This window comes from Eutrema salsugineum, unplaced genomic scaffold (genome assembly GCF_000478725.1).
Source record: "Eutrema salsugineum unplaced genomic scaffold, Eutsalg1_0 scaffold_6, whole genome shotgun sequence".
In the NCBI taxonomy this organism is placed as follows: domain Eukaryota; kingdom Viridiplantae; phylum Streptophyta; class Magnoliopsida; order Brassicales; family Brassicaceae; genus Eutrema; species Eutrema salsugineum.
Genome location: NW_006256547.1, coordinates 14,441,834 through 14,513,922, shown reverse-complemented (window position 1 = coordinate 14,513,922; position 72,089 = coordinate 14,441,834). Strand labels below are relative to the sequence as shown.

The 72,089-nt window shown below is 40.6% G+C and overlaps 1 protein-coding gene, 2 non-coding genes and 1 pseudogene across 5 annotated transcripts; 3 read left to right on the top strand and 1 right to left on the bottom strand.

Moving 5' to 3' along the window:
- Positions 1-12,823: 12,823 nt before the first annotated feature.
- Positions 12,824-12,930, top strand: LOC112083694. Its single transcript, XR_002897830.1, has one exon. It is a non-coding gene; the product is annotated as a small nucleolar RNA R71 (small nucleolar RNA).
- A 12,476-nt stretch (positions 12,931-25,406) lies between these two features.
- LOC18011508 (acetyl-CoA carboxylase 1) lies at positions 25,407-36,488 on the top strand. 3 transcript variants are annotated; one of them, XM_006395966.2, is made up of 32 exons: positions 25,408-25,679; positions 26,398-26,768; positions 26,917-27,123; positions 27,208-27,369; positions 27,471-27,563; positions 27,679-27,774; positions 27,942-28,115; positions 28,213-28,306; positions 28,397-28,584; positions 28,670-28,720; positions 28,811-28,850; positions 28,936-29,060; positions 29,145-29,261; positions 29,337-29,411; positions 29,488-29,544; positions 29,674-29,778; positions 29,882-29,968; positions 30,182-30,373; positions 30,460-30,648; positions 30,727-30,837; positions 30,946-31,035; positions 31,135-31,311; positions 31,402-31,479; positions 31,567-31,689; positions 31,764-32,033; positions 32,131-32,462; positions 32,550-32,787; positions 32,873-33,225; positions 33,307-33,520; positions 33,616-33,792; positions 33,882-36,029; positions 36,147-36,488. In XM_006395966.2, the coding sequence occupies exons 2-32, from the start codon at positions 26,427-26,429 to the stop codon at positions 36,201-36,203; spliced, it is 6,762 nt and encodes a 2,253-aa protein (XP_006396028.2). In that variant the 5' UTR covers positions 25,408-25,679; positions 26,398-26,426; the 3' UTR covers positions 36,204-36,488. The 3 variants fall into 3 exon arrangements, with proteins under 3 accessions (XP_024006702.1, XP_024006703.1, XP_006396028.2); XM_024150934.1 differs by having other exon boundaries at positions 25,407-25,679; positions 28,936-29,261; XM_024150935.1 differs by having other exon boundaries at positions 25,407-25,704; positions 28,936-29,261.
- Positions 36,489-36,987: 499 nt separating this feature from the next.
- LOC112083518 lies at positions 36,988-57,037 on the top strand (annotated as a pseudogene).
- LOC112083711 lies at positions 43,931-44,037 on the bottom strand. Its single transcript, XR_002897847.1, has one exon. It is a non-coding gene; the product is annotated as a small nucleolar RNA R71 (small nucleolar RNA).
- Positions 57,038-72,089: the final 15,052 nt, after the last annotated feature.

The following is a 72,089-nucleotide window of genomic DNA, read 5'->3' as shown; positions in this document are numbered from 1 at the left end:
GCTCATGGAGGTGGATTAGCTGGACATTTTGGTGTTACAAAGACACTTCTTGGACTACAAGAGCACTTCTACTGGCCGAACATGAAGAAGGACGTTGAGAAAATCTGCTCTAGATGTGTCGTATGTAAGATGGCTAAGAGTAAAGTTCAACCTCACGGTTTGTATACTCCTTTGCCTATTCCTTCTCAACCTTGGACTAATATCTCTATGGATTTTGTAGTTGGTTTACCTCGCACCAGAAATGGTAGAGATTCTATTTTTGTAGTTGTTGACAGGTTTAGCAAGATGGCTCACTTCATCGCTAGCCACAAGACAGATGATGCTGTGAATGTAGCTAACTTGTTTTTCAGGGAAGTAGTACGACTGCATGGAATGCCACAGGTTATCGTTTCAGATCGAGACACGAAGTTCTTAGGACACTTTTGGCGAACGCTTTGGGCTAAGCTGGGAACAAAGCTCTCATTCTCAACTACGTGTCATCCTCAGACCGATGGACAGACCGAGGTGGTGAATAGAACGTTGTCCACACTTCTAAGGACTTTGGTGAAAAGTAACCTCAATGTGAAATTATTGAGAGATTAGCGATAATAGTTTGCAGAATGAAAAGAAATGATGAACAAGAAAGAGAGAATAAAGAGTCTCCATTATCATCTTGTCTTAGGTTCTCGTTACAATGCACTTATAGACAGACAAAAGGAGGCTGGAAGCCCTAGCTAGGTGACCGTTACAGAGAGAGACAAAGGGAACTAGATCCCGAGACTGAAAGTGACAGCCATGCGCTGGAGTCACATGTCTAAATAGGTTCTAACCACTTCCCTGTTGACTTTTATCTTCCCTCCATCGGTTCCTTTGACTTGAGAACTCATTCTTGGACACTTTGATGGGCCTGAAGCTCCTTGATACCATTGGCCTTTATTATTCTGGACTTAGTCATTTATTAGTCTCGGTATTGATATTAAAGGATCAAACCGATACTTATAATGTCTAAGCCTTTTATTGGTCTTCTCAACACTCCCCCTCAAGCTTAGTCATATTATGAAGAATATTACTAAGCTTGGAGGACTCCAAAGTTTTTAACGAGGCAGAAATCATTGCTACGTCGAGTTACTTAGAAGTTGTTACTAATGGGTAATAATGTGCAAAGTCACAATGACTTGTGCACTTAGTATTTTGGCGCACCACTTAGGAATTTAGGGACGCCTCGCTGTTTTATTTTTAAATCAAACTTCGTGTTGTTTTTTTTTTTTCAGACTTCGTGTAGTTTGTTATTAGGGCTGCGATTTTCTCTCTTACTCTATAAAGTAGAGAAAATCGCCTATGTCATAGTCAGTGAAGAATTTTGATCAAACTTTTAACGTGTTCTTCTCTCTTTTGATTTCTGAGAACTAAAAACTCTGAAATTCGAATCTCTTAAAAACTAATCTGTTTACAAGAGATTCTTCTATCTTATCATCTCACCATCATCACCATCGATCCGCCGAGCCACCATCATCACCATCGATCCGCCGAGCCACCATCATCTCCATCGATCCGCCACACCACCATCGCACATCCACGATTCGATCTGCCGAGTCTCCACCATCATCTCTCATCGTCGCGAGCCATCCTCGTATCACTACCACCATCCTTTTCGCTTCATCGTTTCAGTCTATCCACCATATCGCCGCATCCATTGTTCTTTGCTTCAGAGTAGATCACCTTGGATCGTATCAATATAGCAAATTACTTAGCAGCTGATGTAAAGCCTCCGCAATTTTTCGGGTATAGGAAGAAAAAGTTTCTGAAAGACGTAAGACATTATTTTTGGGATGAACCCTATCTCTATAAGAGATGTGCTGATGGGTTTTTCCGAAGATGTGTGGTTGAAGAAACCGAAGACGAAAGAGAAGTGATGTTTTTGATTGATCCATCATCGGCCAATGATGAGATCAAGGAGTGTCACGACCCCGGTTAAGTCTAATCGAGCAACAAATGAGAACACTTGTCCTCAAGCGAAAAGAACAAATTAGAGAAAGAGGTTGTGATACGAATTTCCAAAGAACGACACACACTTGGTCGGTGTCGGATGGATAGATCCTTGACTCCAGCTGGATCTCAGAGCAGATGCTAAGGCGTGAGAGTAAATCCCGAAAATCCTTAGGCCCAAACTCGCGGAGAGTAACTTGGAACAAGGGGGTGACTAAGCTGGCTGATTGGATCCGCGGAAAAAGGATGTTAAGGCGTGAGAACTAAGTTCCCGAAAATCCCTAAGCCCCTTTAACTACTTGAACGTCCCAACGAGACAACTGGGTGAAGGCTGCGTCAAGTTCTATGGACTGAACTTGATAAACCGAAAAGGATTCAAGAGGCTAACCACCTAAGGAATCGAAAAAGTTCTAAAAGAACAAAGGAGAATTCTCAGATTTTATTTGATAAGTGAATGTCCAAAATGAGAAGGGGTACAAGCCTTTATATAGCAGGCGGAGTAGTCCAAGAGGCAAACTCGAAAATGACAGAAAAATTAATAAAGTCTTTGACTGAAATAAATAAACTAAGGACTGACTCTTCGGCTGGCCTTTGACTGACTCTTGAATTGCCAAGCCGAAAATGACTCTTGCTCTGCCGACCCATGAACCAGACCGCAAACAAACCTGGTCGAGAGATGGGCGATGGACTTAACCTCATTAAAACCCCACCCGGTAAACCCATTGGGACAAACCCGGGTGTAAGGAAAAAGAGTATTAAGCCATCACCCGGACCAGATTAGTTACAGCCGGTGTTCATGAGCACGGTCACAATCTTGGGTGATGCTGGGTCGCTTGGTCCGATCTTGATTCCATTAAGTACAGCCTGAACCATCCCTGCCAGCTTCTTAGCTCTGGATCGCGTCATAGGTCCATCCGGTACGGCCAAATGTGCTTCCGGAACCTCGATTCCATTATCTGGGTCGTCCTCTGGGTCCATGATCGTATCAGGTTGTAGTGCAGATGGAGCTCATATTTCCCTTTTAGAGAGAAGTGATCACAAAGAGAACTCGGATTCATGCTCAAATATGCAATGCAAAGCTATACTCAGATATTTTCCAACTAAAGCACGGAATCTCCACAAGTCATTATCACATTCAACTCTTTCACATTCATTAAGTTCGTAACCGGTGAATCAAATGATGCAATGTTCAAATAGGCTGGCTTGGCTAGGGTAAGGTCATGAGATAAAAATGATCTCATCAATATTCAAGTGGGTGTAATGCAACAAAGGGATCTCTCTTTGAACGACCAAACTTTGGCAGAATGCTAAAGGTAAAAAGCAACCGATGCATACAATGGCAAGACTCATCACACCCCACACTCCACTCAAAGTTTTCTCACTTGCTCACCCTCTCAAGATCTCACTCTTCACAATCGTTTTCTTTTCACTAAGGGACTCACTTTTTTGCTTTCATTTTTGAGTCTTGGAGTTCACTTATTCACACAGCTCTTTCCTTATATAACGCATAGCCTCTTTTCTTTTCATTTTAGAACACTTGAGCCTTTTTGGCTTCTTTTCATTTCAGAGACTAAATTTTTCCTTTAAAAACAACAGAGCTCATCTTTTCAAATCCAAGACTCAATTCTTTTTCTTTCATTCCCCTAGCTATTTCCACTTTCTCTTTTCCACTCAGCTCACCTTTTTCCACTCACCAACAAGTCTTTTTCCCCCACACTTATTTCTCGCCAATACTCTCAGTTCCTTGATGTTGGAACATAGCACTCAATGAGACATGCCCTTGTCGCTCTAAACCTAACACTTTCTGCTAAGTTCAGTCCAAGGTGGCCTTACAATTCACACACAAACATTGGCTCGAAAGAAAGATGGGTTCAAGGTGAGGGAACTGATCCATGATGCGGATTCAGCTACTTGAGCTAAGGAAGGAGGGTGGTAAAAACAACGATTCTAGCTCAAGTATGTATATCGGTATCCACAAGCCTATTCAAGCAATGCATCAAAAGATATTTACAATTCAAGTTCAGGGTTATCACTTAGCTAGAGTTGAGTGTAATTCAAACTTGCTTCTCAGATTCAAATTGTTTCAAGCTTTACAAGCACAGAATGAGTTTCACAAGCGTATTTAGTTCAAGTTCTCAAGTGATTTACTCTCTAGGAAAAAATCTATCATTGCTCCTTGCACTGATGCAATCCTACATGATGCAGCTAGACTCAATCTTAGAATGAGATGCAACTAGAATGATGTAATTTTATCATATGTACAAAGCTAAATGAGACTCAAGAATGCAAAATTCAAATAAGAGCAAAGAAAACAAGATCAGAAAACACAAAGCTCCTCCCCCACACTTAGATAACACAGTCCCGTGTGTTATAAAAGCGTGTGAGAGAAGTAAAAAGATAGACTAAATGCAATATGGTATATACAAGATGCATATTTACAAGAGTTTGAAGTCGATACCTCAGTCGGAGAGGTCTGATTCCAAGTAGTACGAGGGATTTGACGTTGAGCAGGAGGGCGTGGACTGTCGTGGTGGGCTGCTTTCCGAGGGCTCCGGTAAGAATGTCAAGGCAGGATCGATCCAGTCCTCTTTGCCTGGTGGAAACTCCGGGTTCCTCGCGTTAGAGCTTTCTCCAACCTCTTCTTGTGTAACCGGTGCGGTTGAGGTCGCCGAGTTCTTGTCCGGAGAAGATGGTCTGGTGAGTTGCTTGACTTTCTTTTTCAGGTGCCTTACACAGTCTACCAACGCGTGAATGGTCTTGTCTTGCCACTTACACCACTTTTGGAGAGTGTTCACTCGCGAATACAGCTTCTTGGTGTGGTATTCAGGCTCGCCCCATACATACGGATCAAAATGATATCGGCTTGCTCCAATCCTTCTCTTGGCGTGCCTCTGTTCATCATTCTCACATCCGGCCGGGCCGTTCTCATTCTGAGGCTTGCTAGGTGCTGCTTTGGTGCACTTGCGCATTGGTGGGTCGAGAGATGGGTTGTACAACTGATCCTTGAGGACATAGAAGGAGACGTTACACTGTTTATCAAGCATGGTGAGGCCTCGGTTAGGCAGTAGAACCTGTGTACCGTCTCTGTGCATCAGTGTGAAGTTGTAAACCCATTTATCCCCTGACTTGCCTCCAAAGAATCCGCTTTTACTCAAGTATTGCTCATCAATGAGACTCGGCCTTGATGGTGAATCAGGGAATATGAACCCTTGAGCTCTCAAAATCTTGGTGACAATCCAACCGTTCTGAAGCCTCCTTGCTCCTTTCTTCTTTCGGTCGCACCACACATTGTGCCTGTAAGTAAGCATTTGAATCGCAAAGAACGCGCCTAAAGAGGGTACATGCATTAGCCCTTGGAACTCCTTCTTGTTCTTCATTTGAGTGATGAGCGGCTTCAGTCCAAGTCCCAACAGCTCGAGCTCGGCCGTATGAATAACGCCAGGGTTATAGGTCGAGAAGAATGTAGAGGCGAGAACTCGGTTGGTGTATCTGATCACAGGGTTCCTGATGCAACTCGTCTTGCTCTTGCCTCCCAAGTAAGTCCGAAAGCTATTGTTTCCCACAGGGCAGCCAACTCTTCTTTTGGATACACAAACTTGTCAAGCGAGCTTCCGTTCCTTTCAAACCCAAACATCTCATCAAGCTCCTTGAAACTGACCTTGTAGTGCACGCCTTCCATGTCAAACTCAATGTGGCCGAACCCTTTGCCATGTAAACGCTTGGGATCTCTCTTGGGATAGATGATGACCTCCAAAGTGGCAAGAAACTGTTGCGTGATCCCCTCATAAGCAACATCGCTCATCATAAAGAACTCGGCCAAGCCCATGTTTTGAAAGATGAGGGTAACATCATCGAGTATCTCAAGCTTCCTCAACAATTCCATATCAGGAAACCAACCTTGAGCCACTCTTATAGAGTTAAAGTGGTCCAAGTACTCCTCAGTAGTTGGGAAATGTTCTTCCTCGGGCTCGGGCTTCGGTTCTTTCTTGGCCTTCTTGCCACAATCGGTTTCATGAGGGACTATGGCTCTGAGCTCATTCTCGTCGGATCCTACGGCTGCCTGCTTCCCATTATTTCTTGATTCAGGAGCTGGTGCCGGAGTGAGCTCAGCGTTCCTTGCTCGTTTAGCAGCTGGCTCGCCATCGGTTTTCTTGTGTGTTCCTCCATTGCGTGCCACGGCCACGGCTTTTCCTTTCGTACCCTTCCTTTGGACCTCGTTTTTGTTCGTCTCATGAGTGGGAACAGCTCGGTCGCCGGTCATCTGCAAGGCAGATTCGCAAAGAAACCGTTAGAATCAAGTATATCGATAAGCACATGTATCTCAAGATGGCAAGAACAGAGCTTTTTCTCTAACAAGACCAGGTTTATAGCTTCTTCAAACATCAAAGAGAGTATCAACAAGCTAGAACAACCGGAGAGAGACAAGATATCTAGTCAGTTCAGCTCAACAACTCGGTTCACCATTTAAGCCGATTCCAAGCGCATTTTCTCAAGAATTTTAAAAATTCAAGAACAAGTGATTTTCAGAGCAAAGACCAGTTTTTCATGTGTTGTCTATCCTGATAGAATTTTTAAAATTGTTCCCAAAGGCCAATATGTTCTAAGAGAATCGATTCCACATTTTACAAACATTTAAGCTCGCAAAGAATGAAGGAAAAAGATGAGTTCTTTAAGATGCAAATACCTTTGGGAACCCAAGATTCAAGCTCAATGAGATGCTTATGCAGAATAGACAACACCCTAGCGAGTCTAGAACGCTTGGAATCATGCGAAATGAATGAGAACTGAGAGAGTTGTGTTCGTGAAATGCAGAGAAAAGAGAGAAGAAGGCAAACTCTGCATTTTAGCTCGGTATGGAGGCTGGTATGGGCTAGAGCGCGCTTTCCAGCTGGCGCTTGGACTGTAGTGGGACTGGTCCCCCCTTCTCCTCCAGTTCCAGCCGTTGACCGCGCCAAAAACCATCTTGACCGGGCGTTTAAATTTGAATTACCGCGCAAAGCCTTCAAACGGGCGCGACATGGGAATGACGTAGGCCGTACGGACTAAACCAAATTTTCTCGTGTTAACTTGAGCGGCCTCGACTTGTTCCACCCCGAGGGCACCAAGCCGAGTGATTTAAGCTCATGTTAACGAGTACTTCGCCGTGGCCTTCAAGTCTTTTCCTTAGACCGCGCAAAGCCTCTTCTTTGATCTAAGTGTTCCAAATGTTCTTGCTTTGATCGTTCTTGAAACTGGGCACCTCGGCACGCTCCACCACGAGGGTATCATGCCGAGGTCACTTGTTTTAACAAAGAACATTTGGGACTTGGGGGTTTAAACGGGCCGGCCTTGGCGTAAACTGGTCGCGGCCTCGGATCGAGGTTTTTAAGCGTTTTAAGTGAACATCGCCCCTCGGTATAATTATACCGAGGTGTTTACACCGTGAGCCTCCCCCACACTTAGTCATTTCACCATAGCACTTCTCAGACACGGCCATGATAAAATTAAGTCAAGGAGTTTAGCTGAGGTTCTCAAGCTTTTCACTCGGTAAAAGGTGACCGCGGTATGAATATACCGAGGGTCGATACCGAGGCTATGAATACTCTCTGACTTAAATCATCAGGCCGTGTCTTTTTCAAGCCTTTTCTTACTTTCAGCCTCAAGGCTCACTGTCTAACTCTTGAAACACTTAACAAACCCTTCAAAAAGCTACAAAAAAGAAAAAGAAGATGAAATACGAAATATGTACAAGGATAAGCTTGGGGTGTCTCCCAAGAGCACTTTGTTTAACGTCTCTAAGTTTGACTTTCCATACCTTTTCAGGCTGATTCCGGTTCAAGAAGAGGAACTGAGGTAGCTCCCTCTCTTGTTTCTGATGCCAAGTAGTGCTTTACCCTCTGACCGTTTACCACAAAACCTTGTCCATCTTTTCTTTTTAACACAACGGCTCCATAAGGCCTTACTTCAAGAATTGTGAACGGACCGGACCACCTAGACCTCAGCTTCCCAGGGAATAGCTTAAGTCTTGAGTTGAACAACAGAACTTGGTTTCCTTCTTTGAACTCTCTCTTGTGTATCTTCTTGTCATGGAGCGCCTTGGTCCTTTCCTTGTAGAACTTAGAGCTCTCAAAAGCATCTAAACGGATCTCCTCGAGCTCATGAAGCTGTAAAACCCTCTTCTCTTGTGCGGTCTTGATGTCTAAGTTCAGAAGTTTCACTGCCCACAAGGCTTTGTATTCCAACTCAACCGGTAAATGACAGCTTTTCCCATAAAGCAAGTTAAACGGTGAGGTTCCAATGGGGGTCTTGTACGCGGTTCTGTAAGCCCACAAAGCATCATCAAGTTTCTTGCTCCAATCCTTCCTGGATGAGCTCACTGTTCTCTCCAAAATAGCCTTTATCTGTCGGTTAGAGACCTCCACTTGGCCACTAGTTTGCGGATGATAAGGTTTGGCCACCTTGTGCTTTACTCCGTGCTTCTTCAAAAGACTCTCAAGAGTCTTATTGATAAAGTGGCTTCCCCCATCACTGATAACAACTCTTGGGACTCCAAATCGTGGGAAAATGATGCTCTTAAAGAGTTTTACCACCACTTTTGAATCGTTGGTTGGAGATGCGACCGCTTCAACCCATTTACTCACAAAGTCCACCGCGACAAGGATATATTGGTTCCTGTATGAGCTTACAAAGGGACCCATGAAGTCAATGCCCCAACAGTCGAAGACCTCTACTTCAATGATTGGGTTTTGGGGCATCTCGTTCCTCTTGGATATGTTACCGTGCCTTTGAAAAGCCTCACACCTTGATACCACATCTTGAGCGTCCTTGAACATAGTCGGCCACCAGAAACCGCTTTGTAAAACCTTGGCAACCGTCTTGAATGCTCCTAAGTGACCACCATACGATGAACCGTGGCATTCTTGTAGCACCGGATGGATCTCTTCTTCGGCCAAGCATCGCCTATAGAGATGGTCCTTGTTAAGCACGTAAAGATACGGCTCATCCCAATGATATCTCATCACATCTCTAAAGAACTTCTTCCTCTGATAAGTATCAAGATCCGGTGGCTCTAAACCGCAAGACAAGTAGTTCACAAGATCCGCGAACCATGGAAAGGCTTCTTTCCTTGATCGTATTGGCTTCCTCCACCTCTAAGTAAGACCAGACCAACATGAGATGTTCCTCGGGTAAAGCATCATCTATAGGGACCTGTTCTTCAATTCTAAGCCTTGAGAGGTGATCTGCGGCCCCGTTTTCAATTCCTTTCTTGTCGAGTATCTCCATGTCAAACTCTTGGAGCAATAAGACCCATCTCAACAGCCTCGGCTTAGCGTCCTTCTTAGACATCAGATACCTCAAGGCCGCATGATCCGTGTAAACCGTGACCTTTGATCCCACTAGATAACTCCTGAATTTGTCGAATGCAAACACAATGGCAAGCATTTCCTTCTCGGTGGTGGCATACTTTTCTTGAGCCGAGTCCAAGGTGCGGCTTGCATAGTAGATCACATGGAGCTTTTTATCTTTCTTCTGCCCCAGGACAGCTCCCACGGCATAGTCAGATGCATCAGTCATCACTTCGAATGGTAGAGACCAATCAGGAGCTTGTACAATCGGTGCACTGATCAAAGCCTCCTTGATTCTCTTAAACGCTTCCTCACAGTCTTCATCAAAGATAAACTCCACCTCTTTACATAATAGCCTCGTCAAGGGTCTAGCTATCTTGGAGAAATCTTTAATGAACCGCCTATAGAACCCTGCGTGCCCAAGGAAGCTTCTTATTCCTTTTACAGAATTCGGAGCTTGTAGGTTCACCATCACCTCGATCTTAGCCTTGTCCACCTCAATACCCTTCTCTGATACCTTGTGTCCCAAGACAATTCCTTCTTGGACCATGAAATGGCACTTCTCCCAGTTCAAGACAAGTCTATGCTCCTCACATCGCTTTAGAACCTGAGATAGATTAGCAAGACATTCGGAGAAAGAGGAGCCGTATACGGAGAAATCATCCATAAACACCTCAACTTTCTCTTCAATTAGATCAGAGAAAATGTGCATCATACATCTTTGAAAAGTGGCCAGTGCATTACACAAACCGAAAGGCATTCTCCTATAGGCATAAGTGCCATAAGAGCATGTAAATGTCGTTTTCTCTTGATCTCGGGGGTCTATGGCTATCTGAAAGAACCCCGAGTATCCATCAAGAAAACAGAAATAAGGATGATTAGCTAGCCGTTCAAGCATTTGATCAACGAATGGTAAAGGAAAATGATCTTTTCTTGATGCAGAATTCAATTTCCTATAGTCAATGCACATGCGATGGCCGGTTATAGTTCTTTGGGCTATGAGTTCATCCTTATCGTTTTTCACCACCGTGATCCCACCTTTCTTGGGCACAACGTGTACAGGAGATACCCACCGAGAGTCAGAGATTGGATATATTATCCCTGCCTCAAGGAGCTTTAGTATCTCCTTCTTAACTACCTCTTTAAGGTTCGGGTTAAGGCGACGTTGGTGCTCAATAGAGGACATAGCTTGGTCCTCTAGGTGGATCCTGTGGGTGCATATATCAGGAGAGATCCCTCTAATATCAGCCAAGGAATACCCTATGGCTCTCCTGAATTTTCTTATTTCATTAAGCAATGCACGTTCTTCATGTTCAAGCAAGCTATCGTTTATGATCACAGGAAAAGTGGAGTTCAGACCCAAGAACGCATACCTGAGCCCTGTTGGTAGAGGTTTGAGCTCAACAGGGGGTGCGTCTGCCTCATTCCAATCGGCATCAAAGCTGCATTGGCCCGGAACAGCTTCCTCGGCCTTTTCCCTGTTCTCGCGAGGTTTACCATCGACCTCGGCACAAGCTGTCACGGCCATGATATCCCGAGGTGTCTCCTCTATTCCCTTGGATCCCTCGTTGTCTAATATGTCGAGGCCACTCTTCCTGAGCTCCAAAAACCTCGCCTCAGCTCCAAGTTCCCTCGGTTGGTCCAAAAGACGCTTGTACACCTCGCTTTCCTCGTTCAAATACCCGTGCTCGCTTTGTTCCCGTGTCAAGACCACTTGTAATGGGTCTTCTGCGTTTAACTCTTCTAGAAGCTCATCAGCTAGCTCCTCCATTACCTCCACATAGAAAACCTGATCTCCAATGGTCGGTTTCTTCATCATTTCCTTCACGTTGAACTTCATAGTCTCGGAACCGATGTGTAGTTCAATCATGCCCCCTCTCACATCAATTATGGCTCCTGCGGTCGCCAAGAACGGTCGGCCCAAGATGATGGGGTCCAATGGTTCCTCGTCCATCTCAAGAACTATGAAGTCTGTGGGGATTTCTATCTCATCGATCCTCAAAGGTAAATCCTCAAGCAACCCCACCGGTAGTCTAACCGATCTATCAGCTAATACAAGAGAGATCTTGGCCGGCTTGTAGCTTTTGTATCCCAATCTCTTGGCCACCGTGTAAGGCATTAAGCTCACAGAAGCTCCTAGATCACATAAGCAGTTTGAGAACTTCAAGTGACCTAAAGCACACGGTAAAGTAAAGCTGCCCGGATCGGATAGCTTTCTTGGTATTGATCTTCTTTGTATTATGGCGCTGCACTCATGGCTCAGTATTACCATACCCTGGAGCTCCTTTGTCTTGTTGAGAATTGCGTCTTTTAGAAACTTTCCAAGCTGAGGTATAGCTAAGAAAGCATCTATAATGGGTAAGGTAAGTTGCGTGTTCTCCAAGTGTTTCTCAAAGACCGCTTTGGCTTTGTCTAAGATTTTCTTTTTGAAACGCCCTGGGAATGGTATCTTGGGTTGGTAAGGTGGTGGTGGAACGTATGGCTTTTCAAGCTCAGTTGTCTTTTCCACCTCTTTTCCTTTGTCCTTGATCGGTTCCTTCTCAAAAACCGCTTCTTTACACGCATCATCTGAGGCTGCCTCCCCCTCTAATTGCTCATTGGCCTCAATGAGCTTTGTCTTAGGCGTTGGAGCTTGTAATTCTGTACCACTCCTTAATGTGATGGCGTTCACATACTCCTTGGGGTTCGGCTCCGGTTTACCTGGTAAAGCCGGGCCTCTTGATGATGTAGAAGCTTGATTCTGCTTAAGCTCTCTGATATCTTGCTGCATTGTCGCGTGCTGGCTCTCAACTCTCTGCTGACCCTGGAACAGTTGCTGTAAAATCCCACAGACATCGGTTCCCATCTGATTCTGACCCGTTCCCTGAATCTGTTGCTGATTACCCGTCGGTTGCGGATTGAACCCTGGCGGAAACTTGTGTTGCTGCGGTTGGCTGGTGAAGTTGTTACCCTGAGCCGCCTGATTCTGCTGATTGTAGCCTTGCTGTTGCCCGCTGAACTGTTGCTTGGGCTGAAAGGTATTCTGAAAAGGAGATTTTTGAGCATAGCTTTGTTGTTGTTGTTGAGCAGGGTACACTTGGTCTTGAGGGTTAGCTACATTTGGGTTTCTGTATGAGAGGTTTGGGTTTGTGCTGTAGTTGTTAAACCGCTGATACCTCTGCTGATTCCCTATGTAGTTCAGCTCCTCTTGAGTTAGACCATCTTCATTAACATTGTCAAAACTTGGCCCTTGCTCATCAAACTCGCCTACAAAGTGTATTGGCTTTTGAGTCGCCATCAAAACCTTGTCAAGCTTGCTCTGAAGCTCTCTTATATCCTTTTTCATACGCTGTTCATCACTAGATCCCTCTGTACGGTTTGCTCTATCAAAGTCTTCTCCGTACGTGTCATTGGACATGGCTAGGTTCTCGACTAGTTCCATTGCCGCATTGATCTCTTTCCCAAGAAAATTTCCATTTGAGGCTGTATCGAGTTGGTTTCTGATCTTGGGGAGTGCACCTCGGTATAAAGTACTCAAGAGGGATGCCTCTGAGAAGCCGTGGTGTGGGCATTGATTAGTATAGCTCCTAAACCGTTCCCAAGCTTCACTAAAGCTCTCATTGTTGTGTTGCGTGAAACTTGAGATCTGATTCCTGAGCTTAGCCGTGCGTGATGTGGAAAAGAACTTTGATAAGAATGCCAGTTTACACTGCTCCCTTGTTTGTATCGAACCCCTCGGGAGGTTCTTTTCCCACTGGTGAGCTTTATCACCGAGGCTGAATGGGAACAAGCGTAGCTTGAAGCTATCTTCCGAGACGCCATTGATCTTGGTTAAGTCGCAAACTCGATCAAACTGATCTAGATGCTCAAGAGGGTCTTCTCCGGCTAGACCGTGAAACTTTGAGTTCTGCACCATATTGAGCAGGGAAGCTTTAACTTCAAAGTTGTTATTCTGAACCGGTGGAGCTTGAATCCCGGCTCGGTATTGGTGCGCATTAGCTCGGTCGTTCTCTCCAACAAAGACCGGAGGAGGTTGTCTCTGAGCTTGTGGCGGTGGCGGATGAACATGGTGGGCTTGTTGCTCGTTCCTATTAGCTTGTTGTTGGTTTTGCTGAGCAAGCCTCTCGTTTCTTTGAGCCTGTTGTTGGTTAACATAGGCTTGTTGTTCATTTCTTCTTGCCTGCGCCTGATTAGCCTGAGCCTGGTGCTCGGCTTCTTGAGCCTGTTGCTCGATCCTTTGCTGTTCTGCCATTCCTAGTCTTTCAAAGTGCCGTTCTCTTTCGCGAGCTCGCCTCTCAATCCTGTTGATGTTATTGTCGTATGGTAAAGGCGGTTCTGTGCTACGAGACCTGGTTTTCATGCACCTGAAATCAAAACAAGAACTTGCAAAAGAGTCAGTAAAACAAAAGAAAGTAAAGTCTTGATCTTAAGAACAAATAAGAGAATAATGCTCCCACAATCCCCGGCAACGGCGCCAATTGATAACTAAGAGTTTTACTCTTTGAAGAGGTTATCAATACCCCTGTCCTTGTAGTACAAGGGGTTATCAAACCAAGCTTGTAATGGAGACACTATCTATGTCATTTGTCACCTTAAGTCAAGAGAAAATGGTGAAGGGTTTTAGCTAAGCTATTTAACGAGTAAATAAACATGTAAATTAGACAAAAGATGAGATTTAAACTAAGTGAAAATGCAAATGACAAACAGATGGTTCGGATGATGATAATATATGATAAAGGCAGAAGCTTTAGACAGGATATTTGACTCGGTTGCTTCCAAGCTAAACTAATGGGTTAATGAATCATTTTATCAAGCGATTTCATTTAACTTTGAACTCAAGGCATGTTAATCTTCTCATGAAAGTATTAAACATCTAAACTGATCCTCTTTCATACCAAAATCCCTTTTGAGAAGCATGAATTAGTCAGCAATAAGATTCAGTTCAAAAATGTCATTTAAGAGAACAAACTATCACTCTCGCGATGAAAGACTCTTAAACCCTTAACCGAGTGGTTCAGGCATTTCTACAAACACTTTTGATGCGAGATATGTCTCAGATCTGAACCTCAAGTGATGTGCTTGGATCCAGCCTAGAGATCTCGTCGGTTAAAGAATGAAACATGCAAGACTAGACACCTAAACCCATTAATCTATCTTGAAAGCACCCTAATCTACCTATCTCTTAAATCCGCTTAAACGACTACTCACTGATCATAACGAGCTCACTAAGTCCTTTGCAAGACGTGTAGCTTGTCATGATAAGGAGTTTGATGCTGGATGATAAAAGAAATAAAAAGAGAACAAGATTCTGATGCAAAGACGAGATATCGGATTAGATTAATCAAGTTTCACAAAAGAGGCAAGTTCTTAAAGCTAAAAACAGATAAGAGATAAGATGATTAGGTTTTTGGTCCTAAAATGTATTTATAGCAAAGGCAAAGTGTCGCGGGTCAGCCCGGAACAAACCGGGTACTGAGCCGCCTTCTTGGGTTGATGGGTGAGAGCCAAGGTGTGTCGGAGAGTGAAGCCGAGCTCTTCATGTCAAGGAGTGCACGTGAGTCAGGATCCAAATGAAGATCTCGTGAAGAACACGTCAAGAACATGCATGAACCCTAGTCTTTGATCCATCTTCACGTGTGTGTTCTTGAGCCGTCTTGTTCTTGATTCTGGGTTTGTGACAAGGGACCTCGGTATAAAATTCCGAGGGGGTTGGTAGTCGAGGGGTTTGGGAGAACAGAGTCCGGCATGCACGCCGAGGTCATTACACCGAGGTGCACGTTCAACACTTAGTCGTTTCCAGCTTCATTTCTTACGTGTGCATGCCTTGATCCCAACGTGCCGAGGCGTCCGCACGTGGTCTAGTACAAAATACTCTCAAGATATGAGCCTTGGCTTGAGCAATGTCGAGGTGATGATGCCGAGGCCTGAGAAAACACTTAGCGCGTATCGAGACTTATTTAGGCTTGTATCGACCAAATTGCCTTCCGGAAACAGTAACTTTCAACACACGACTCCAAATGCTCTGAGACCAGTTCCATAGTCAGGATGACTCAATAAGCTCGAACTTTGGTGAAGAAACCGTCGGAGCTTGGGAAGTGGAAGGCTTCCTGGATTTCACATCTTTGCACCGCATAGGAATCACCGGAAAACAAGCTTTTGGACCGATGTGAACTCCGGAGACTTTATCTTTCAAACCACTGTTCCGAATAGAGCGATTTCACCTTTCCTGACAAGGTCTCTCAGAGATCTCAAACTTTGATGAAGACCGGGCAGGCTAGTTTGGATCGGAAAGGCTCCGTCCGCTGTGATCTTTGGAATCCGCCGTTCGGTTCTCGGATGCACGTAATGCTGGTGCATCTTCCGGAAGCCGTATCTCTCTCCTCACTGGTCCGAATTGGATGATTCCAACTGCTCTGGGATCTTTGCTTGATTATCTCCAACTTTGATGAAGACCCTGCCAACTGATTCGGACCGGAAGGTTCCCCGGATTGCTGATCTCTGAAACGCGCGGGCAAGGACAGGTTTTGGTCGAGAAAAGCTTCCCGCGGTAAGGAAAATGACCGAGGGCTATGTACCGCGGTAAGCTTTTTAGCCGTAAAATTCTCTCGCCTCGGCCAAAAACTTAACCCGTGGTATTTTGCACCCGATACTCGACCCAGGCTGATTTTGGTCGATCGGTAAGCTTTTTGACCGATGTTTCTGTCCAGTCGGTACGAGTTTTGGCCGAGAAATTCCTCCAAGCGGTTTTCACCATTTTTGACCCTTTTCTTCACCGTTTTCTTCTCTGCTCCTCTTCTCAAGCTCCAAATGACTTCCAAAGTACCTGATAAAGACTTCAAAACATGCAAAACTCTTTGGGACCTAATGCAAGCCCTAAATCCTATTTTGACGCCTAAAGACTCAATTTACATGGGAAAACACATGATGAGGACTCTAAAATGCACTCTAAATGATGTAAAATATAGACATATCACCAAGCTTCTCCACTAGCGTTTGACTCGCCACGTTGGTGCAACTCCCACCGTCTATCACCAGGCTGCAAATCTTCCCAAACACCTTACATCTTGTGTGGAAAAGTTTCTCCTGTTGATCCTCTTCTCGGACCATCTCCTGAGATACAAGAACTCTCCGGGCTACTAACGACTCTCCTTCCGCAGTACGTTCTTCCTCAGCATCATCATCAAACACAGGACCAGATTTCTCCTCATCAGCGGTAACGATCTCTCCGGAGTCTAAAAGCAACATGGCCCTCTGATTTGGACACTTGTTGGCATAGTGTCCTTTGCCTCTGCACTTAAAGCATTTGATGTCCCTGTTCCTGGCTGGATTAGCCTCAGTCTTGCCTTGGTTCTCGGCGTTGGACTTGCAGGGTTTGTAATCGGCTCGGGGTTTGGTGTCGCTCCGGGCTGGATAAGATTTGTCATCTCGGTTAGCTGGCCACGAGCTGCTTCCATAGGTTGGCCGAATAGTGCTCTTCCTCTTGAGTTGCTGCTCCACCAGAATGGCTTTGTGCAACATTTCTGACAAGCTCGCATATTCCTGTAACTCCATCCGATCATGTAGCTCTCGGTTCAGCCCACTCAGAAATCGGGCCATGGTCGCATCCGGTGGCTCGTATACGTCGGCCTTTAGCATCAGGCGTTCCATCTCCTGAAAATAATCTTCTACACTCTTAGTCCCTTGGGTCAGCCGTCTAAGCCGTGTGTGCAGCTACCGATGATAGTGTGCTGGTACAAACTGATGTTGCATCAAGGCGGCCATCTCATCCCATGTAGCGATGGGTCGGAACCCATTCCTCATTCGGTTGGTCATCACCTGATCCCACCAGTCAACCGCATAGCCATGGAATTCGGTCGTGACCAAGTTCATCTTCTTCTGATCGGAAAATTTTTGGCACCCAAAGACTAACTTGATTTTCTTCTCCCATTCCAGGAATGCATCTGGGTCATTTTTCCCATAGAAGGGAGGGATTCACAGCTTCATACCCGCGAGATCGTTGTCAACTCGGCCTCTGTCTCGGTCGGGATTATACTGATTGTTCCTTCAGTACGGTGCTAGATCGTCTCGTGCTTCATCTTTCGAGTACCGTCGGTTGCGTTGCTGGTCACGCAGCTCATGCATTCGGAACTGTCCATGCTGACCTTGACGAGCAGCTCAGTCGTACCGTTGTCTGGGCCGGCTTGCTTCAGACGTATGGCCATCAGCATAGTAAGGGTTGTCTAAAACCTCCTCCTGATTTCGATCCCTTCTCAAGTGCTCTGGCTCCTCTCGGTTTCGGTGTCTATTTGATTCCCCATCGGACTGCCGTGGCTGCCTCTCCAACCGATTCATTCGCTGATTCATGCGTTCCATCAATTCGGTGATTTGGTTGAGTTTTTCGTCCATTCTTCTGGATTGATCCACCAGATATGGTTCTCGTCTCGATAGGTGTAGTAGTTCCACTCTCCGCCTGAGTCTGAATAAGGACCCGATGACATAAAAATTGGTACTTCGCAAAAAGAACAAATAGGTTAATAAATAACTCACAGTGTTTCTCTCGGTGTTTCACTCAACTCTCTTAATATCCTCACACACACTAGAGTCTCTCCTCGGTTCAAAAAGAACTAAATCAAGACAACTCGATTTATAAGTTGTCAAGACAACGGTAAAATAAGTTGTCATTTTATCAAATATATCCTTATATTTATTTGAAAGGATTTAAACTGGGGAATGATCGCTTCACTAGTATAAGTACGATAAATAAGCATTTCTATTTGAAAGGGTTTTAACCGGGGTATTATGCTTGATTTTTGCATTTAGAAAATATGGAATCTTAGCCAAGTACTAGTCGGGTTCCTAAATGTGAACAGATTGGGAAAGATGACTATAACCGAGGTTGAGCAGCCAAATGTGTTTTTGAATGCTAGATGCTGCATGGATTTCAATTTGAGGGTTGCAAAGAAGTCATTCTTGTTAAGGTCAAACCAGATAAGTTAAAAATATTATATCAGTCTGAACGCACTAATGAGATGACACATAAAACATGATTTCATAAGGAAAACATCTCATCCTTCAAATGCAGAAATGTTAAAGCATTTTCTGATGGTTTATCTAGATTTTGTAATTGAACTTAGAAACATGTACATAGGGTTATGCACTAGTTGAACCAATTTGAGAAAATTAGTCGAAAATATTCACTATGACTATTTATTGTCACACCATATATATATAGTATATTGATTCTCTACATGAAACGAGAATTCATATTCTTAAGTTGGTTCTTGCTCAGATCATCCCCGTACATAACTACAGATGTGTTTTTACAATTATTTATTCACGAGCTCAATTTGTTATGGTACGAGGGAATGGTTGCATATAATGTTTTAATGAAAAATAAATTGCATGTTGTCTTGATGTAAACTAGTGACTTTGTGACGTATGGTATTCTATCTGGTTGGAGCACACATAATAGGTTATCGTGTCCATATTGTCAAGATAATACAGATGCATTCAAGCTAAAATATGGTCATAAGTTTGGTTGGATTGAATGTCATCATTGATTCTTGACACAAAATCCCCATACTGGCAGAATTGAATGTTCTTTAGAATAAACTAAGTCATGCATAATCCGCCAACGCCCGAGTATACAGGACAAGATATGCTGATACAGCTGCAAGACTTAGATGCATATTGCACACTAGATTACAGTGGAAGTGGGCATGATAGAGTTAATGGAAATACCATCTTCTCAGACATAAACTTGATGTTAAACTTGATCTTCTCATACATAAATTTTTTGGATAACATTATCAACATAATCTTGAGTATCCAAGGGAATATAAAAGATAACATAAAATCACAGTTGGATCTTACTACTTTATGCCACGAGAGGTGTTGCATTTGATAGATAATAGCATAGTTCATGTTTTATTCATACTAGATGTAACTGCAAAGACGGAATGATTTCAATGGATAATTCCAACGTGAAATTCCCTGATGAATATGCTGCAAATCTATCCAACGGTGTTGACAACCATGTTAGTAGAATGTATAGTATGAAAAGTCATGATTGTCATTTTTTTGTTGCAGCATTTCTGTTTTTCTTTTGCAGCATTTGCTCCCATTTGCATTTGCCAAAATTACCCAAGAATTTCCATAAAGCAACAACAGATAAAATGTGTTTTACTTTTACACATTTACAATCTTTTCTTATTATATATGTATACTGATTCACTACGTTTGAATGTAGGTATTGTATCTTTCTTTAGAGATCTTTCTATTGGATCTCTTAAAAAAAAGGGTTACATATTCTTTAGGAAAACAATAATGTTTTAATATGTACCTTGGAGAAAAGATTTCCATCATCATTTATTTATGATTTATGTTATTGAATATTTGCTAATTCACTTACTTCGAGAAGCCGTCTTAGGAGGACCTGTCCAATATTGTTGAATGTACTCGTTCAAACGGTTTATGTTTCATTTGAAGAAAAAAAAAGTGAAAATTAAATATGAGAAAAGTTAAAGTGTCAATTGTTTGAAAAAGCATCAACGTGAAGACTTCATATTTCTTGTCCTATTATTTTGCACCACATGTACAAACAAAATTTAGAAAACATGGGAGGTAAGATGATGGCGGATATACATGGTCTTACATCATATACATGTCTCAGATTTTCACAGACATTGGAAGATTTAGTGGAATTTTTTTTTTTTTGACTTACCAACCAAGCTAGAGTTTAAATACATCCACACTTATATATTCTAAAATTATGAAAATTTGTTACCATTTGAAAGGTAACCCATAATTTATAATTTCTTGCCGTATATTATAAGTATTTTTAGTGAAAAAGTATTACATATTTTACAGCATATTTGTAGAACAAATACGAGGAGAATACTTTAACATAACATATACAGTTGGAGTACATACAACATACATATTTAGTAAATTGGTTTAAATTCTATGTAAATTATGTTTGGTTTAATCAATCGTCACACTTACACATTTTACAATTTTGATTATTATATATAATTTATTTATGTAGATCCAATCAGGCTTGGAAAAAAATAAACACTATCCAACTTGGTTTGAAGAATTGGTTAGTGGTCCCTTGTCATATGCTATATTGTTACTTATGTATTGTATTCGTAGATACGTCTTCTGGAAACATCCAGGGACAGTTAATCATGGTGTAGTTGTACATATAGTTGAAATACTATATAAGTTATGATTGGTTTAATTATCACACTTAAAGATTTTACAATTTTGATTAATATATACATATTTTATTTATGTAGATCCAGTTAGGCTTGGGAAAGAATAAACACTATCAAACTTGGCTTGAGGAATTGGTTAGTGGTTCTTTGACGTGGGCTATATCAACAACAATGTATTGTACTCATGGATACATCTTTTAGAAACATTCAGGGACAAAAAGTAACCAAAAGATTAGTTAATCCTGGTGTAGTTGTTCATTCTGACGACCTTGACTAATATAGAGAAATAAATGACATTCTTGAGATTGAGTATTCAAATGTGATTGGTATGATCCAAATTTTGGTCGGGGAGTTAGATTGACAAAGTTTGGTGTAAGATAAGTTAACTCATCTCGGAGGCTTAGTAAAGACGATCAGTTTATAATCAGATATCAGGATGATCAAGTGGGTTACCTTCCATATCCTCGAATAAGCAGTTCCAAAAATCTGTAGATAACTGTAACCCAAATAAGAGCACGAGGAAGAGTCGATGCCATTAAAGAGAATGACCCTCTGCAACAAAACATGTTTACTATGACTCAGTCTTCCGAGTATTCTCTTGAAGAGATTCAACTCGTCGCAATAGAAGAAGAGTTTCTTGTAGACATTCGAGAAGGTGATGAAGACATTCGAAAAAAAAAATTTATTTACCAAATACACACTCTCCGAGAACATACTAGCCACATAACCATTTCATAAATTATCCACAAATTTCTAAAAAAACTATTATATGCTCTCGAATTGGTGTCCGTGGAAGCTTTTTCTAAACATTTACTGATAATTATATAAATTTTTGTTGGAAACTTGTTGGTATATCTGGTGTGATTATGATGTCAAATCAATTTTAATTAACAAATGAGAGGTTATCTTGATTTCTCCTTCTGACGAAATCCCGAAATTCTTTAACGACATTAATTACTCTGGAAAATCTCTCACTATGAGTACCTCCATCAAGGATATCTCAACAAAGATATCTCAACATTTGATAAAAAAATCTATTATTTAATTAAGTGAGTATCTCAAATAGTTGAGAACTTCACTCAAAAATATCTCAAAGTTTTTTTTATTTGAGATACATTTGGATAGGTTCTCAACTATTTAAGATACATTTGAGTTAAAAGTTGAAATACTCTTAATGAAAGTGCTCTAAGGGTTCTTTTACTTTGCCGCATGTTACTCCTTCTTGCTTGAATTCCATGTTATTAATTTTATTTTTTGATTCCAAGATCACAGCAACCAATATTTCTCCCCGGTATATGTAAAAAGGATCAATTTACTTTGGTGCAGCAACTTCTCATATCATAATCTTCTCTCTGTTTTTTGTTCTTCATAGAACCCTTTAAGCAAGCCTCCCACCTCTCTAGCAACATTAAAGAAGGTAAACGTGTCATTATAGTCATTTGATTATAACGCACTACAAAAAAGTGTGTATTACATCACTTAATTTGTATCACTAAAATAAATGATATTATTTTAAATCATGTATTACCAATTGATATAAAAATATGTAATTTAACATCAGTTATGTAACTGATTTTACCATTAGTTAATTTAACATCAATTCAATAATAAATGATGCAATTTTTTCTTAATTTATATTACTTTATGAAAAAGTGATACAAAAATATAAATGCACATCACTTAGATAATTGATGTAACTATATTTTGTTGTTGACATCATTTAGAAAAATGATACAAATATTACATCAATAAAAAATGATGCTACTAATAAATTTTTAATTAAGTTTGATGTTTTGTTCCACATCGACAGTTAAGAGAGGATGTGAGTAGTTTAGTTTTTTTTATAAATAACTCTTAAAATCAATATTGATGTATTACATAAGTAAAAAGTTTAAATTCTATCTATAAAATAAATGTAAACTAATATTAAAATAATTAAAATAATTTAATACGATTTTAAATTATTATATATATATTGTAAAATTGATAATTATTATATAACAATACATCACTTATATTAGTCGATGCAAATCTTTAACATTATTTTTTGCTACCGATACAAATTAATATCGATTACAATAATTGATGAAAATATTTACATCATTTGCTTAATTGATGCAAATATTTACATCATTTGCTTAAACTTATGTAAAATATTTGCACAACTGATATAAATATTTGCATCACCACTTTGAGAATCATTTATTTAAGCGATGTAAAATTCTTTTAACATCACTTATGACTGATGCAAATAAAGAAAATAAATGATGTAAAACACACCTTTTTTTGTAGTAACGTTAGATAGTTATAAAATAGGTTCGGATAATATAATTCCAACTATTTTGTGAGAATATCAACAAGTATAAGCTTATACAACTTTGATATACCTATAATTTTATAAATTGCTTTGAATATCAAGTGTGATATTGTAATTTTGGAAGGAATAATTAACTTGAATTTTATAGATTGTTAGAATGAGAAGTTGGAATATAATAGGAAATCTTTGTATAGTATGTTAATGTTGATATTGATAAATTATTTAAATTATTTTATAATTTGAAAATTAATATGACATAATTAGTCTTGCATAATAGTTAAATTCCTCCATATCAAACACTTTTTAAAATTTTACATAATAATTTATATTATTTTTTGTAGGACACATATATAAGGTTTGGAAAATAGAGTGTTTTGGATTTTGGTAGATAGGAGTTACATTTTTTTTAATGTTAGAATTTTATTTGTGTAGATTCATGGAGTCGGGAAGTTGGCATGCATACATGAACATGAACCATTCTTAGAGAGTCCTATAGTGCGGATCACAATGCAGATGATACACAAGCTCTTAGTCAACCTATGGAGGCAGATCCAATATCCTACCAAAATTCCGGTTCAATTCCTTACTGAATGACGCCTCTTCCAACACATAGAGTTACTTTTTGTACCGTGACAAGAGAATCTACGAATCTCCATTCACAAAGATTGAATGTAAGACACCATAATCTCGCGAATATAACCTAACTTAACATAAACTCAAATAACAACTTTTTAAATAATAACGAACTCATTTAATGTATAAAAACATATTCATCTATTAAAATAAAACCGAAAAGATGGAACGTCTTAACAAAAAAGTTCATCTCTAAACCTTAAAATAAAATAACATTGTAATATTATGAAAATCTTTATTAAAATTAAATAAAAATAATAAAATACATCCATGGCTCTCGGACATTACACCACAACGACCGCCACAAGTTTTATATTGTAGTCTCGCCTGAAAAAGAAAAAGAAGGGTGAGTATTCGGGGAAATACTCAGTGAGGGTGTACTTTAGAGCACACATGATTCTTAGATACATTAATTGAAATAACAATAACGAGTATGCACAATATAATCAATAAAGACACAACAACCTATATGTTCTTAATACAATTTTACATGTCATGAAACAATCATTTCTATATGCAATAATTCACTTCAAGTCAATAATCCTAACAATACTATATCACATTCCTGAAGACCTTAGTCTAAGGTACTAATTCTCCTTTACTTTTCTTTTCGTTAACATCCGCAACTTGTCAGCTGTTTGGCCCACTCACTGATGAATCCTTCATGGAACCATGTCACTACACTTCTCATCATGTCTTTCGTGCAGCCAACAAATAATACCGTGCTCCATGACTCAACACCCATGACGCCGGCAGCAACCAATCATGCTAACATGCCTACCAAAAATCTACTTCACATAATTATGCATAAACCATATTTCAAATGCAACAAACAACAATCATATCTATTACCTAATATCAAACATACACATATTCCTACTTCAACTAAGGCATCTTAGGAATCCACATCTAGTCCTCACCTTTGCTACTTGATGAAGAATAGCAAACCCGATTCACCTTTGGACATATTTGATACACGACAGAAAAAGGATCATAACTTTCTGGTCACAGCTCGGAATAATGGATATCAGAAGATTGATCTGGATATATGGATTGAAGATATTCATGCCGGTATGTAGATCGTCTTCTAGACCTCCCTGGATCGCTGGCAAACACATCACAAGTTGGCTGCTCGCGAATCGGATCCCTGTAAATATGGCTTGAGAAAACACTCATAACTTTTAGAAGACAACTCCAAATAATGATCCGCTTACGGCTATAGCTAGATATGAGAATCTAGAATCACTTTACCAGGTTTCATGCCAATCTGATCTGATTTGGCCAACCAATTATCTCTCACGCCAAAACATGTCGGATCAGCCTTCTAGATTGCTGCAATGGTTTCTTCTTCGAGCTGTTTTGATGGTGGCTGCTCAAGTGTGACTCTGGCAGAGCTTCACCGCTCTGATATCTCTGTTTCTTATAAAGTAGAAGAAAAAATCTTAGGTCTGATCGTAGAAAGTCGGAAATACTCTTAATGAGATTATTGAAATGTCACATAATGACTTAGGATAATAATATGAATTATTTTGATCTCTGTTATATTTTTAGCAACATGTTTATAAACTAATGATGTTTTCCTAATGTTAACATGGTTCTCTAACATAACAAAAAAACTTACGAAACTATAAAAAACGATAAAACATGATTTCCCGTACGTAGCACCCAATTGGATGTTACTAGATGGCGATACAAAGGAACGATGGTTTGAAAGACCCTGTCTCAATTTAGTGAACCAATTTAAAATTGACTTCATTTGACTTTATTCTTATGGTTTGATAAATAGATACATTTGTTTTTTAGACGAGATAAATAAATACATTAAGCTCAAAACCTTCACAAATGACCATCTTTAGTTTTTTTCTTTAACACACAATCAAGAACCAATTAAAATAGTGCGGAAAAAACAAGAGTGACAAGATGAGAGAGAGAGAGAGAGGTAGCTGAGGAACTAATACGGCGCCTCCTAACAAAAAGGGATCTCAAACAAAAATAAAGACAATGGAGAAGGTGTGGAGTGTGGCGGAGGCAGACACCACGTGCACTCTCCTCTCTTCTCCTCCTTCTCCTTCTCTTCTTCATCTGCCATTATTAAGTCTTCCGACCCCACATCCTTCCTTCTTCTCTAACTCCAACCTAACCCTCTCTTCCCTCTCCCGCTCTTTAAACCCCTCTCTCTCTCCCCTTCTCTTTCTGTATTACTATTCTTCTGGAGCTTTGATATGGTTTTTTGACTTGCTCTCAAGCGAATTGTACCACGAGGTTTGCAGCTTTTCTTAATTTGAGAGTTAAGTTTTATTTATTTTCTTTGTTGGGTCTCTTTGATCTCAAGCTGTTTTGTCATCTTCATTTCGGATCTAACAGTTGGAATTTTGCTCTTTTCTTCGTTCAAGTTCGGTTCTTTTTTGCTGAATGTTTTTCCGATGATGTCGATGTGGGTTGTCAGTTTTGAGATGAGTTTGTTTCTGATCTTCAATCGCTTGTTGGAGCTAAGCTCGTAAAGTTTCGAGTTTTTCGAGTTCATTTTTCTGGAATTTCATGGTTTTTTTTCCTTCCCAAATTGGGTGATTTTAATCATTAGTTCTCGTCTAGATCTCTCAGATTTCTTTTCCTTTCTAAAAGGACGTCATTATTAGCAAAAGAGAATACTCTTTTTGAACAATTGCAAGAGATCTTTGGTTGCGATTATGTTTTGCTTTTTCGATACTTTTTCTGCATATAAATACGCAAAGCATTGCTGCCATCTATTGGATGATGCATTTTTGTTTTTGAGCTTAAGCAACTGAACATCTGTTTCATTCTTATAGTCCTGTTAAGTTGTTCACAAGTTCATGAGGATAATAGTACCAATGGGTTTTATTTTTGGTCAATTTCTTCTCAAGAGCCTGTTTCTGGTTGGAAGTACAATTCTTGAGGCAAAGTTAGCTGCATATTTGTTTGTAACGTGATTCCGTATGTCTGCTTATGGCTTGTTTTACAGATATATCTGAAGCTCACAGGACAGTAACAATGGCTGGCTATATTAATGGGTATCAAAGTGCTGTAGTACCCGGTAGAAATCATGTGTCGGTGTCTGAGGTTGATGAGTTTTGTAAAGCCCTTGGAGGGACAAGGCCAATCCACAGTATTTTGATAGCTAACAATGGAATGGCAGCTGTGAAGTTTATACGCAGTGTCAGAACATGGGCTTACGAAACATTTGGCTCCGAAAAAGCCATATTATTGGTGGGGATGGCAACCCCTGAAGACATGCGTATCAATGCAGAGCATATCAGAATCGCTGATCAGTTTGTGGAGGTTCCGGGAGGAACGAACAATAACAATTATGCCAACGTTCAGCTTATTGTCGAGGTGAATGAAAATATCTGAATTATGTTGTGCTTAGTGTACTGTATACAACCAATGTATTATCAATTACTCATGAGAAGCTTAACATTGGCAAGAAAGTTGTGGTCTTTGGAGTAAGTAGTCATTTTTTTTGTCTAAAAACTATGTGCAGATGGCCGAAATAACACGCGTGGATGCAGTTTGGCCTGGATGGGGTCATGCATCTGAAAATCCTGAATTACCTGATGCCCTAAAGGAAAAAGGAATAATATTTCTTGGTCCTCCAGCAGCTTCAATGGCAGCATTAGGGGATAAGATTGGTTCATCGTTGATTGCACAAGCTGCTGATGTACCCACTCTGCCGTGGAGTGGTTCTCATGTAAGTAAATTAACTCCTGTGAAGCTGAACTTGTTTACCAGAGAATTGTTGATCTGTTCAAAATTATTATTCTTATGTTTTCAGGTTAAAATACCTCCGGACAGCAGTTTGGTAACCATTCCCGAGGAGATCTACAGGCAAGCTTGTGTATACACAACTGAAGAAGCGATTGCTAGTTGTCAAGTTGTTGGTTACCCAGCAATGATCAAAGCATCTTGGGGTGGTGGCGGTAAAGGCATTCGGAAGGTCAGCTTATGTAGATATGCGTTCGGACTGTCACTTCCCTCTTTTCATTGTAGACTAAGCCAATTCCTATATAATGTACTTATTCTGGTTTCATTTTTTAGGTTCATAATGCTGATGAGGTTAGGGCTCTGTTCAAGCAAGTTCAGGGTGAGGTCCCAGGCTCACCGATATTCATAATGAAGGTTGCTTCACAGGTATTAGCTACTTAACTTCATTTCTTGATTTAAGAATAGCTGAGTTCTTATATGGGTACTTTGTAATGCATGGCTTTTCATTACATTTCATTTTTGTTTTTATCGTTTTGTATAGAGTCGGCATTTAGAGGTCCAGCTGCTCTGTGACCAGTACGGAAATGTTTCAGCTCTGCATAGCCGTGATTGTAGTGTCCAGAGAAGACACCAAAAGGTTTGTTAGTGGTTGATTCTGTGTTTCAAATTTTCTTGTCATATCGAAATACATTCTGTTTAACTTTATTCTTACATGCTTCGATTTTATACTCCCAACTGAATTATACTTTCTATTGACGGAGGCAAGTAATTGCATGAGTTCTTACTTTTTGGTTTGTACCATAGATCATAGAGGAGGGTCCAATCACCGTGGCTCCGCAAGAAACCGTCAAGAAGCTCGAACAGGCAGCTCGAAGGTTGGCTAAGAGTGTTAATTATGTTGGAGCCGCCACTGTTGAGTATCTCTACAGCATGGACACTGGGGAGTACTACTTCTTAGAGCTTAACCCTCGGTTACAGGTTGGTTTCGTAATGCAGCTATATTTTTTGAATTCTACTGAGAGGAGAGGTTCAATCTTGAAAGTTGAAGACTTCTCGACTTGATGTTTGAGGTCAGGTTGAGCACCCAGTAACTGAGTGGATTGCCGAGATAAATCTTCCCGCTGCCCAAGTTGCTGTAGGGATGGGAATTCCTCTCTGGCAGATCCCTGGTATGACCTGCATCCTTAGTTACGCTTCCTCTTTAGTCCATAAGCATGTGTAACGACTGTTTGTTGTCTTTTTTCACTTTAATTTGTTAGAGGTAAGACGGTTCTATGGTATAGAACATGGTGGAGGTTATGATTCTTGGAGGAAAACATCTATTGTAGCCTCCCCTTTTGATTTTGATGAAGCTGAATCTATAAGGCCAAAAGGTCATTGTGTGGCTGTACGCGTGACAAGCGAGGATCCTGATGACGGGTTTAAACCCACCAGCGGTAAAGTACAGGTAAAATGATAGCTGTAGAATTCAAAGTTAAAAGACCATTCACTGAGAACTGTGTAGGGGTAACACTTGTATAATTTTGCAACAGGAGTTGCATTTTAAGAGCAAGCCAAATGTGTGGGCGTACTTCTCTGTCAAGGTAGATATACCTGTAGATACTTTGCAATATTAAGTCATTCTCTATGTCTTAAATTTTACGACTTTAGTTGTTTTTTTTTTATTCTAACAGTCTGGTGGAGGCATCCACGAGTTCTCAGATTCCCAGTTTGGTAAGTTGTTTTAAATATTTGGGCTGCTAGGTCAGTTCTTTTCTTGAGTTTTACAAATTGAAACTTCTTTTAATCATCTATTCAGGACATGTTTTTGCATTTGGGGAATCCAGGGCCCTGGCAATAGCAAATATGGTTCTTGGGCTAAAAGAAATTCAAATTCGTGGAGAAATTAGGACTAACGTTGATTACACGATTGACCTTCTACATGTATGCCTCCTTCTTCCTACACACAAAAGTTACACGCTGTGTGTTGCAATGTACCCTGACAAGATTGTTTTTATTGTTGATCAGGCTTCTGATTACCGGGAAAACAAAATTCACACTGGTTGGTTGGATAGTAGAATTGCTATGCGGGTCAGAGCAGAAAGGCCTCCATGGTATCTCTCTGTAGTCGGCGGGGCTCTCTATGTAAGCGCCTCTTTCTCAGAGATCTGATTGTCTCGAAAAGTTTCTATCTGGTGACGTGATGTTCTATATGTCCAGAAAGCATCAGCGACCAGTGCAGCGGTGGTCTCAGATTATGTTGGTTATCTTGAGAAGGGGCAAATTCCCCCAAAGGTATTCCAATATCAGCACTCTCCTACGACTTCCTCCTAATGATATTTTAGCTAACTTTTTCTCTATTAAATTGCAGCATATATCTCTTGTGCATTCTCAAGTATCTCTGAACATTGAAGGAAGTAAATATACGGTATGCCTCTAGTGTTAATATTCTACATCTCTACATTTCTTCTTCTCCTCTTTTTTCTTTTCCTCTGCCATATTTTTTTTTTGAATATGTAGTTACCGAGGCTCACTAACTGAACATAACTGTTTTTAGATTGATGTGGTCCGGGGTGGATCTGGAAGCTACCGGTTAAGAATGAACAAATCAGAAGTTGTAGCAGAAATACACACTCTACGTGATGGAGGTCTGTTGATGCAGGCAAGTTTTCTGCTTTTTGTTTCATACTTAATTTACATGTGTCACACATAGTAACTGCCTTTGTGAATCTAACCTCCTTGGTTGATTTTCACTGTCATTGCAGTTAGATGGTAAAAGCCATGTGATATATGCAGAGGAAGAAGCGGCAGGAACCCGTCTTCTCATTGACGGAAGAACTTGTTTGCTACAGGTTTCGAATATCTCTCGCTCTCTCGCTCTCTCTCTCTCGCTCTCTCTCTCTCTCTCTCTCGCTCTCTCTCTCTCTCTCTCTCTCTCTCTCGCTTTCTCTCTCTCTCTCTCTCTCTCTCTCGCTCTCTCTCTCTCTCTCTCTCTTACAATACCACTTCACATTTTTCTGAAGTCATTTTAGCATTAAGGTGTCTGTTATTTTTGGCTTATTCAGAATGATCACGATCCTTCGAAGTTGATCGCTGAGACACCGTGCAAGCTGCTGAGGTATCTGGTTTCAGATAACAGCAGTATTGATGCTGATATGCCCTATGCGGAAGTTGAGGTCATGAAGATGTGCATGCCACTTCTATCACCTGCGTCAGGAGTTATACATTTCAAAATGTCTGAAGGACAAGCCATGCAGGTAAAAAACCACTCCATTGCTAAGCAAAATATTGGTTTCCTACAATTTGTAGAAATCGATTAACCCATCCATTATTTTCTTGACAGGCTGGTGAACTTATAGCCAAGCTTGATCTTGATGATCCTTCTGCTGTAAGAAAGGCCGAACCCTTCCATGGAAGTTTCCCAAGGTTAGGACTTCCAACGGCAATTTCTGGTAAAGTTCATCAGAGATGTGCTGCAACTTTAAATGCTGCTCGCATGATTCTTGCCGGATATGAGCATAAAGTTGATGAGGTAAACGCAATTTGATCTCCTATTTGATCAAACTTTTCTAAAAGGTTATTGGACTATGAGACTGCTCATATCTTGTAGGTTGTTCAAGACTTGCTTTGTTGCCTTGATAGCCCTGAACTCCCGTTCCTTCAGTGGCAAGAATGCTTTGCAGTTCTGGCAACACGTCTACCTAAAGATCTCAGGATCATGGTAAACACTTATGTACTATTCATAATCTGTATTCCTATCCTGCGTTATGTTTTTTTTTTTTTGAGGTTCAAGACTTCTAATGGTTTTCTTACAAAAATTCTTTATCAGCTAGAATCAAAGTACAGAGAATTTGAGAGTATCTACAGAAATTCCCTGACGGCAGATTTCCCTGCCAAACTTTTAAAAGGCATTCTTGAGGTAATTGCCTCTTATTTTTTTTCCATTCGAGACGTTGAAATTTTATTTCCCAAACCTGACTTTTACACGTTGAACTCTTCCGTCTACTTCTTGCAACAGGCTCATTTATTATCTTGTGATGAGAAAGAGAGAGGTGCACTGGAAAGGCTCATTGAACCATTGATGAGTCTTGCAAAGTCTTATGAAGGTGGTAGAGAAAGTCATGCCCGTGTTATTGTTCATTCCCTTTTTGAAGAATATCTATCAGTAGAAGAATTATTCAATGATAACATGCTGGTAATATATGATTCAGTAGCTGATATACGGCTTTTTGGATACTAGGTATGTCTGAGGAGTCTTAATAAGCTCTTAATTTTTGTTGAATAGGCTGATGTTATTGAACGAATGCGTCAGCAATACAAGAAACATCTGTTAAAGATTGTGGATATAGTACTCTCACACCAGGTCTGTGATCATCCTTCTCACACCAGGTTTCTCTTATCTTTATCACTATGTCATTGAAATGGTATGCTCATGTGTTCTTCATTTCAGGGCATAAAAAACAAAAACAAACTCGTGCTCCGGCTCATGGAGCAGCTTGTTTACCCTAATCCTGCTGCGTACAGAGATAAACTTATCCGATTCTCGACACTTAATCATACTAATTACTCCGAGGTGCGTTGGCTCTTTTTTAGTTTTATAAAGTTCATATTTACATTCGTCAACTGATGATCCGTTTTTGTGCGTAGTTGGCGCTCAAGGCGAGTCAATTGCTCGAACAGACCAAACTAAGTGAACTTCGTTCAAACATTGCTAGAAGCTTGTCAGAGTTAGAAATGTTTACAGAGGATGGAGAAAATATGGATACTCCCAAGAGGAAGAGTGCCATTAATGAAAGGATGGAAGATCTTGTGAGCGCATCTTTAGCTGTTGAAGATGCTCTCGTGGGACTATTCGACCACAGCGATCACACACTTCAGAGACGGGTTGTTGAGACTTACATTCGCAGGTTATACCAGGTTAGAGATCATTCTATTGCACCCTTATTATTTTTGGACTACAATTTATTTAACAGTTACAACATTGGCTTCATTTTAACTCGGCTCTTGTCATTAGCCCTACGTCGTTAAAGAAAGCGTGAGGATGCAGTGGCACCGTTCTGGTCTTATTGCTTCCTGGGAGTTCCTAGAGGAACATATGGAAAGAAAAAGCATTGGCTCAGATGAGCTCGAGACATCTGAAAAAGGATTTGTTGAGAAGCATAGTAGGAGAAAATGGGGGGCTATGGTAATAATCAAATCGTTGCAGTTTCTGTCGAGTATAATTAGTGCAGCATTGACAGAAACAAACCACAACAACTATGAATCTACCGGAGCTCCTTTATCTGGCAATATGATGCACATTGCTATTGTGGGCATCAATAATCAGATGAGTCTTCTTCAGGACAGGTACTTGACGCAGCCTAACTGTTTCAACAACCTTAGGTACTATAGTGTATACCTTATATGTTGACATTGCTGGTTTGTTTGTCTCAGTGGGGACGAGGACCAAGCTCAAGAAAGAGTAAATAAGCTGGCCAAAATTCTCAAAGAGGAAGAAATTAGTTTTAGCCTCTGTTCTGCTGGTGTCGGTGTGATAAGCTGTATAATTCAGCGAGATGAAGGACGAACACCCATGAGACATTCTTTTCATTGGTCGATGGAGAAACGGTATTATGCAGAAGAGCCGTTGCTGCGTCATCTGGAGCCTCCTCTGTCCATATACCTTGAGTTGGTATGATCGTGACTATGAATTATCATTACATATTTACAGTATCTCGCATTCTTTTTAATGATTGTTTACTAAATTTCTGACGCAGGATAAGCTGAAAGGGTACTCCAATATGCAGTATACGCCTTCACGAGATCGTCAATGGCATATGTATACTGTAACAGACAAGCCATTGCCAATCAAGAGGATGTTCCTGAGATCTCTTGTTCGACAGGCTACGATGAACGATGGCTTTATGTTGCAGCAAGGGCAAGATAAGCAAATTAACCAAACACTGTTCTCCATGCCCTTTACATCGAAATGCGTTCTTAGGTCTTTGATGGATGCCATGGAGGAATTGGAACTGAATGCCCATAATGCTGCCATGAAACCAGACCACGCACATATGTTCCTTTGCATACTACGCGAGCAGCAGATAGATGATCTTGTGGCTTACCCCAGGTTGATATGACTGTGTCCTTGACAAGTTATGTTTGTAATGTTTCAGACCTTACGGTAATAATATTCACGTATTTTTCACAGGAAAGTTGAAGTGAATGCAGAGGACGAAGAAAGTACAGTCGAGATGATCTTAGAAGAAGCAGCTCGAGAGATACACAGGTCAGTCGGAGTGAGAATGCATAGGTTGGGTGTGTGCGAGTGGGAAGTGCGGCTGTGGTTGCTGTCCTCTGGACTAGCAAGTGGCGCTTGGAGGGTTGTGGTTGCAAACGTGACAGGCCGTACATGCACTGTTCATGTAAGTTCAGCTTGCAAACATTTGATTGTACAAACCATACAGATAGTGTAAGTACACATCTCAATGACTTGACCTGCTGTGATTCGATGTTTCAGATATACCGAGAAGTGGAAACTACTAGAAGAAACAGTTTGATTTATCACTCACTAACCAAGAAGGGTCCTTTGCATGGAACCCCAATCAATGATCAATATAAGCCGCTGGGATATCTCGACAGGCAACGTCTAGCCGCAAGGAGGAGTAACACTACTTATTGCTATGACTTCCCGTTGGTTAGTAACGGAATTCAGAATATTCGCGCATATAGGTTTACTCTTTTGGCTACTTCCAACCCCTCTTTTGTTAATTCTTTCCTTTTCAGGCATTTGAGACAGCCTTGGAGCAGTTGTGGGCATCACAACATCCGGGAGTTAAGAAACCATGTAAGAATACTCTTTTCAATGTTAAAGAGCTTGTATTCTCCAATCCGGAAAGTTCTTGTACATCTCTTATTCCGGTTGAAAGACCACTGGGGCTCAACGAGTTTGGAATGGTGGCCTGGTGCCTAGAGATGTCGACTCCTGAGTTTCCTATGGGACGGAAACTTCTCATAGTCTCCAACGATGTCACCTTCAAAGCTGGTTCTTTTGGTCCTAGAGAGGACGCATTTTTCCTTGCAGTGACTGAACTTGCTTGTGCCAAGAAGCTTCCCTTGATTTACTTGGCAGCAAATTCTGGTGCCCGACTCGGGGTAGCTGAAGAAGTCAAAGCCTGCTTTAAAGTTGGATGGTCGGATGAAGTTTTCCCCGAGAATGGTTTTCAATATATATACCTAAGCCCTGAAGACCATGCAAGGATTGGATCATCTGTCATTTCGCACGAAATAAAGCTTCCTACTGGGGAAACAAGGTGGGTGATTGATACGATCGTTGGTAAAGAAGATGGTATTGGCGTAGAGAACTTAACAGGGAGTGGGGCAATAGCGGGTGCTTACTCAAGGGCATACAACGAGACTTTTACTCTAACCTTTGTTAGTGGGAGAACGGTAGGGATTGGTGCTTACCTTGCCCGCCTAGGTATGCGGTGCATACAGAGATTAGACCAGCCGATCATCTTGACTGGATTTTCGACGCTCAACAAGTTACTTGGGCGTGAGGTCTATAGCTCTCACATGCAACTTGGTGGCCCGAAAATCATGGGCACAAATGGTGTTGTTCATCTTACAGTCTCAGATGATCTCGAAGGCGTATCAGCAATTCTCAACTGGCTGAGTTATATTCCTGCTTACGTGGGGGGTCCTCTTCCTGTTCTTGCCCCGTTAGATCCACCGGAGAGAACTGTTGAGTACGTCCCAGAGACCTCTTGCGACCCACGAGCTGCTATAGCTGGGGTAAACGACAATACCGGTAAATGGCTTGGTGGTATCTTTGATAAAAATAGCTTTATTGAGACTCTTGAAGGCTGGGCAAGGACAGTAGTGACTGGTAGAGCTAAGCTCGGGGGAATACCCGTTGGGGTTGTTGCAGTTGAGACACAGACTGTAATGCAGATCATCCCAGCAGATCCAGGACAGCTCGACTCTCATGAAAGAGTTGTTCCGCAAGCAGGGCAAGTCTGGTTCCCTGATTCCGCGGCCAAGACAGCTCAAGCGCTCATGGATTTCAACCAGGAAGAGCTTCCATTGTTTATCCTAGCGAACTGGAGAGGGTTTTCTGGTGGGCAGAGAGATCTTTTCGAAGGAATACTTCAGGCTGGTTCAACAATAGTAGAAAATTTGAGAACATATCGGCAGCCGGTGTTTGTGTACATCCCGAAGATGGGAGAGTTACGTGGTGGAGCGTGGGTTGTTGTTGATAGCCAGATAAATTCGGATTACGTTGAAATGTATGCTGATGAAACTGCTCGTGGAAATGTGCTTGAGCCAGAAGGGACGATAGAGATAAAATTTAGAACGAAAGAGATGTTAGAGTGCATGGGAAGATTGGATCAGAAGCTTATCAGTCTCAAAGCAAAACTGCAAGATGCCAAGCAAAGCGAGGCTTATGCAAACGTCGAGCTTCTCCAGGAACAGATAAAAGCCCGAGAGAAGCAGCTTTTACCAGTTTACATCCAAATCGCCACCAAATTCGCGGAACTTCATGACACTTCCATGAGAATGGCTGCAAAAGGAGTGATCAATAGTGTTGTGGAATGGAGCGGCTCGCGGTCCTTCTTCTTTAAGAAGCTCAAACGGAGAATCGCCGAGAGCTGTCTTGTGAAAAACGTAAAGGAAGCTTCCGGAGACAACTTATCGTATAAATCTGCAATGGGTTTGATTCAAGACTGGTTCTGCAAATCCGATATTTCGAAGGGCAGAGAAGAGGCTTGGACAGACGACCAACTGTTCTTTACATGGAAGGAAAATGTTAGTAACTACGAGTTAAAGCTGAGCGAGTTGAGAGCGCAGAAACTGTTGAATCAACTTGCAGAGATTGGGAATTCGTCGGATCTGCAGGCTCTGCCCCAAGGTCTTGCTAATATTCTAAACAAGGTATGGAATGAAACCCTAAAGAAATTCGAGGTTTTGTAACTTTTTGGTTCTCTAGTATTTTTTTTTTCTGCATGGCTCGTTTTTTTGGGGAGGCTTAAGTGAATATTTGTGCTGCAGGTGGAGCCTTCAAGAAGAGAAGAGCTGGTGGATGCGATACGGAAGGTGTTGGGTTGATTATGAAAGAGGTCTAGCTTGAGTTCCAAGAAAGATTGTCCTTTTACAGTTGCTTGTCTCCTACGGTGACAGAAGCTAGTTGATTGAAATTAGATTTGGACCATCTTCGTTCTATTTGTTGGCCCTAGCTGTACATGTTGTTGTAGCATTGTCATTACCGTATAAGCGAATTCATTCAACATGTCAATATGCCTAAATAAATGTATTTTATATTGTTATGTATCGTTAACTCCGTCACTCAACATAAACCTCGTCTGTTGTTAACTCAACTTTTCACATATATATCAACAAGATATTTGGAACTGGTCCTGTGGATGTAACTTCCAACAAGATATTTCAGAGAGTTCCAAATAATGCGTATATGTTAAACAAATATTAGATTCACAGGTGCAACACTTGAAACGCGTGATTGGTACAGTCTCATCAAGAATTGGCAATACATGTAACAATCGTATTGGGTTGAAACTGAATAAGAAACAAATCTAAGAGAAAATAGATAATGATTAGTGGACATGATCTTGAAGGAAAGAGATTATAAATACGGTCAGTCTTACTTAATCCAGCTTATTCTAAAATGTTATTTTATATTTTTCTGGTGATAATAAAAAAATATATTGACTGGTCCAAAAGTTTTGACCAACAGAAAACAGCATCTGCCTTTAAAGCCCAATTTGATTAGTATTATTACAAGCCCAGTAAAAAAAACGAGGACAGTTTTTAGTTTTTACACTATATTACTGATCTCGGGACAGCTTTGGCTTGATCACAAAGTTTTGTTGTAGCAATGACCTTTGGTTTCGTGTTCTGTCGGAAATGGAGATCGGATCACAACAGTTGCACGTACCATTGACAGAGATTTTCCAACCACACTGAAGCTGGGAAATACTATGAGAATCTTTAAAGGAGTTTCTGTTTACAAAATCAAAAGCAGAAGAAGAGGAGGAACAAATCTGTCTCTGAACAAACATTTTCTACCTCTGGCTTTCTTAGGAAAGAACGACTCGAGCCGCCTTGATCCGACATCATTTCGGGACAATGGTTTGCTTTCTTTCTTTAGATTTCATTTTGCTTCATATGACTGCGCAAAGCATTGATACATCGTGATTCCCAATACCAAATTTGTTTATTTTTTGGTAGTGTCATAAGCTCATGAGGATAGTACCAATTAATGTCCTTTTTGTTGTTGTCGTTATGTTCTATCTTTTTTCAAGAGCCCGTGTCTCTGGCCTAAACTAAATTTAATGAGACATCGTTTGTCCATAATTTCAATGTAAACTCATCAAGTATGTCTGCTTATGGCATGTTTTACAGATTTATCTGAATCTCAACGGACAGTTAGAATGCCAGGCTCCATCAACGGTTCTCAAACCGCTGCCGTAGTCGATGAGTTCTGTAAAGCTCTTGGAGGGAAAAGACCAATCCATAGCATTTTAGTCACTACAAATGGAATAGCAGCTGTGAAGTTTATACGTAGTGTCAGAGCATGGTCTTATGAAACATTTGGCTCGGAAAAAGCCATTTCATTGGTGGGGATGGAAACTCCTGAAGACATGCGTATCAATGCGGAGCATATAAGAATCGCTGATCAGTTTTTCGAGGTTCCTGGAGGAACAAACAACAACAATTATGCTAATGTTCATCTTGTTGTTGAGGTGAATGCAGCTTTTTAGGAACAACTAATGCTTTAGTTGTGGTTCTTTGGAGTTATTCTTCATTCATCTGAGTTAAAATGTTATGTGCAGATGGCCGAGATAACGCGTGTGGATGCAGTTTGGCCTGGTTGGGGTCATGCTTCTGAAAACCCTGAGTTACCCGATGCTTTAAAGGCAAAATGAATCATTTTCTTGGTCCTACAGCAGCTTCAATGGTAGCATTAGGGGATAAGATTGGTTCGTCGTTGATTGCACAAGCTGCTGATGTACCTACTCTGCCATGGAGTGGTTCCCATGTATGTAAACTTTTTTTAAAAAGAGAAATGTTGATCTGTGTAAAGTTCTGAATCCTTATGTTTTCAGGTTAAAGTTCCTCTGGATAGCAGCTTGGTGACGATCCCCGAGGAGGTCTTTAACCAAGCTTGTGTCTACACAACTGAAGAAGCGGTTGCTAGTTGTCAAGTTGTCGGTTACCCAGCGATGATCAAAGCAGCGTGGGGTGGTGGGGGTAAAGGCATCAGGAAGGTCAGCTTGTGTAGATATATACCTTTCACTACAAGAAAACAATCGTTTTCCAACGGTCCATTACGACGGTTTTCAAATCGTCGCAAGCTTACAACGATTTTACGACGATCGTACGTCTAATTTTAAAACCGTCGTAACACCGTCGTATAAAAAAATCGTCGTAAACTTGACGTACAATTTACGACAAATTACGACGATTATACATCGATAACGAGAGATTTGCTAGTAAATGTAAAATCGTCGTAAATTCGATGTAAAATTACGACGAATATACGACGACTGCATTTCGATGTACATATTACAACGATTTTACGTCGAAAAAGAAGTTAGGTGGAAAACATTTAAAACATGTTTACCTAACAATTTAGGGGAAAGATTTTATCGCATAATCGTCGTAAACTCGTCGTAATATTATTTTTGAATGTAAATTCGTTGTAAAATGTCGTCGTAAAAGCATTGTAAAGCCCGAAATTTTCCTATAAATAGATCTTCATTTCTTCTTTCAATCACAACACATCATCATTCAAACATAAGAGCATCTTCATCTTGGAGACCCATTGTAGGTCTTTTAAATGTTAGTATAGTGTTGTAAATCCTTATATATTGGGTTGTCCATTGCTGGAAACCCGAATTAAGAGTTATATTACTTTGAAAAAAAGAAGTAATAATATTATAAAGTTAATTTACTCCATTCACGTGGCTAGACGTGACACAATTGTCTAATCAATAAAAAGAGATAGTATTTTCAGTTTATTTTCAAGATGTCTATATACGAGCTAAGAAGTTGGATGTATATGCGTAAAGATTCAGATGGGGCGTTGACAGAAGAGTTCAAGAACGGGTTAGAAATATTTATGTTTCAGGCTACAAATATGGAGAGAACGAAAGATAGTGGGAAGATGTTTTGTCCTTGTTTGAAATGCAAGAATACGAGGTATATACTAACCAAAACCGTGTGGACGCATTTATTAAATAGAGGGTTTATGCCGCAATATTTTGTTTGGTATCTACATGGAGAAGGATATGGCAGTAATACTCATGGGAATGCTGGTAGTAGTAGTAATTATCAAAGTCATGTTGATATTGATGAATCAAATTATGGTCATCAGCCTAATCAGTATCAATATGATCAAAGTGTAGATCATGATAGGATGCACGAAATGGTGACTGATGTATTTCATGAAACGCATACTGGTAATGCTGTTGAGGAACCTAATGTAGATGCCAAACGATTTTATGATTTGTTAGACAATGCTAATCAGCCAATCTACGAAAGATATAGAGAAGGCTTGTCTAAATTATCGTTGGCAGCTAGGATGATGTCAATTAAAACAGATCATAACCTGGCTAAGGTTTGCATGGATGATTGGGCTGATCTTCTGAAAGAGTATCTACCGGAGGATAACTTGGCAGCGGGAACATACTATGAAATTCAGAAGTTGATTTTTAGTCTTGGTTTACCTTCGGATGATAGATGTATGTGTTGACAACTGTATGATTTTTTGGAAGATGATAATCAGCTGGAGGAATGTCGATTTTGCCAAAAACCAAGATACAGGCCGCAAACTGGTGGGCATAAAAGGATACCGTACAAACGTATGTGGTATCTCCCTATAACTGATAGGTTAAAACGGCTTTATCAATCTGAAAGGACAGCTGCATCAATGAGGTGGCATGCAGAACATACACAAGTAGATGGAGAAGTTGTTCATCTATCAGATGCACAGGCATGGAAACACTTCAATATGGTATACCCAGATTTTGCTAAGTTCAAACGGAATGTCTATCTTGGTCTGTGCACTGATGGTTTTAGTCCATTTGGTATGTCTGGTAGACAATATTCATTATGGCCAGTAATCCTAACTCCTTATAACCTTCCTCCAGATTTTTGCATGCAAAGGGAATTTCTTTTCTTAAGTATTTTGGTTCCAGGTCCAAATCATCCGAAGCGAGCTCTCGATGTATTTCTGCAGCCACTCATACATGAGTTGAATCAGTTATGGTATACTGGTGTTCGTACATATGACTGTTGATATATTCATAAATTGCATCATTTAATGTACATATTCTAGTCCAAATTATGTCTCATTTGCATACATTTTAGGTCTTTAGGCATTGTTTTAGGACATAGGAGATTGCATTAGGTCCAAGAGAGTTTTGCATGGTTTGGAGTGTTAAACATGTGCTTTTGGAGCTTATTTGGAGTGGAGGATATGATTCAGATGAAGAAATGGAGTTGAAATGATAAAAAATGGTGAAAAGGAGCAATTTTGGGTTTCTAGGCAAAATGATGTACTGATGGCCGAAGATTCTCGGCCAAAATCCTTCCCGCGGGTAGCTTTCTTGGCCAAAAACACGTACCGCGGTCAAGTCTCTCGGTCAAAAATCCCGGATGCAGATACATTTCAGAAATCGCGTCACCGGAAGCTCTTGCCGGCCGATTCAGCTTACAAGGTCTTCAGCAAAGTTGGAGATGATTGAGTCAAGAACCCAGGACAGGTTGAATCAGAGCATTTGGATCACTGAGCTGAAAGATACGGTCACCGGAAGACAGACCTCTCTCGCATACATTCCGGAGCAATCCGATACTCCTGAATGATCGCCTGTCCGGGGAACCTTCCGGTCCGATTCAGTTGTCGGGGGATTCATCAAAGTTGGCGTAGATTAGATCACTGTTCCAGAACAAGTGGAATCATGGAATTCGGACGCGTGAGCAGAAAGTTAAGCTCGTCGGAAGAAACTCCTGTCTCGCTGCCGTTTGGACCAAGCCGATGAGCTCCGAAGAATGCGAAGGACGGTGCACTTCCAGACCGATTCGGTTTCCGACGCCTTCATAAGAATCAGAGATATTTGAGTCCTCTTTCCAGAACGTCCAAGATCATTCAATTCGGATCTATGATTAGGAAGATACGGTCTCCGGAATGGACACATGTCTAGACGCCTCTCTCTGATCGTGTAAATGCACTGCGAAGATGAGCCCTCCAGGAAGCCTTACACTTCCCAAGCACCGAAGCTTCCTTCACCGAAGTTGTAGATATATGAGTCCTCTCGCCTCTGAAACCGGAATCACTCAATTCGGACAAGTATCTTATGAGTTACACTCTCCTGAATGCGAAGTGGTCCAGACAGCCCTGAATGATGCGAGCTAAGTGAAACATGACACGGTTTGAATGCCACGGTCTGGGACTTGACCGTGGCAACTTTTACACACCTTCGGGGATTGACACGATCTTCATGCTACGGTCTACACTTGACCGTGGCAAACAAACACTTGGCTGGGAGGAACTTTACAAGCATTCGGGTTTTGACACGGTTTGAATGCCACGGTCTAGGACTTGACCATGGCAACTTTTACACACCTTCGGCTTTTGACACGACCACTTGCCACGGGGCTTGACCAAGAGCTACTAGACCGTGGCAATCCAAGAAGTTCATCACACAAACCCAGAAAAGAAGAGACACGGCCACTAGACATGGTGTAAATCAAGTCATGGCAACCTTGATCATGAAGAATCTGTCCAAGAACTTTGACACTATCAGTTTGCCACGGTCAGTTTGCCACGGTCTGTCCAAGCATCATATGACCGTGGCAAACCACACCACTATCCATCAAAGCCGGGTCAGGACCCAGTTTGTCCTGGGCTGACCCGGTCCGCAAGAGACACTATATATGCTTTTTAGGGTTTTTTCTAAGACTTAAGCTTTGTTTTTCTCTTGTTTCTCTTTCCTTTTTAGTGTAAAAACGAGTTTGATTAAGAGATATCTAAGGGATTTGATCATTCCAAAGCTGTTTCTTATCATCTCATCATCTCATTTCTGCTTCTAATCATGATTAACATCATCTTTTGCAAAAGATTAGATGTGTTCTTCATGATTAGTGAGTAGTCATCTTTTAAACTTCTAGGTGTGTAGATTAGGGTGCTTAGATGTTTGATTTGTGATATTTAGGGTCTAGATTCTCATTTCATTTCCTTAGTTAGCTGCTCTTAATGCTAGATCTCTCATTATAAGCTTGATCTAGAACTTAAGCATTTCTCCACCCACAAGGTGTTTGATGAAATGCCTGAATGAGCTAACTTAAGGGTTTATGCCTTTTTCATCATGGGAATGATTTGTTAAATGCATGAATGGCATATTAGAACTGTTTCTTAATGCTCATTGATTCATATTTACAAATGATGATTTGGTTTGAAAGTGGATTAGTGTAGAGATTAATGCCTTCATGAGAGGATTAGTCTAGATTAGAGTTCTAAGTTGAAATGTTTGAGATCATGTGATTGCTTGTTATGTCTTTCTGTATAAGATTCAGTCTTCTTGGTTGAGAGATTGTTTGGTCACTTATTAGGCTTGATGCATTATGCTTGCTGATTGCTTGATTATATCTAATGGTTGTTAGACTTGATTAAGTGATTTGCAAAGGGATTATTGTCATGGGAATGAATTAATCTGATTAAGAAGCCTAGACTAAAGAGTAGCAAGTGTTGCCTTATGTTCTTAGCATCATGATTCAATATCTAAAGCACCCTAATCAATGATCACATCTAGAGGTTTAGCTTTTATCATTTGCTTAATCACCATCATCTTGTTTTGTTTGCTTGCTTAGTTCATTAATCATAGCTTGTTTGTTTCTTGTTTTATGCTTTCTTGTTACTTTGTTCACACCAAAACTCATCTTTGATCACTTGACTTAAGAACTTATCACATAAACTAGTGCCTAACTACCACACATATGGATTGACACCCCTTATACTACTTTGACAAGGGGATTGATAACCCTTCTTAAGGCTTTAAAAACTTAAGTTATCAATTGGCGCCGTTGCCATATTGTGTGGGGATTGTTAGCATTAGTTTCTGATATAGTTTTTGAGATCAAGTTTATTTTGTTTTACTGATCACTTTTCAAGTTCTGTCTTTGTTCTCAGGGTGATGATCACAAGAAGCCAAGCAAGAAGACAAAGAGAAATAGCTGTTCACTTGGAGAGGTTAGGAATGAATCAGAAAGTTGGGAATGAGCATCAGGCTCAAGAAGCTGATCAAGGTCAAAGAGCTGGTAATGGGATTGGAATTCAGGCTCAACAGGCTCAGGTCCATCAGGGACATGCTCAGGGTAACCAGAACCAAGACCGACCTCAGGTTAATCCTCCACAGCCCCACCCAAACCCACCCATACGTAATCAGCCCCAACCAGTCTTTGTTGGTGAGAATGACCGAGCTTATGCACACCAGTATGGAGCAGGAATCAGGCCACCTCCTGTCCAAAACAACAACTTTGAGGTGAAGGCCTCTTTGATCAATATGGTTCAGAATCAGAAGTTCCATGGCTTACCTATGGAGGATCCCTTGGAGCATCTGGATCAGTTTGACAGAGTTTGTGATCTCACTAAGATCAATGGGGTATCTGAAGACAGCTTCAAACTGAGATTGTTCCCATTCATCCTTGGAGATAAGGCACATCAGTGGGAAAAGAACCTCCCAAGAGGATCCATCCACACATGGGAGCAATGCAAGATTGCCTTTCTATCCAAGTTCTTCTCAAGCTCAAGGACTGCAAAGCTAAGGAACCAGATTTTCAGCTTCACTCAACATTCTAATGAGACCTTTGGAGAAGCTTTGGACAGGTTTAGAAGCTACACAAATAAGTGTCCACATCATGGCTTTTCAGAAGCCTCTCTCCTTAGCACTTTGTATAGAGGAGCTGTTCCTAAGATCAGGATTCAGTTGGACACAGCATCAAATGGAAATTTCTTGGCAAAAGAAATCAATGCAGCTATGGAACTTGTTGAGAACTTAGCCATGAGCCAAGACACTTATGGGGAAGATTATGATAGAAGCTATAGAGGAGAAGATTCTGGTAGACACCAAGAGCTGGAAGAGAAGATCAAAGTGCTGAATATCAAGCTTGAAAAAGCCCTAGCTGCCACTCAAAAGCCTATAAACTATGTGAGTGAGGAAAAGAGATGCTTCACAAATACAAACGAAGAGAGTCTCACTCAAGAGGAGTTGCACTTCATTGGGAATCAAAAAAATTTCAATGGTTACAACAACTTCAATAAACACCAGAACTTGTCCTATAGGAGCAACAATGTGGCCAACCCCCAAGACCAAATATACCCCCCTCAAAGCTTTGTTCAACAGAATCAGTACCAAGGTAACTTCCAAGGTCAACAGGGTTTTCAGCAACCAGCGGTTCAGAACCAAGGGAATAGCTTCAATAACCAACTCAGCTTCCAGCAACAAAGGCCACCACCTCCTGGTTTTGCCCCACCACCTGTTCAACAAAGTCCTGATTTCAATGTTGTTCTCCAACAGCTCTTACTAGGACAACAAAAGATGGTATCTGACCTGGAGACACTAGGAGCTGAAATAAAGGCTATTAAAAAGAACAAGGGCATCTGCACTTCTGAACCACAAGTCTCTCTTCTTGGTAAAGCTGTTCAAAACCCAAAGGATTATTGCAATGCCATCTACTCCAATGATGACCACTCAGCTGTTGTGCAAGAAATAGAAGACCTTCTCTATGGTCAAGTCTCTAGTGAACCTGCACAAACTCATGTGGATGAGAATGCCATTTTAGAGGATTTCATGGGCTTCATACATGAACTCAATGAGGACATTGAGAATGGAAGTCTGGGGGCAGCCGGTTCAGTTTTTTCTGTTCAGAAAGGGAATGATCCAGAGTCTCTTGAAACAAAGGAGCTGCCAACTGATCAAGCAATGCCAACAGATAGTGCCTCCACCTCTGAATCAACTCAGATGAAGCCCACCTCCCTCCCAAAGCTAGGCAGCCCAGGGAAGTTCACCATCTCTTGCACTCTTGGCAACTTTAGAGTTGAGAATGCTTTGTGTGATTCAGGCTCAAGTGTGAGTATAGTGTCTAAAGATATGATGGAGAAGCTAAAGGTCAAGTCTATAACGTCCTACCCTTCTTCTATCACCTTTGGTGATTCCTACTCCAAGAAACCATATGGATTTTTAGAAGACTATCTACTTCAAGTTGGTGAATGTGTAATCCCCACTGATTTTGTCATCATGAAGATGAAGAAGACCAAAGAGCTCCCCCTATTGCTTGGAACTGCATTTCTCAACACCACTGGTGCAATGATTGACTTTGATACTCAAAGAGTGGTGCTTACAAAGGTGGATAAGGATGCCTTTTACCCTGTTCCACCACTTTTAGCTGATTTTTGTGGATCAGTTGTCCAAGAGATAGAACCGCCTAAGGTACTTGAGATGAAGTATGTGGGAAGTGCTGGGATTTTAGGTGGATCCCAATCTCTTTCAGCTGTGGAAAATGAGAAAGAATCCCACATCAACTCTGGTTACAAGTATGAGAATGGAGGGCCATTGATCAGAGAAAAAGATATCTTACTCTCATGGTCTCCTACACTTAGTGACCTAAGGATGATTAACGCCAAAAGTGATGGCTCAGCATCAGAAGACAAGAGTATTAAACCTGATATTTCTTCCCAAGACTTTGATCTCACTCCTTGGGTTGATGATGATGGATCTCTGAAGTATAAGCTGGATTGCAATGGGAAACCAGGTCTGTTTGCTGAAGTGAGGGCATGTCTCACAAAAGCCATCTTTGATGGTATTCAAGAGCTGGTGGACAAAGGTTTCAAGATGGGATCTCAAGGACAAGGGTCTAATGGTTCCCAAAGGCAGCAAACCAACTCAGCTTTCTTGCTCAGGACCATTGAAGTGCTGAAAAGCATCAGTGCTCAACCTCACCCCAGCTAAAAACAGGTTTTTCAAAGTCAAACTTAGTGACTTTAAACAAAGTGCTCTTGGGAGACACCCCAAGCTTATCCTTGTATATAATCTTCTTAATCTTTTCTCTTCTTTTTCATGTTTTAGGATAATTTGATGGGTTTTGTGAAGTGTTTTCAGGTCTAAGGTGACTAAGGAATGCTGTGGTCCAAGGACAAATTGAAAAGGAGTCTGTGAACAAGCTGAGGAAGGACTTAAGGAATGAAAACTGGTGAGCCGCCTGGTGTGCTACTTGGGTGTGCGAGTTGGTCCAAGACAAGTCCATGCCGCACAAGGGAGTTCAGGCCAAGCCAAACCCATCTCCAATGATGTCTGGCCTCATCTGGTGCAGATACTCACTCCCCTTTTGCATAAGAACCACACCAGGTATCACTCCAAACACTTGTAAATGAGCATTTAGCATTTTTCTTTATCTTTTGCATTTCATGTTTGATTTCTCCTCTTTCTCATGCTTTTATAACACAAGGGACTGTGTTATTTAAGTGTGGGGGAGGGGTTTTGTGTTTACTAATCATGTTTATTCTGCTCTTATTTTCCTTTTCACTTTGAGTCTCATTTTGCATTCATCTAAGTGCATATAAAAAACCAAAAAAATGGAAAAATCTGAAAAAATTTCACAAAAAAAATGTTCATTCTAGTTGCATTTCACATTTTTAAGATTGAGTCTAGTTGCATCATATAGGTTTCATTGTGCATGGGAGTAATGATAGGTTCTTTCCTTGAGAGTACATCACTTTGAGAATTTTGATTAAATATGCTTGTGAAATGACTTCTGTGCTTGCAAGGCTTGAAATGGTTTGAATCTGAGAAGCAAGTCTGAATTGAACTCAACTCTAATAAGTGAAAACCTTGAACTTGACTTGAAATTATCTTGTGATGCATTGTTTGAATAAGCTTGTGGATACCTATATACATATTTGAGCTAGAATCCTGTTTTTACCACCCTCTTCCTTAGCTCAAATAGCTGAGTCCACATCTGGATCAGTTTTCCTCACCTTGAACCCATCCTTCCTTCAAGCCAAATGTTTGTGTGTGATTGAAAGGCCACCTTGGATCAAACTTAGCAGAAAGTGTTAGGTTTAGAGCGACAAGGGCAAGTCTCATTGAGTGTTAAGTTCCATCATCAAGGAGCTGAGAGATTTGGCAAGAACTAAGTGTGGGGGGATACTTGTTGGTGAGTGGAAAAAGGAGAGATGAGTGGAAAAAGGAGAGTGGTGAGAACTAGGGGATAGAAAAAAAAAGAAAAGAAATCAGTCTTGGAGTTTTGAGTCAAAGAAAGGGAGCTCTAGTGTTTTGAAAAGAAAGAGTCTAGCCTCTAAGTGAAAGGAAAAGAAAAGAAGCCAAAGAGCTCAAATGTTTTAAAAAGAAAGAAAAAGAGGCTAGAAGTTACAAAAGTAAGTGAAAAAGAGCTATGTAAAGTTTGAACTCCAAGACTTGAGTGTGAAAATGAAAAGTGAGTCCCCTAGTGAGAGGAAAATGAGTGTGGGAAGTGAGGTTCTTGAGAGTTTGAGCAAGTGAGAAAGCTTTGAGTAGAGTGTGGGGTGGGATGAGTCCTTGCCGTTGTATGCATAGGTTGCTTTTTACCTTTAGCATTCTGCCAAAGTTTGATCATTCATAGAGAGATCCCCTTGCTGCATTGAACCCACTTAGGCGCTGATGAGACCAATTTAGTCTCATTACCTCACCCAAGCCAAACTTTGCTTGTTTGAACACTGCATCATTTGATCCACTTGGTAAAGAGCTTAATGAATGTCAAAGAGTTGAGGAATAAGAGAACTTGTGGAGATTATTGTTGAGTTGATACATCAGAGTATGGTCTTGCATTGCATATTGAGCATGAACTTGAATTCTCTTAGTGGTCACTTTTCTCTTTCAAAGGAAAAATGAGCTCCCAATGCATTCAACCTTTTCCTCTCATTTGTTCCTTTTTGCTTGAGGACAAGCAAAGGATAAGTGTGGGGGAGTTGATATATTCATAAATTGCATCATTTAATGTACATATTCTAGTCCAAATTATGTCTCATTTGCATACATTTTAGGTCTTTAGGCATTGTTTTAGAACTTAGGATATTACATTAGGTCCAAGAGAGTTTTGCATGGTTTGGAGTGTTAAACAGGTGCTTTTGGAGCTTATTTGGAGTGGAGGATATGATTCAGATGAAGAAATGGAGTTGAAATGATCAAAAATGGTAAAAAGGAGCAATTTTGGGTTTCTAGGCAAAATGATGTACTGATGGCCGAAGATTCTCGGCCAAAATCCTTCCCGCGGGTAGCTTTCTCGGCCAAAAACACGTACCGCGGTCAAGTCTCTCGGCCAAAAATCCTGGGTGCAGATACATTTCCGAAATCGCGTCACCGGAAGCTCTTGCCGGCCGATTCAGCTTACAGGGTCTTCAGCAAAGTTGGAGATAATTGAGTCAAGAACCCAGGACAGGTTGAATCAGGGCATTTAGAGCACTGAGCTGAAAGATACGGTCACCGGAAGACAGACTTCTCTCGCATCCATTCCGGAGCAATCCGATACTCCTGAATGATCGCCTGTCCGGGGAACCTTCCGGTCCGATTCAGTTGTCGGGGGATTCATAAAAGTTGGCGTAGATTAGATCACGGTTCCAGAACAAGTGGAATCATGGAATTCGGACGCGTGAGCAGAAAGTTAAGCTCGTCGGAAGAAACTCCTGTCTCGCTGCCGTTTTGGACCAAGCCGATGAGCTCCGAAGAATGCGAGGGACGGTGCACTTCCAGACCGATTCGGTTTCCGGGGCCTTCATAAGAATCAGATATATTTGAGTCCTCTTTCCAGAACGTCCAAGATCATTCAATTCGGATCTATTATCTGGAAGATACGGTCTCCGGAATGGACACATGTCTAGACGCCTCTCTCTGATCGTGTAAATTCACTGCGAAGATGAGCCCTCCAGGAAGCCTTACACTTCCCAAGCACCGAAGCTTCCTTCACCAAAGTTGTATATATATGAGTCCTCTCGCCTCTGAAACCGGAATCACTCAATTTGGACAAGTATCGTATGAGTTACACTCTCCTGAATGCGAAGAGGTCCAGACAGCCCTGAATGATGCGAGCTAAGTGAAACATGACACGGTTTGAATGCCACGGTCTGGGACTTGACCGTGGCAACTTTTACACACCTTAGGGGATTGACACGATCTTCATGCTACGGTCTACACTTGACCGTGGCAAACAAACACTTGGCTGGGAGGAACTTTACAAGCATTCGGGTTTTGACACGGTTTGAATGCCATGGTCTAGGACTTGACCATGACAACTTTTACACACCTTCGGCTTTTGACACGACCACTTGCCACGGGGCTTGACCAAGAGCTACTAGACCGTGGCAATCCAAGAAGTTCATCACACAAACCCAGAAAAGAAGAGACACGGCCACTAGACATGGTGTAAATCAAGCCATGGCAACCTTGATCATGAAGAATCTGTCCAAGAACTTTGACACTATCAGTTTGCCACGGTCAGTTTGCCACGGTCTGTCCAAGCATCATCTGACCGTGGCAAACCACACCACTATCCATCAAAGCCGGGTCAGGACCCAGTTTGTCCTAGGCTGACCCGGTCCGCAAGAGACACTATATATGCTTTTTAGGGTTTTTTCCAAGACTTAAGCTTTGTTTTTCTCTTGTTTCTCTTTCCTTTTTAGTGTAAAAACGAGTTTGATTAAGAGATATCTAAGGGATTTGATCATTCCAAAGCTGTTTCTTATCATCTCATTATCTCATTTCTGCTTCTAATCATGATTAACATCATCTTTTGCAAAAGATTAGATGTGTTCTTCATGATTAGTGAGTAGTCATCTTTTAAACTTCTAGGTGTGTAGATTAGGGTGCTTAGATGTTTGATTTGTGATGTTTAGGGTCTAGATTCTCATTTCATTTCCTTAGTTAGCTGCTCTTAATGCTAGATCTCTCATTATAAGCTTGATCTAGAACTTAGGCATTTCTCCACCCACAAGGTGTTTGATGAAATGCCTGGATGAGCTAACTTAAGGGTTTATGCCTTTTTCATCATGGGAATGATTTGTTAAATGCATGAATGGCATATTAGAACTGTTTCTTAATGCTCATTGATTCATATTTACAAATGATGATTTGGTTTGAAAGTGGATTAGTGTAGAGATTAATGCCTTCATGAGAGGATTAGTCTAGATTAGAGTTCTAAGTTGAAATGTTTGAGATCATGTGATTGCTTGTTATGTCTTTCTGTATAAGATTCAGTCTTCTTGGTTGAGAGATTGTTTGGTCACTTATTAGGCTTGATGCATTATGCTTGCTGATTGCTTGATTATATCTAATGGTTGTTAGACTTGATTAAGTGATTTGCAAAGGGATTATTGTCATGGGAATGAATTAATCTGATTAAGAAGCATAGACTAAAGAGTAGCAAGTGTTGCATTATGTTCTTAGCATCATGATTCAATATCTAAAGCACCCTAATCAATGATCACATCTAGAGGTTTAGCTTTTATCATTTGCTTAATCACCATCATCTTGTTTTGTTTGCTTGCTTAGTTCATTAATCATAGCTTGTTTGTTTCTTGTTTTATGCTTTCTTGTTACTTTGTTCACACCAAAACTCATCTTTGATCACTTGACTTAAGAACTTATCACATAAACTAGTGCCTAACTACCACACATATGGATTGACACCCCTTATACTACTTTGACAAGGGGATTGATAACCCTTCTTAAGGCCTTAAAAACTTAAGTTATCAACTGTTCTACGAGGAAAAATTTTACTATGCGGGCTGTGCTTATGTGGATAATAAGCAATTTCCCCGCTTATGGTATGCTATCAGGATGGACTACACATGGGAGGCTATCTTGTCCTTATTGTCTTCATCGAACTGATTCGTTTCAGCTAAAACATGGTTGAAAAACTTGTTGGTTTGATTGTCACCGGAGGTTTTTACCGGATAACCATCCATATCGGATGAAAAAGAGGTTATTTATGAAGAACAAAAGAGTACATGTCCCTCCACCCGTTAATTTAATAGGAGCTGATATACAGGCGCAAATCGATCATTGGAGGGCAGAGGAAACAGTAACGCATGGGGGAAACTGGCACACTCCTGCAAATATGCCTGAAGGTTATGGAGTTCATCATAATTGGCACAAGAAAAGTATCTTTTGGCAACTACCTTATTGGAAAGATCATCTGCTCAGACACAATCTTGATGTCATGCACATTGAAAAAAACTATTTTGATAACATCATGCATACAGTTATGAACGTAGCGGGAAGAACAAAAGACAATGGTAAGTCAAGATTGGACTTGCCTGATTTATGCAACAGAAGTGAGTTGCATCTACTGAGAAATGGGAAAGCACCAGTTCCTGTATTTCGGTTGAGTGCAGATCAAAAGTCAGCATTGTTCAGATGGGTTTCTTCTGACGTTAAATCTCCTGATGGGTATGTCTCTAATCTTTCCAAATCTGTTGAGAATGGGGTAAAGTTTGCTGGGATGAAAAGCCATGACTGCCATGTGTTTATCCAACGATTATTTCCATTTGCATTTGCTGAACTCTTGCCCAAAAATGTCCATGAAGCTATTGGAGGCATTGGTGCTTTTTTTCGGGATCTTAGTACACGAACATTATCAGTTGATGTAATATCACAACTGGCATTGAATATTCCAATCTTGTTGTGCAATTTGGAAAAGATCTTCCCACCATCATTTTTTGATGTTATGGAACATCTTCCTGTTCATCTCCCACACGAAGCAGAGCTCGGTGGACCCGTTCAGTACAGGTGGATGTATCCGTTCGAGCGTTTCATGAAGCATCTTAAAGGTAAAGCCAAAAACCTAGCTAAAGTGGAAGGCTCAATTGTGGTGGGAAGCTTGACGCAAGAGACTTCACACTTCACTTCATACTATTTTGCACCAAAAGTACGAACACGCAAAAAAGCTACTCGTCGATATGATGATGGAGGAGTTGGCCATACATATGCCGTTGAAGGTGTACCTGACATATTCTCGCCGATCGGACGTCTTAGTAGAAAACTAAAAGAAGTTTGGTGGTCCAATGAAAAAGATTATCACAGTGCACATACGTATATCCTGTTAAATTGTGAAGAGTTGTCATCGTATGAAAGGTACTTTTTAATTAATAATAGCTTTATATGAGTTGTCAGTATTAATAACTATATATTTGTTGTTTTTCTCAGCACATTTGTTGATGAGGTTAAAGAATGCATATCTGGGGTTTCTGAAACTGAAATCAATGATCGTAAAGATCAACACTATGCCATACCCTCGAGTTTGATCAACAGGAATTTCATGGTTAGCTGTAGTTAAAGTGGCTCCGAGGGGCAAGATTGTAGGGGTTGAGGATGTTCCACTTCAACAGGACACTTGCGTAGATATGTCTGAACCAGATGTTGATGAGGAGATTTTCTTAATAGACCCTCGGAACAGGCAAGTTGAAGATCTTCTCGATGATACAGAAGAAGAAGGTGATGATGAGTTTGCTGAAACCGATGATGACGATTTGGCGGAAGACGACGGTGATGGTGATGAAGTAATAGAGGAAGATGAATCTGATTGAGTTTCATGCATTGTATTTAGTGAATGTTTGTTATTATGTAATTTGTAACTTTGTTTGTTTGAATTTTTTAAAAACCCTAAAATTCGATTTTACGACGGTTTTACGACGGTTTTTCTAAACCCTAAACCCTAAGTCTAGGTTTTAAGCCCTGAATGAATAGGGTTTCAACATTACGACGTATTTACGACGAACCATCGTAATATCGTCGTATGATTACGAAGAATTTGAATATATATCGTCGTATGATCACTTAGCTTGTATGATTACGAAGAATTTGAATCTATAGAATGATTACGACGAGTACACTATTTCATCGTAAAATCGTCGTAATATTGAAATCGAAGAATTTGAATCTTTTATATCTTATTGGTTGTAAGGTATTTCACAAATGTTTTTGATTGGTTATCTTATTTTATATGAAATGCTATCAATCTGAGCAAAATCTAAAATTTGAAAAAAAACACACATATTTACAAGTTCATGCATGTTTTCGTAAATGTTAAGTAAAAGGTTATACATTAGATTACGAAATTTCAATATTTACTATCTCATGTCATAAATCCATCAGACATGCAAAGTTGTAAACCTTTTGTTATATGTTAGGATACAATAACATTCGCATTGTTCTTTATGCAATATCCCTTTTTTAAGATTTAGGGTTTAATAACTTTTTTTAAAAACATCGTAAAACCGTCGTAATATAATCGTAACTTTACGACGGTTTTACGACTAAGTTCTCTGAAACCGCCGTGGAACCGTCGTAACGTTTGCACCGGATAGGCTCTTGATCCGAGGTACGAGGTTATAAATGTTTAGACGTTACGACGGGTTTACGACGGTTTAGGGTAAAATCGTCGTAAAACCATCGTAACGGTTAAACGCTCTTATCATGACACGTGTCATGTAGTGGACCGACTGATATACAACCAAATCGTCGTAAAATCGTCGTAACTTTACGACGATTTTACGACGATCACAAAATCTATATAAGGGATGCGAGTTTTCCCCATTTTGTCGCTCATTCCTCTCTTCTCCCTTCTCTCTCTAATAAACTTTCTCTCTCTACCTCCCTAATCTCCTAAACCTCTCCCTAGCCAAATACTTGTAAGTTTTTTGTTTTAAAATAATTTCATTACATATTCTTTTAGATTTAGGTTCGGAATTTAGATTTAGGTTCTGAATTTAGATTTAGGTTTCAGAATTTAGATAGACTCGGATTTTGTAAATTTAAATAAATATTTGAAAAATTAGTAACAATTTTTTTTAAAATTTTGTAGATTCCGTTGATAGGGCTAAGAGATTTCACTACCGCCAGCTGGTCGATTCTGACGGTACGGCCCCGTCTACCTCGGCGACCGGATCAGTCATCATGGAGTCCTCGGGAACACAACGGACGGTTTCCCAACCGGTCGTTGTACCGCAGCCGGCACCGCCTCCACCACCACCAGCCAAACCAGCGGCTCCCGCACCGGCCGATTCTTAACACCGCCTGTACCGTATGCCCAGTTTACGGTACAAGATCTTCTGGCACAGCCGGGTCGTGAGACTATGAACAAACTCGACCCGGATCGAGTCCCGGGAACATTTTGGTACGAAAATTTTTTTCTACAATTTTTTTAAATTAATTAATATTTATTCTTATATATTTGAAATTAATTTACTTTTCTCTTTCTATTTGACTAGGTTTACGACCGACAATGCAGTCGGTCGTAACGTTGCGGATATCATCAAGGGGTTTTTCGTACAACCCCATACCAGCTGGAAGAAGCTGGATCAGGCCACACTTGACACTTGGTTCAAGTTTTTTGCGGTAAATAATTTACAATTTCGTTTAATTTTAATTTTTAATTTTAACTTTTTACAATAATTACTAACTTTTTTTTTTCCTAGCAAAACTGGCATTGGGAAACATCCGCACACGGACGTGTGGAGACGGCCTTCAAGGAGAAGGTCAAATTCCGCCTCAACAACACCGTTTCCGACTGGAAACGGAAGTGGGAGGTTGACGGCGACAAGGCCAAGCCGCGGGGCCTTGTCCAGTACTGGTTGGATCCGCACAACCAGACTACGGCCGCCAAGTGTTCCGGATCTAGGTAAGTTAATTTCATTAATAATTTCATTATTTGTTTTCATTAATTCTTATAATATATTCTAATGAAAATAATTTTCAGGAACGCTACTGACGATGCGGGAAATCGGAAGAACGTTTCGCACACTTCCGGCTAGATTCCTTTTGCCGGAAGACGGCTTATGATGGTAAGTAAATTAAAATTACTGATTTTTTTGTTTTTAAATAATTAACCCTTATTTGTCTTATAATTTTTTTCATTTTGATTTTGTAGGTCGAAGAAAACGGAGGAGAACTTCCTCCGATGACAAAGGTTTTCGCCGAGACGCATAAGAAGCGGAATGGCGAATTCACTGATCCTCGGGTGGAGGAGATCTACAACGCCGCCTGTGCGGCGATCGAGGAGCGGCAGACGCAGCTGACTCAGCAGGCGCGTCCAACGTCTCCCGGAGGTAGCTCGGTCCAATCGACCCCGGCGCTGACGGTGGCGGAGATGGATCAGATTTTTGAAGAGGTAAATTTAATTAATGTAACTTTAGTTTTAAATTGAATTTCTAACCATAATGTTTTTAAATATTTTTAGGTTGCCCCAAAGAAAAAGGGGCGGGTATTAGGGATGGGGTCCATCCGTGATACCCCGAGAGCTACGGCGACTGGTCACGTCCAGGTCCCGGATCCGATTATCCACCAGGAGATCGATCAGATGCGGACCCGTTACGAGACGAGGATCGACCAGCTCTACGGTCTCTTTGAGATCATGGGAGCCGACAACCCGGTGCTCATGGCGCAGTTGGACAAGCTGCGGGCTGATGGGGTTGTCTGATCGTCTGCCGGGTCATCTACTAGGACGCAACCGCCGGTGCAGACGGACGAGGAGATGTTCCGATCTCTCGGGGTTGAGCCTCCTAGAGTCGGAGATCAGGCGCCGGCGGAAGCATCTAACCGAAGACCCGGCAAGGAACACGTCGAGGACGATGGGGAGCAGGCTGGTGACGGGATCGACGATATAGATATAGATTTAGATTTAGAGCTGTAGGGTTTTTTTTTGGTAAATATTACAATTAATTTTAATTTGAAATTTTAATTTGAAATTTTAATAAATTTTAAATTGTAAATTATTTTTTTTTAATTTAAAATTTAATTCGAATTTTTTTTTTTAATTTTCAATTATATATATTAAACGTCGTATAATCGTTGTAATATCTTTATTATTATTTTATAAAACCGTCGTACATTCGTCGTAAATATTACGACGATTATACGACCAAAATGTACGACGACAAATACGACGATTATACGTCCTTCATTTACGACGATTTTACGACGAAATGATTAAATACTTTACGATTGATTTACGACGATTTTTGCGTTGTACATTTTACGACGATCTTACGTCGATCATTAACGACCACTTAACGACGGTCCATGCGAAGACCAAGTCTACGCAATTCGATGTAAAATCGTCGTAAACTGTACGACACATTTACGACGATTTTGTTTCCCTCGATGTTACGACGAAACAAAACCGTAGTATATTATACGACGATTTTACGACGATTTATCTATTACGAAGATGACTTTACGACGATTTCGTAATCGTCGGTAGTTCGTCGTAATAGTCCTATTACGACGAAATAACGACCATTTTGACCGTTGTAAAATTATGTTTTTCTTGTAGTGTTTGGACTTTCACTGAGCCAATTCCTATATAAGTGTATACTTACTTTGGTTTCAATTCATAGGTTCATAATGATGATGAGGTAAGAGCTCTATTCAAGCAAGTTCAAGGTGAGGTCCCAGGCTCACCAATATTCATAATGAAGGTTGCTTCACAGGTATTAGCTACTTAGCTCTATCTCTTTGATCTAAGCATAGCTACCTAGCATCTATCTAGAGAGATTAATTTGGTAATGTGTTGTTTTTTTTTCTTCCTCTTTGTATTTGTATAGAGTCGGCATTTAGAGGTCCAGCTGCTCTCTGACCAATATGGAAATGTTTCAGCTTTGCATAGCCGAGATTGTAGCGTCCAGAGAAGACACCAAAAGGTTTGTTAGTAGTTTAAATTGATAAATATTACAGATCCTATCTCTCTTTTACTACTCAACAATCAAGAACAAGAATAATTACGGTTGTCATAGAGTCTCCCCACACAAACTAATGGTCAAAGACCTTTTTGCTAATCTCCCCTTCCGTGTCTATCAATATCGCTCATGTGAGATTCAGCTTGTCCTCAAGCTGATATGAAACAATCTTAAGCATCTCAATTTACATTAAAAAACACAGATATACTCTATTGCAACCAGTTCGTGCCTCTCTTTCTAATTCCATCCATTAGCTTTTAAGGCCTATAGTCGTTGTTCTCTGAATCATTCTCTGTGAATGCACTGCTTGTCACTATTTTTCACAACAAGTCAACAACATATTACATATCCATCATCAATAAGCTCAGGTACAAAATCCTGCATTCGTTTCTTGGACCTGTCCACATACTCTTTGTAAAATATCTTAATCAGAAGCTGCTCTTTGTCAAACCATTTTATCTACTTGCTTTTCTAGTCACAACCCTATAGATCTCAAACTTTAACCAATTCTTATTGCCTCATGACTTTCACCTTGTTCTCAGGCTGAACTGGCCAATGATTAGTGAGCTAAAAAGAAGTTAGGTGCTGCACAACTTTGATGAGTATAGTTTCTCATCGATGAGTTTTCTCTCTTTAACATCCAAGACTTAGGGAACTTAACTCTTCTAAGCAGAGTAATCACAGTGACCATCTCATCATCATCTTGTCGCAGGTAAGAGTCAAGTTTGAAGTGTCTTGAGTATGATCCTCTTGCATACCACTCTATTCTTACCACATATGAAAATCACTTCTGTCAAATCTCATGTTCAAGACAAGATCATGTAAAATAAAAATACGAGAATCAGTTGATCTCAGCATCTCAATATACAAAAAGAAAAAGCAGATTTCTGCTTTTGCAACCAATTTCTTGTCACCCTTTTGTACAACATAGTGAACAGAATGATCATTGATACGCTCATGTACAAAATCCTGCATTTCCTTTCTAGAACCTGTAAAAATATTCCTCGTCTCTTTGTCGGTTTTCTGGGCTGAAGAGTGTAAGAAACTTGAAAAAAACATGGCAATTTTCTCTAACACAAAGAATGTTGAATCCTATTTTGTTGCAACAAACCACATATCATCTACTTGCTTTTCTGTCACAATCCTTTAGATCTCAACTCCAACATAAAGAAGTTAGGTGCTGCACAATATAGTTAGTGGCTGATGAGTTTTCTTTCTTTAACATCCAAGAGTTACGAAGTTGCTCTTCTAGCACAGTAATCACTGTATCCTACCAGGTTCTGATTCGATCCTTTTGAGTACCAGATACCTAGATCAACCGTACCCTTGACGTACTTGATAATCCGCTTTACTGCCTCAAGATGATATTGCTTTGGTTTAGCTTGGTATCTTGCATAGATGCCTACACCTAAGCACATATCAGACCTGCTTGCTGTGAGGTAAAGAAGACTTCCAATCATCCCTCTTTACAAGGTTGGGTCAACACTTTTCCCTTCATCATCTCGTGTGAGGCTGGTGGTTGTTCTAATTGGTGTCTTTGCTTCCTTGGCCAAGTCTAGTTTGAATCGCTTCAGGAGATTTCTAGCATAGGTGCTTTGTGAGATAAAAACACCTTCCTCTGATTGAGTAATCTGAAGCCCCAAAAAGTACTTAAGCTCACCAACCATACTCATCTCAAATTCACTAGTCATGCTTGCAACAAACGCATCAACTAGTTCTTGAGAGGTGCTTCCAAAGATTATGTCATCACATAAATCTGAACAATCATTATCTTATCTTCCTGCTCTAGAATGAACAAAGTTTTGTCCACACTTCCTCTCATGTATCCTTCTTGAACTAGAAAGCTCGTCAACCGTTCATACCAGGCTCGGGGTGCCTGCTTCAGTATGTACAATGCCTTCTTGAGCTTGTAAACATGATTTGGGTGGACTGCATCTTCATACCCTTTTGGGTGCTCCACATATACTTCCTCCTGGATAAGACCATTCAGGAATGCACTCTTGACATCCATCTGGTATACCCTGAAGTTGAGTATGCATGCCATTCCCAGAAAGAGTCTGACTGACTCAAGACGTGAAACAGGTGCGAATGTTTCTTCAAAGTCCACCCCCTCTACTTGTGAGTAGCCCTGAGAAACTAATCGAGCTTTGTTCCGTACCACAACTCTATTCTCATCAATCTTGTTTTTGAAGATCCATTTGGTTCCTACAATGTTGCAGTCCATCGGTCGTGGCACTAGTTCCCACACATCATTGCAAACAAACTATTCCAGTTCTTGTTCCATGGTGATGATCCAGAACTCGTCCTATAGTGCCTGTCTGTGATCTTTGGGTTCAATCACTGACACAAAGCACGAAGGGAGAAGATGCGAAGAGATGCCACCAGGACTACCACCTCTCAGAGGCATTGAGCATCAAATAGATTTGGTCCTTGGAGCAGCATTACCAAACAGGCCAGCATATCGTATGAACCCGAGAGAGGCTAAAGAATTGGAGTCTAAAGTTCAAGATCTGATGGCCAAAGGGTATATCAGGGAGAGCCTAAGCCTGTGTGCCGTGCCTGTGCTGTTGGTCCCTAAGAAAGATGGGACATGGCGCATGTGTGTGGATTGTCGGGCCATTAACAACATCACCATCAAATACCGACACCCTATACCAAGACTTGACGACATGTTAGATGAACTCAGTGGCTCTACCGTGTTCTCTAAGGTGGATTTGAGAAGTGGATATCATCAGGTCCGTATGAAGGAAGGAGATGAGTGGAAGACCGCTTTTAAGACCAAGCAAGGTCTATATGAGTGGTTGGTAATGCCATTCGGTCTCACCAACGCCCCTAGCACCTTCATGAGGCTTATGAACCATGTTCTAAGAGCCTTCATCAGTAAGTTCGTGGTGGTCTATTTCGACGATATTTTGGTTTATAGTAAAATTTTATCAGACCATCTTATGGACCTTGAGCTTGTTCTAGAGGCTCTTCGACAAGAAAGTCTATATGCGAATCTCAAGAAGTGCATCTTCTGCACTGATCATCTTGTTTTCCTAGGCTTTGTTGTTAGTTCACAGGGACTACCGGTTGATCAAGAGAAGATACGAGCTATAGAAGAATGGCCCACACCAACAAGCATCGGTCATGTAAAGAGTTTCCATGGCTTAGCAAGCTTCTACCGCCGATTTGTAAGAGATTTTAGCTCTATTAGCCGCACCCTTTACCGCGGTCATCAAGAAAAATGTGTCATTTAAGTGGGGAGCTGAACAAGAGAAGGCATTTCGGAAGCTCAAGGATAACCTGACTAAAGCACTGGTCCTAGCTCTACCAGACTTCAACAAAACCTTCAAGGTTGAGTGTGACGCCTCCGGCATTGGCATTGGAGCTGTCCTAACACAAGGAGGCCGACCTATAGCATTCTTTAGTGAGAAATTGAGTGGGGCGACTCTCAATTATCCCACCTACGACAAAGAACTATACGCCCTAGTTTGTTCATTGGAAGTGTGGCAACATTACTTGATCGCCAAAGAGTTTGTTATTCACACGGATCATGAAAATCTAAAGCACCAACGGGGACAAACTGCACTTAAGAGAAGACATGCTCGATGGTTAGAGTTCATAGAAGCTTTCCCCTACGTAATAAAGTACAAGAAAGGAAAGGAGAACATTGTGGCTGATGCCTTATCAAGGAGATACGCTCTTGTAACTACAATGGAGGCCAAGGTTCTTGGGTTTGAGCACATCAAAGGAAAATATTGGGTGGATCCAGACTTTGGTAGCACCTAAATGGAGGGTGAAAAGGGAGTATTCAGACCTTTTTATAGACATGATGATTTCTTGTTTAGAGATAAACGCCTTTGTATTCCACATGGTTCCATGCGCGAGCTTATGATAAGGGAAGCACACGGCGGCGGTCTCATGGGCCACTTTGGCCGAGATAAAACGTTAGCCATCATCATGGAGCACTTCTTTTGGCCACACCTTAAGCAAAATGTCGAAAGATTCTGTGCCAAATGCATCACATGCCTTAAGGCTAAATCCAGGTTACATCCACATGGTTTATATCTGCCTTTATCTATTCCTAACGCCCCTTGGGAGGATCTCTCTATGGATTTTGTATTAGGACTCCCCAAGATCAAGAACAAGGACTCTATCTTTGTTGTGGTGGACCGATTTTCGAAGATGGCACACTTCATTCCTTGTGCCAAGACTAATGATGCCACACAAATAGCTGACTTGTTCTTCAAAGAAGTGGTGAGACTTCATGGACTACCTCGGACTATTGTCTGAGACCGAGACACCAAATTCCTCAGCCACTTTTGGAAGACCTTATGAAAAGCTAGGCACTAAGCTACTCTTCTCCACCACCTGCCACCCTCAAACAGACGGCCAAACCGAGGTTGTAAACCGTACGCTCTCTACTTTACTTAGAGCTACGGTTGGTAAGAACTTAAGAAACTGTCTTGATTGCTTATCTTTTATAGAGTTTGCTTATAACCGTGCTACTCACTCTACTTCCAAGTTTTCTCCTTTTAAAATAGCTTATGGGTTCAATCCACTTACACCACTAGACCTCGCCACAAAACCACCGGGAACTTATACCGATCAAGATGCTGAAATTCGAGCACTGCGAATTAAGAAGCTCCACCAAAAGGCCAAGGAAAATATAGAAAGGAAGAATGAACTTACCAAGAAAAGAATTGACAAGCATCGCAAGGAAATGATCTTTGAACCAGGAGAATGGGTTTGGCTGCACCTACGCAAGGAGAGGTTTCCAAACAAGCGCAGCTCCAAGCTGGCCCCAAGAGGAGACGGCCCATTCAAAGTGTTAGAGCGCATTAACAACAATGCCTACCGTTTGGAGATAACAGGTGAGTTTAATGTATCTAAAAGCTTTAACGCTACTGACTTGGCTCCTTTCAATGCAGATGAACCAGTTTTGAGGTCAAAACCTTCTCACTACAAGAAAGAGGGGCTTTTCCAACGAATTATTTACGTCGATTTATGGTCGTCGTAAATTTACGACGAAATTACGTCGATTGTATGACGTCAAAATATTTCATCGTAAATTCGACATAAAATAGTACCCTCGTAAAATCGTCATAAACTTACGACGACATTACGACGAATGAACGAATTTTATTTCGTCGTAACGTTGTCGTAAAATTTACATCGATAATACGACGAATTGGCCTATATCTTGTAATTGACGTAATATCGATGTAAATATAATGTAAATTTTATTTCGACGTAAATTTGATGTAAATATTCAATGGAAATATGTTGGTAACCAAACAAAAAATCTATATATACCCTTTCTTCTCTCATTATTCCATCAACCCAAAAAAACATATAAAGACACAAATTTTTGAGTCTTTGAATGTTTAAGTAAAATTTTTAGTAGTTGAAATTTATATTAAAATTCAAAAACAAAAAGTCATTTATTTGTTTTTGAAATGTCTATATAGGATCTACGAAAGTGGATGTATACGCCCAAAAATGTTGATGGGTCGTTGACTGAAGACTTCAAAAACGGATTGGAAATATGCAAACTGTAATTGAAAGCGGCAAAATGTATTGTCCTTGTGTGAAATGCAAAAATAGGAAACATATTCCTATTGACACTGTCTGGCAGCATTTATTGAATAGAGGGTTCATGCCCCAATACTTTATTTGGTATCAGCATGGAGAGGGATATGGTCAAAGTAGTGGTCAGATGGCTGCACGGAGTAGTAGTAATCATCAAGAACATGTGGATTTTGAAGCGTCAAATGATTATCAAAGTAGTCAAGTTCAGGGTGAAGATCAGGATAGGATGCATGAAATGGTTACTGATGCATTTCATGAAACACATGCTGATACTGTTGAGGAGCCCAATGCAGATGCGAAACGCTTATATGATATGTTAAACGCAGCAAAACAGCCTCTTTACGAGGGATGTAGGGAAGGTTTATCTAAATTATCATTGGCAGCTTGGATGATGACAATAAAAACTGATCACAATCTATCTGAAGTTTGCATGAACGATTGGGCAGATCTTATTAAAGAGTATTTGCAAGATGATAATTTGGCTGCTGAAACGTATTCTGAAATTCAGAAGCTGGTTTTTAGTCTTCGATTGCCTTCTGAGATGATTGATGTGTGTGTTGATAATTGTATGCTTTTTTGGAGAGATGATGAGAATCTTGAAGAATGTCGTTTCTGCCAAAAGCCAAGATATAGACCGCAAATTGCTGGGCGTAAGAAGATTCCTTACCAACGAGTGTGGTATCTTCCTATCACTGATAGGTTAAAAAGACTATATAAATCTGAACAGACAGCTGCGTCGATGAGATGGCATGCATAACATTCATAAACAGATGACAAAATGACTCACCCGTCTGACGGGAAATCTTGGAAACATTTTAACACCGTACATCCAGACTTTGCTAGATCTAAGCGAAATGTTTATCTTGATATTTGCACTGACGGGTTTAGTCCATTTGGTATGTCTGGTAGGCAATATTCATTATGGCCTGTGATTCTTACGCCATATAACCTTCCTCCAGATATGTGCATGCAAAGGGAGTTTTTATTTCTAAGTATTTTAGTCCCTGGTCCAAATCACCCGAAGCGGGCCTTTGATGTGTTTTTGCAGCCACTCATACATGAGTTAAACCAGTTGTGGCATGTTGGAGTACGAACATATGACTGTTCGAGTGGTAAAAATTTTACGATGCGAGCGGTGCTTATGTGGACAATAAGCGATTTCCCGGCATACAGAATGCTATCAGGTTGGACAACACATGAGAGGTTATCATGTCCTTATGGTCTTGATATGACTGATGCATTTCAGCTTAAACATGGTCGGAAAACCTGTTGGTTTGATTGCCACCGTCGGTTTTTACCACCAAACCATCAATATAGAAGAAACAGACGTTTGTTTATAAAGAACAAATTGGTTCGTCTCCCTCCACCAGTGTACCTAACTGGGGTAGATCTTGAAGCGCAAATAAATCATTGGGGTGGACTTGAAACGGTCCCCCGAGGAGAAAATTGGTACACTCCAGCGAATATGCCTGAAGGATATGGGGTTCATCATAATTGGTACAAAAAAGTATATTTTGGGATCTGCCATACTGGAAAGATCATTTGCTGGGACATAATCTTGATGTTATGCACATTGAGAAGAAATTTTTCGATAACATCATGCATACTGTTTTGAACGTCCAAGGAAGAATCAAAGACAGCGTTAAATCACGGATGGACTTGCCCGATATATGTAACAGAATTGAGTTGCATATGGTGAGTAATGGGAAAGCACCAGTTCCTGTATTTCGGTTGGGTGCTGAACAAAAAGCAGCATTGTTTAATTGGGTATCATCAGCCGTGAAATTTCCTGATGGGTATGTATCTAATCTGGCTAAATCTGTGGATAAAGGACAAAAGTTTTCAGGGATGAACAGTCATGATTGTCATGTGTTTATGCAATGGTTACTTCCTTTTGCGTTTGCTGAACTCCTACCGGGACATGTCCATGAGGCACTAGGAGGCATTGGAGCTTTCTTTCATGAAGGACATTATCAGCAGATGTAGTTGAACAACTTTCTACAAATATTCTAATATTGTTGTGCAATTTAGAGAAAATATTCCCACCTGCTTTCTTCGATGTTATGGAACATTTACCTATACACCTCCCTCATGAAGCAGAGTTGGGAGGACCTGTTCAGTTTAGGTGGATGTATCCGTTTGAACGCTTTATGAAGCATTTAAAGGGTAAGGCTAAAAACTTAGCAAAAGTTGAAGGGTCTATCGTGGTGGGAAGTTTGACAGAAGAAACTTCTCATTTCACGTCTTATTATTTTGCTCCGAAGGTTCGTACATGCAAACGGGCTCCAAGACGTTATGACGATGGGGGTGTAGGACAAACTTACGCAGTAGAAGGTGTGCCTGATATATTCTCACCAATTGGACGTCTAAGTGGGAAACTAAAAGAAGCTTGTTGGTCAAACAAACAGGACTACCACAGCGCACATACATATATACTTCTGAATTGCGAGGAATTGGCACCTTACGAGAGGTACAGGATATGCCATGAAATATGCATGCATGATTATATTTTGATTGAATATATTCCTTAAGAATATATGTTTTCCAATTTCAGCACTTTTGTCAGTCAAGTCCGAGATTGCATTGACGGTGTTTCAGAAGATGAAATTAACTAGCGGAAAGACTAACATTATGCGTTGTGGTTAAAAGCTCAGGTCGAGCATGATGACATGACATATGCAGTATGGTTTCATGAGTTGCTCCATGGTCGTCCTATATCTAAGATAACTACTGCAGCTATGTATTTCACTCGTGGCTATGTTTTTCATACTTACAGTCATGGCACTCAACGGGCAACTACGAACTATGGAGTTTGTGTACGAGGTGAAGTGGACTTCTATGGGATCATAAAAGAGATATTTGAAGTGGAATACCCGGATTATTAAGAATGAAAACTGTTCTATTCAAATGTGATTGGTTTGATCCAACGGTGGGTCGTGGAGTGCGTATTAACAAATTCGGAGTGGTAGATGTAAACGCGCCTCGACGATACAATAAGTTCGAGTCTTTTATACTTGCATCTCAAGCAGAACAAGTCACATTTGTTCCATATCCTCGAGTTCGAAGTACGGGAATTTCATGGCTGGCGGTTGTCAAAGTTGCTCCAAGGGGTATAATTGATGGTGTAGATCTCCCGCCTATGCAACAAGATGATTGTGTCGACATTACGGAACCTGAGGTTGAAGAACATGTTCTTTTAATTGATCCACGTAATCGACAAGTTGAAGATCTCCATGGGGACGAAACTGAAGAAGCTGCTGACGAATTTCAAACAAGTAGCGATGAAGATGATGAGGACAACGAGGAAAATGTTGAAGATGAAACACGAAATTTGTAATATTAAATGTACCATTTGTTAAATTTGTTAAATTTGTTAAACTTTAAATGTTTTAAAAAGGAAAGACTTTTATGTGTTAAGAAAATTTATCAGCGTTGACTTGAACATATGTTGACCATTGCGACGAATTTACGACAATTTCCAAATAATCGTCGTAAATTCGTCGTAAAATGTAAACCCTAAACCCTATAGGGTTTCGCTTTCCCAACTTATAGAATGTTTTTTTGGTGCATTTTCCTGACTAACCTCATGTATTATATAAGGTTTTGTAGTATAAGATTAAAGAACTTGAAGATATGTGGTTTGTATTAAGACGACTTTACGACGGGTGTGAGTGATTCGTCGCAAAGTCGTCGTAATATTCCATCGAAATTACGACGAAATCTAACCCCTAAATCTTGTAATCATCATTTTCTTGCATTCAATAAGAATTTTAATCAAGACAATGATATGGCTTACCATCTCATAAGGTAATACACCTCCCTTAACCAAAAAATTAAAAATTCAAAATTTGACATATATGTGTTTATCAAGTAATCTTAAGTAGTTATATACATTTATGGAAGATGTAAAGATTTATCTAATATCTTACCAAATTCATCATTAAGTTGTATAAACATGCTAGAAGTTTTACAGAACACATATATAATGTTTTGGGATGCATATAGGTGCTTATGGATGTATAAATTTTTCAATTCATCAATTTTTGAAAAAATGTCGTAAAATCGTCGTAATGTTACGTTGATTTTACGACGATATGTAGATACGCAGCTGTTATAATTTTTATGTCTTATACGATTTTGTCGTAAAATCGTCGCAATGTTACAACGACTTTACGACGAATAACACTGTAATGCCGTCGCAAAGCCCAAATACAGACACGTGTGTTTGTCTTATTCGCTTTGTGGCTCAGTGGGACCTCTGTGACGAATTTACGACGAATTCATCGTAACATTATGACGACTTTACGACGAATATAAATTCTATATATATGGACGCACCCCCTCACTTCGTCGCTCATTCCCCTTCTATCTCTCTGCCTTCCCTCCTAATCGCCTAGCTGCTCTCACCTATGGTTTTTTTTTAATATTTAATATTAATTATTATTAATTAATTTAGAAATTGAATCGGTTTAGGTCTGGAATTAGTTTAGGATCGGAATTTGTTAGATTTAGGATCGGAATTAGATAATAGGTTTGGAAAATTAATTTAATTATTAATTTTTTCCGTTTTGCAGATGATGACTCGTCGGAGGATGCACTACATCAACTTCATGGCGGACGGACACTCTTCCCGGACGTCTGCTAGGTTCCGAATACTGCGGCGGAGCAGTCTCCACCACCGCCTCCACCACCACCTCCACCACCGGCTCCTGAACCCCGCCCTCCTCAACCGTATAACCAATTTACGGTTGAGGACTTACTAGCCCTACCGGGACGGGGGGCTTTACGACGTCTGGTCCCCGGAAAAATGTAACCAGACTCTTATTGGTAAGTAAAAATTTGTTTATAGTATATTTTTTAATTAATGCATTAATATACTTAATTATTCATGTAATATGTGTTTTTTGTTTCATAGGTTTGACTTGGACAATTGTGTCGGTCGGAGCGTTTCCGACACAATTAAGAGCCATTTTGTCGAGCCTCACTACAACTGGAGCAGGGTGTCGTAAGAGACGTTCGACACCAGGTACAAATGCTTCGCGGTAATGTTTTTTTATCTTTTTTTAATTGTAATTCGTTAATATTTTCAATTTAATCTTAATTTTATATTGTTTAATTTTTTGTTTTATTTTGCAGCAACGGTGGAACTGGGACATCGGGATCAACGAGACGGTCCGGGAAGCAGTCCGTCTGAAGGCGCAGAAACGCCTAGTCAACACCGTTTCCGATTGGAAGCGGAAGTGGGAGACCGACGGCGACGACGCAAAGCCGAGCCCGATGTCCACTTCCTGCTGGAACGGGTTGAAGGCATATTGGCTGGATCCGCATGCCCAAGACGTAGCTTCTAAGTGTTCGGCCGTTCAAAACCGGGTCGATCCTGACGGTTAGAAGTTAGTGACCCCACACACTTCTGGCCAAATATCATTTGCGGGATGACGTCTAATGATGGTAAGTAATCTTAATTATTTAATTATTTCTATTTTTCAATTATTTATATTTACATAAGATATTTTTAAATATATTTTTATAAATGTTTAATTAAAAAATATTTTTTGTACGCCGAGGAGAACGGAGGAGAGCTTCCTCCAATGACGAAGCTCTTCGAGACCACTCACCGGAAGAGGGACGGGATTTTTGTTGATGCTCGGTCAGAGGACATCTACAATGCCACTATTCAGAGGATCGCCGAGCTGGAAACCCAGGTAACACCTGACGGTACTCTTCAAGTACCTTTGACCGTCGCTGAGCAAGACCAGATCTTCGAGGAGGTATGATCGATTTCAGATTTTTTAAAATTTATTTTATTTAGTACTTAATTATCTGTATATATATGATTTAACGTTTTTATTTTCATTTGTAGGTTGCTCCGAAGAAGAAGGGCCGCACCTTAGGGATAGGCTCTATTAGAGACAGTCCCGCCGCCTCGTCTTCTGAATTCCGCACGCAGGAGGATCCGAGTCAGTTTCGTCAGGAGCTTGCTACGGCCAACGCTGAGATCACCAGTCTACGGCATGAGCAACTGACCCAGAAGCAGGAGCTCACTGAGATAAACAGTTTTTTCGACATCATAGCAGCAGCGGTTCCGCAGTTGGCCACCGCAATCCGAGAGAGGCAACGGCGATCTCGCGGGATTATTGTGGGTACTACCGGTGGACCATCTGACCAGCAGACGCAGGGTCAGACGCAGGGTCAGACTTCGGATCCGGTAGTGCAGACGGGAAACAACGTGTTTACGACGAATAGTTTCGGACGATGTTACGACGATTTTCCTGTGTTGGCAATTTTACGACGATTTTACGACAATTTCTCTTTTAGGACGATTGTTTTACGACAATTTTTCATTCGTCGCTAATTCGACGTAAATGGCTCATTACGTTGATTTTACGTCGATATCTTCCGACGTAAAAGGCGATCTTTCTTGTAGTGTCTCAAGTGGGAGGGAATGATGAGGACATCTACCTTGAAGAGGAAGAAACTCAAGACGAAGCCGAGCAAGACATTAAAATGCCTGTCCTGAGAGAGACTCCCCAAACAAGATCAAGGACTAGAGCAGCTCGGGAAGCATTTGATAAGGCAGTTCGGAGCTTACTACAACAAATGGAGCCCTACAGCCATACAACAACAATATCAAGGGTCTTTGACAAGCAACAAGTCAAGAAAGGGACCGAGCCAATACTTGTGCAAGGGAGTGACCATAGCTTCGTGTTTCACCCACCAACTTTACCCCTCAAGGAGATAGAATCCGAGCAAGCACCACAAGAATCAACTTTACCCCTCAAGGGCCTTCAAGTGAACTTGGCCGAACCTCAAGAATCAACAAACACAAGCCCAACAATGAGCCAAGCCTTAGTCCGTGTTGAGCCCAACCAAGACAACTCCAAGAACCCATCAAGAGCCCACAACAGCCTCAAGACCTCTCACACTCCGCATTGGCCGTACATCGCTCCACATAAGGAAACTTGTGTCTTTTCCATATCACCGGCTTAAAGGATGCACCGAGACACTTTTAAAGACAAGGTGAGTATTTCAATTTGAATTTCTAACGAGTTTCCTTGTTTGTTTTGCAGGTTTTGTCTTTTAGTCCTTTTATTTTAGTCTTTAGAAACAATTGTCCTAGAATAGAGAATTGCCTTTTTGTCTTTTAAGAGTCTGCCGTTTTGTTCTTTTCCTTTTGAGTTTTGAGTCGAACCCTAGAAGGTTCACAGCTGATGGACTATTAATAAAGTCCCACACGCAGCTTTGAGGAACACAACCTTTTTCATATCAATAAAGATCGAACTTTCTTCAAGAACTTGTCTCTTGAACTTTACCGAGATACTTAAGCTTGTGTGGCTTCCCCTTGCTTAGTGTTTCACCAGAATTATCACTGTGTTACCATCTCCCGTGTGGCGTCTATTCACTCCACCTTTATTTACATACATCATCTCATCTCTTTGTAAGGATAAGGCGAGCCCTTCGGCCAATTATCTTTACCCCATCCCGATCCATCCTCAACTCTTAGTGTTAACAAGGCGAGCCCTTCGGCCAATTGTTACACACCTTCACGTCACCTTTGTAGCATCACCCCTGGTGCCTACACCCCTTTGGTTGACTTTTGTTGATTTTTTCTATTTTTGCTTTTTATAGATTGTTAATCTTGTTAAAGCTTTTAATTGCTTTTTTTTATTTATTTTTATCTATTGTTCACTAGTTAGTGAACCCAAAACCCCTTAATTTGCTTAGCATAAATAATTTTTTGCATTCTTGGTGTGCTAATCTTAATCTCTTTAGATTGATACCTTAGTATTGCAATGACATGAGCATAATAAAGAATTGTTTTAGAGAAAATTTCTACTACTAATTTGGCGCCGTTGCCATTGGATTTAAAATTAACCATTAGAATTTAGTTTCTATTTGAGACTAAGCTTTTATTTTCACTATGTTAATGTATATCAGTAAGAACATGCATCTCTTTGAGAAGATGATTTTTTTTTCTTTTTCATTTTTACTAACTTTATTTCCTTGATTCTCTAGAGCTTTGAAAGGTAACAAATCCACAAAAAAGAAATGGAAAGACAAGTTCTTTTGAGGTGTTGGAGATGGATGACCACAAGAGCATTCTTCAAGCTCCAAAACCTCATCAAATGCCACAACTTCAAGCACTGACTACAACTCTGACCCAAGAAGTAAAGAAAAAGCCATCATTTGGAAGCTGTGACACTCCTTGTTTTCATGGAGTGAGATATGGAATCCACCCTCCTCCAATTGAAGCTGATGCCTATGATAGCAAAGTGAGCTTGGTTAGATTAATTCAAGACTCTTAGTTCTTGGATTAGGAATGGAAAACCCATATGATCATTTGGACTCCTTTGAGAGGTTATGTGACACATTTAGGACTGGAGGAGTGCCCCAAGACAGTATCAAGCTCATATTGTTCCCATTTTCACTTGGAGGAAAGGCCAGCCAATTGGAGAGAGCATTACCATCTCACTTAGTCAACTCTTGGGGTGATTGCAAGAAGATTTTCATTCAGAAATTCTACCCTATACAAAGAACACTCCGAACTAGGAAATACATTTTGAGCTTCAAACAAGGAATCCATGAGACCTTTCAGGAGGCCTGGGATAGACTTAGAGGATAGACTAGAGATTGCCCCCATCATGGGCTCAAGAAAGAAGTTATTCTTAGTATTTTTTTATTGGGAAATTGAGAAGGCGCACAAGTGGACACTAGATGCATCTAGCAAACGGCGTTTTGCAAACTTCATTGTGGACCATGGAGAGCAACATGTTGAGAATGAGAAGCATGATACAACACGTCTAGAAGGATCTTATGAAGACTCTGATTTGAAAATCTTGCAAGATAAATTGCATAAACTAGAGAGACTTATATGTATTCAACAAAGAAGAGTTTGTTTGGGTCATGAACAACACACAGAGAAGGCCAATTTCGTGGTAAAAAATGACAGATACAACCAAGGTAGTAATCTTCTCAATCAATGGTCCAAGGAGTTCAAGGAAATGAACAAATATTAAGAGAACCATGAGTTTCTCAAATCTCTAACCAAGACGAGGAACAACAAGAAGCACTCCATCAAATTCAAGAAGGTCAACACATGTGTAACATCCCTATCCTGGGATACCAAAAATCAGTTTTTTTTTTAAAAAATCGGTTTCTCTCTAAAACATCGGTGTATTTGTTATTTTAGCCCAAAAGCTAGCCCAACCTGAAAGCCTGCTAAGCTAATAGAAAACCTTAACCCTAGAGTTGGCTCACCTATATAAGTAGAGGTAGGTCATGGCAGAGAAGAGGCAGAGTGTTCCCTGCGGCAAAGCCCTGTCGAATTCACCTTTGAGAAGCCACCGTTAAATCATCTTGAAGGAGAAGCCATTTAAACCAAGAGAAGACAGATCAGACCCGTTCTGGTAGAAAGAAACAACGGTCAGGAAAAACAGATCCAATCGATCTGACATTTGGTGAGTATGTTCTTAAGTCTATAATCTATCCACCGCCGAAAAAGGATTGTTATTCGGAGTTGTGATGAAAGTTATGATATTTTCACAAGCTTGATTTGTACAGTGCAGATCTTCGACCAGTGTGAGGAGTTGTATTATTTGGATAGGAAAATCAATCTGGATAGATTTGAAACTTTGCAGAGATCC

What these genes read in the sequence shown, in the direction of transcription:
- LOC18011508 (XM_024150934.1), top strand. Translation starts at nt 26,427, where the DNA reads ATGGCTGGCTATATTAATGGGTATCAAAGTGCTGTAGTACCCGGTAGA. An exon ending in TGCCGTGGAGTGGTTCTCAT is followed by an intron (nt 27,124 to 27,207) that starts GTAAGTAAATTA and finishes TTATGTTTTCAG; the next exon opens with GTTAAAATACCTCCGGACAG. An exon ending in CTAAAGATCTCAGGATCATG is followed by an intron (nt 30,838 to 30,945) that starts GTAAACACTTAT and finishes ATTCTTTATCAG; the next exon opens with CTAGAATCAAAGTACAGAGA.